The sequence below is a fragment of the Ambystoma mexicanum genome, chromosome 3q (genome assembly GCF_040938575.1).
Source record: "Ambystoma mexicanum isolate Mex_15411 chromosome 3q, UKY_AmexF1_1, whole genome shotgun sequence".
In the NCBI taxonomy this organism is placed as follows: domain Eukaryota; kingdom Metazoa; phylum Chordata; class Amphibia; order Caudata; family Ambystomatidae; genus Ambystoma; species Ambystoma mexicanum.
In genome coordinates, this window is record NC_090926.1 from 953,475,773 (window position 1) to 953,547,861 (window position 72,089).

Consider the following 72,089-nt stretch of genomic DNA (forward strand, 5'->3'; position numbering starts at 1 on the left):
CACAATTACATTGTTCCACAGCGTTGGGGAAAGATTTCCATGTTTGTGTAATTTTCCCTCCAGTTGTGCAACCCTAACATTTTGCTCTTGTCTGACCATCCTAGCCTGACTTTTACCAGTGGAGCCCAGACTTCTGCTGTACTCCGCTGGGCTTTTGCTAATTTTGCTGTGGGGAAAGTGGCATGCCCTTAAGAGTGTCAGTACTGGGAGACTTTGTTTCCCTTAGTCTTTCGCTTTGTTGCTATTTCTTAGTAACATTTTATCAGTGCACAATGTATCTTCCAGTACAGTGCACTGGGGTCTGTTTTTCATTTTTAAGGCCCTAGATGCCCTCAAAGGATTTTTCTGAATGTACAGATGTTCCCAGGACAAAGCTGGTGGCAGCAGTTACTGTTAAAGCATTTTAAACTCTATCTATTGTCCAAACCGCGTTTACTACATTTGGCTCAGGACAGTGGCCAGTGCCCAAAATGGCCTTGTCACAAGGTCCTTTGTTCTGCCCTCTGGCCATATTGTCCCTTTGCCTTCCCGTCAAGCAGACCTACGCGCAAACCAAAGTTTAAGTGGGCTTCTGGATGTCTTGTGTTTGTGTGCCCAGGATGTGGGCTGGAGCTCTCTAGTTTCAAAACACATCCTGGGCGCCAGGATGTCTGGTGTGCTGGGAGTGATTGGGACCACCGTGGTTCATGATTGGTCCACGTCTGAGATGGCTTAATGTGAGCAGATATCTTATTGGTTCCTCTTTGTTTTTGTGAGAGGAGATTCTGGATAAGAGATGGCACCTTACACCCATTCCAGGTTGATCTTCTGAGTTCACAACAAACTTAGTAAAGGAGCCAAGTATCCTGAAATGAAGAAGGAGATATGTGGAACCACTGGTAACCCACTGGAAGGTTTGGCACCCTGAGCCTGCTGTTATCCTGTCAGACCCCCTGTTTCTGATCGAACCTAGAAGGCCTGCAATGATGCTTCGACCTTTTGGAATAGTGGGAGAAAATATTTGCTGCACCTCCTGCTTAACCTGTAAACAAGCCTTTTCAGAAGTGTTCCTGGACTGCCCTGTGAACTGACCAGCTCTTATGGTACCTTTGCCCTGGAACTGACGCCGTCTGGAGTTTCGACTTCAGCCTTTGGAAACTGTAAGCTCTGGCTATAAGGCACTCTCCGACCGAGTATTGTACACTTAGCATTCCTAGGTCTGCAGTTAGGAGAGTATGCTTGAACCCGAGCATACGCGGTCACCGTGTTGCCCAGTTGTGGGTGCCTTGCTGCTATGCTCCCCTGTGTCCTTAGACTCACTAAAATGGAACTAGCCTCATCCCTTCAGCAGTAGCCGAGAAATTGCCACTGTACCCCCACAAAATCATTCCCGGAGCACAGCGTCTGAAAGCTGCAGATCCACAGACCTGCAGGAATTGAACCTGCGACAGAAGTGGACTGGACTGCTGAAGTTTGGTCTGGAGTGTGCCGAGGGTCAGTAAGTACTTGCAACCCTTACCAGTGGCCCCTAACGCATCCATAGACTTTTACACACAAGTGTCACCTGAGGGCCTCATAAGGGCCACTCTTCTTTATCAAGGTAGCCTGTGGTATGAGCCGTTGTTCTGCAATCTTGGAAAGATCCTCCTCGAAAAGTGGGAACTTATTCTTCACTGCCTCACCCACCTGCCTGAGCCGCTACAGCCCCTTGAAGAGACCCCGTTTTGATCTTAACCACACGATTGCGTGCGGCAGCACCAAATGTACTTTTGAGCTCAAGGCTCCACTCATCTTAGGGACTGGACTGCCTCTTAGCTAGGGTTTGAATTGTGAAGGACTGCCTAAATGATATTTGCATTGTGTGACCCATTTCTTTGCAGGTTGTGGATCTACACTGTGTAATATTCCTTTAGGCCGTTGGTTACTGTATATATGTTTCATAGTTAGTGTTGTGTTGGTTTTGTTGATACTGCTGAGAAGTTACTTTTTATTAGACTTGCAAGGCCTTTAATAAATGTATCTGTATTTTTGATATATACACACCTCACTGAATGTAATTTTTTTTTTGTTTACTGCGTGTGCTCATATTGGGCTTTCGATCACCCTCACCCCTCCTGAGACCTAGTTTTCACTGCCACGAATGCTACCTTGATTGGTCTGGATTGCCAAAAGGTTACCCTGTTCTAAGAAACTAGGGTTGCCTTCTGAATCTCTGCCCACCAGGTCAGAGTTCAGAAATCCATCTTAACACGCAGCAGTGGAGAAGAGGTGGGGTTGGGTAGGAAGACTGGGGGATAGGGTTGTTGGTGCATTTGGAGGGTCACAAGAGACATGTCTTTCCACAGACAGTGAAGGGCATTCCCATTTTACATTTTTTGAAGACGCTCCGTAAAAGTATATTTTGCATGAATACCGTCTGATGGTAAACATTGGCCTAAACCCATTCACAACACACTGTAAATCGCATTTGAATGTGCCTGAAATAGGCTGACTATACTGCCATTTTAAGTTATCCACCATTATGATTAACTCCTGCTTTCTGTCCCTTGTTAGAATTTGTGGTTTTGGCTCCAGCAGAGCAAAATGAACTTTGTACTGAGTCAACATAGATAAACATGCTGAAGCTGCTGAAGTGGATTGTTTGTCCTGCACTAAGGAAACCTCGGAGCTAAACACGAGCCGTGCTTATCAGTAATTTAGATGCCATCTGTACCAACAGTGTCTTCCCCATTCAAATAGCAAATTAGAATGATGAATAGCTGAACATGTGCTTTTCCAGAAATCTTTTTTTTTCGCTCATTGAAACTAAGCTGACTTTAAACTTAAGAACAAATGGTAGACAAATATAAGTCAATGAAATAAGGACTGTTACATTTGTGTCCAATGTTGAAAAATATATGAACTGTTTAACAGAAAACAACCAGCTATTCAAGAATGTTTTAGCATGTATTAATTATGTGGAAAGGCAATGTACCCTAGGTAAATGTGTTACACGAAGAGGGGCTGGACGATGTATCCAGGATTGTGAAAAAATGTATAAATACTATTGTTTTTTAAATGTCCAGCACTCTCTCATCTCACGGTGTCTGCTTGCACACATTGCGGGGTGTTGAGAGCCAGATAGCTGCTCTGCTAAAATAAAGTGTGCTTGTACCTTAGTACTTGTTAGGGAGAATTCTCCAGAATGGCTAATTTCCCTTACCTACTAAGTCCCTCAGCAGCTTTTCTGGATATCTAGGATTTTGTTTTCACCTGGTAAGAGTGTGAGCCTTTTTTCCCACTCTTCCATGTGTTTTGCTGTGTGTGTTTAACATTGTTGTGTTCAGAGACTGTGGAGCTTCACCTACTCCATAGTCATCATCTTTTTACTGTGTGTTACACAGCACCTTTAGTACAGTGACACAGGGTTGTCTTTTTCAGACTTCCCACTTTAAACTCCATTTTCTGGGACTGACTACTGTCTCCCAGAACATATAGAGTTGCCATTGACTTTATTAGTCTTTTTTAATTCACAGACCCAGTACAAACTATCTTACATAGAGTTCTGGAAAGGGTTAATAGTTATCCCTTTTTGTCTGTTTCTCATGGAACATTATTTTGTTCCCCTTTCTTTAAGATTTGTCTGGTGGCAGTGGTATCTACCCTATTTTTTCTATCGTGGTCTATTTAAATAGCCCTGCTACTGTTTTAGGCTAAGTTAGTAGCCTCATACTTAAATCCGCTGGACCCCATTTACTTTTATTTGGTTCTGGCTGGGTTTATACACCATTTCTTTTTGTAAAGGTCTTTCTTTTTTTTTACTTTGCGCGTCAAACCAGGTTTGGTTCCTTTGTTCGCCATCCTTTGGCAAGTTTCTGCATAGAAGCCCTCCTTAGGCGCCTGAATGTCTGAGGGGGACAGGATGTGAGGGAGGGGTTTGAGACTCCCTGCACAGGGTCTCCTTGGAGACCCATTTCGCACTCTGTATGAATGGCTGTGGTGACTGTTCCGCCGGGACAGCCACCCTACTGTGTGATTGACAGCCAGGTTTTGTGAATGGGGAAAAACTGCATAAAAAGCAGGTCTCTGGGCCTGAGAAGGCAGAGTCACCACTGGATCGAGAGAACCGAAGAGAAGCTGACAGAAGAGGACCTCTACCACGACTGAACCCCCCGGTAAAGCCCTGCTGCTGGTCTGAATCTCCAAACTTCGATGACATGGAAGATCTGCAAGGAATCTTCTTCCCTTGAGAAGGTGGGACCGACCAGTTCGCCAAACTACAAGCCAGGCCTCCCTCCTCTGGTCGAATTTGCTGTGCACAGCTACAGTGAACCGGATAGCCAGGAGGACCGGACCCTGCTTGGGTTTTAAGAAGCGCATCTTTTATTTGTTGCTTTACTCTGCTGCTGGTTTCTTCCCTGGGGAGTGCAGGACCGTCCAGTCTTCCTACTTCGTGTCAGTCAGACAGTTGCTTCAGGAACCATGAGCATTCAGGACCTGCCAGGAATCTGCTTCAGCTACAGCCTTCTTCTTCATTTAAGGTACTGTTCTAACCCGGTTGTTCGTTCCGTCCAACCACGGTGAAAGTGTTTGACATCTTTTGCCAATCCGAGGGCTTGTCCTTCTCTATTCTTTAAAGTAACTTTTCTTCCGACCAGCTTCATTCCAAACTCTTGGCAAAGACCTAACCTCAATCTACTCTGAACTGTGTGATCCTCTGCAAAGACTCTGGTCCACTGACATTGGCTCAGGCCTCTTGATTTGATTTCCTCACCATAGTAGCCTTTTCTAGGTTGCCCTGCTTACTTACTTGTTGACAATTCTTTAATTGTTGTCTAACCTTGTCTTTCCTTCCATTTTAAATTGCTGGAGTGCCATTTTGCTCACACTTAATTTTGAGCTCAACTTGTCCAGAATCTATTGGGTGGTGTGTAGTATAATAAGAGTGTGATTTTTCTACTGCTTTACTTTAGTGAATTATTTTACAACTGATGTGTAAATAAATGTATATACTTTTACTCAGAAACCTTGAGACAGTGTTTCTTTGAACCATATTAATTGCTGTCCTTTGTGTAACTATTGATACTACTCACTTTACTCTTGAGATAGGTCTGGCTGTTCAGCCATCACTACCACTTTACTGTGTAGTACAAGCTGAATTTGTACTGTCGCTTGTAGTCTTAATTGTGTGTGGTGTTCCCAAAGGGTACTGCATATGATTCTGCCTAACAGTACTCATGAATGGCATATTTCTATTATGTGGTATTAAGCCTCGATAGTCTTTTAATCTTTCAGATGGCGTCCAAATAGGGACCCTTAGGATTGATGTTTGCTTGTTTGTTTGTTTGTTTTATTATTTGTAATGCGCCCCTAACCCGGAGATAGCAGGGCGCAAAGGCAACAAGAGGATTGTAGAGCTTAGGTTACATAAGGCACAGAAAATGGAGTACAGCTATGGTTACAATGCTGGACACATCATCAACATTAGACAACAATGCAATGAGACATATTTACATACAACAATTAGAAATTACATGTTTCATGTTATAGCGGTATGTATAAATGGAAACATAGGAGATCCCAGAGATATAAGTTAGTTGTCATGATCCTTGATCCAGATGTCACATTGCTAGACGTAAACAAGGCTGCCTGACCGGGATCGGAGAGTGACGGGGCCCCTGCAAAGTGAGACACGATTCCTCCGCAGTACTGCATGCCCGATCTCTGGACGGTGAGCAGCGTTTAGTAGGACATCATGATGAGCGTCCCCGTATCAAGGCCTGTTTTGCGAAAACGCCAGCCACAACGATTTGTAATCCGATCGGATCCCTTTGAAATTTGAAATCAGGTGTGTCGTGCCCAGATTCTTAAAAGTCCTGATATTGGTTGTAGTTTTGCTTTTTGCAAATACAAAAGATGCCAGGTAAAGACAGTGATTAGATATTCCTTGGAAATTGTCATCCTAATTCAGGGTATTTGTTAGGGTCGTTGTCTGAAGGAAGGGAGGTGTTAGGGTTGTGATCTCCTTTCCTCCAGACAACGACCCTAACACATGTGAAATAATACTGTTAGGGTTATTGTCTGAAGGGAGGTGTTAGGGTCATTGTGAACTGTCCTGGGTGTAACCTGCACACATAGCATTTCACTCAGTCATACCCAAACATTCCAAATCATGACCTCATGCATCAATCCCCCAGCATACATACTAAGAGGTTACTAAACAGCCTACAGGAAAGGAGATCACAACCCTAACACCTCCCTTCCTTCAGACAACAACCCTAACAGCATTATTCCGCAGAGAGAAACAATCTTTGAAACAAGGCCAACCTGCACTACTTGATGGGTCGCCGGCTTATTTTATGCATTGTAAGTATGGCCTAGGAACTATAGTATTCAATGAAATGTGGCATAGACAACCAGACATGTTTCTGAACTTCAGTGGCCAGTCTATGGTAGTTTTGAAATTGCCCGCCTAGAGCAGTTAGAATCTGTATTGTTGAGAAAAAAGGCTAGTCCTGCAGCATTTGATGCAGGTAGAGATTAGAGGAAGCAAGCTATGCAGCAACTCAAAAGTAGAGGAAAGCATGGACATAGAAACAAGATGAATGATGAGAAAGCATTGTAGCATGATCAGCAGGTACTGTCAGAATCCATTAGAAGTATGGTTAGGGCTTTTCAACTAGGTGTGCAAAAGATATATCCCTCTTAGGATTTTCATACATCAGATGAGTTACTTAATACATTATTGAATAAATGTAGAACTGTTTTAACTGCACCACCTCCTTATGTGCCTCCTCCCATTGTTGTTCCTCCTCTACCCACTGTTGTTCCTCTTCCTCCTGTTGTTGTTCCCCCCTGCACCTCCACCCTTGCTGACAGTTGCCGTCCCCATAGTCCCCTCTGCACCGCCACTGTTATTGCCTCTGCTACCTATTGACTATTTGCCAGGTGGTTCTGCTCCACCTGTAGTGATTGAAGGGGCGGGAGCTGATCCAAGAATAGTGACTTGTGGCACAGTATTTAAAGTCAGAAAGAGAGAATTGTATACATGGGCTAAAAAGTCCATAGAAGAGGGTGATGAATCATCTGTTTTAGTTGCGATTACTAAACAGAATATTTTGATCAAATGGATGAGAAAGTATTTAGTTGATATATGGAGTGATTTAACGTACATAAATGTCCCATAGGGGTTGAGAGATTTGAATGTCCTTGCCCACTCAAGGGACACTGCAGAGAAAGTATAGAAAGTATATGAGCATGTAGAGAAGGTATTTGAGTCTAAAAGGGACCTAGATCGATTAAAGGAAGATGAAATGGATGCTAATGAACGGCAAGCTTCATATGTGCAGAAGCAATGTCTTCCTCCATTGAAACCAATGAGTAAAGAAATGCTCATTTGCACAAAAGACGTTCTTAGATGGATTTTGGATGTTTCAAATTCTACCATTGAACTGCATGACACGTTTAGTCAGTATGCTCCGGCAATGCAAAGGAAAGTGTTACAGGTGATGGTAGAGTATCTACAAGATGAATTTATGAAAAGAAAGGAATGTTGTCCCGCAGATTTTATGGTTATTTATAAAAGAGCATGTTCGCCCCGATACTGCTTTGACTATTTTGACACTTGATTTAGCCTTGTTGCTTAATAGAAGTTCAGATTTGCCTACTTTGCAATTGCCAATGAGCGAGGTTCCTCCGAGATGTGTTCCAAAAGTAGAGATTCCAGCTAATGCTGCAGCAGGAAGACCTGCCACTACTATTGAATCACATTTTGTCTGACAGTTTTTCAATGTTTCATTTTCTAGACAGGAAATGAATACCATTAGGCAATCAATTCCAGATATTAGGAAGAATCAAACAGGAATTTATAAAGAAATTGAATCTGTTTTGCATTTGTCAGTTTTCTCGCTGGGTGATATAGATTTGTTGTTTCCCGTGATCCTTCCTGCTGATTTGTTGAAGAAGATTAGAACTGTAAAGGATCAGGCAGGAATGGGTGATTCATGGGATGCCTTAGTACAAGTAGATGGGGAAAGGAATACCGGTGAGAATCCGCCACAGGTGATACTGATGTTGCCAGATAGAATAGTGACTAAATTGAAAACTCTGGTTCCTGAAAAAAGAATAATTTGGGATAAGCTTACGGCTTATATGCAATTCAAGTCAGAGGGTGCACCTGAGTATTTTAACAGATTTGAGCAAGTATGTTTGGATTTTAGTGGTCAAGACTTACGTACAGCGCCAGGAAAGAGGCTGTTCATTGATATGTTTGTGCGTGGATTATGGCCTGAACTCCAATCACAGATCATGACTTCTGCATGGCAAGGGAAATCACAATCTGAAGTGTTACACATGGCTCAGTACTATGAAAATAGGGTTAATACAGGGAATGTGGAAAAGAAGAAGGGAGACCTGAAAACTAGAGTGTTATCGCAGCAAATGGCTAGAGGAGCCAGAGGTGGGAATACGCAGTTCAGAGGTCCATTTACATCACAGGGTGGCACACAACTGTTACAATAGAAGAATAAGCAGAAGGCTGAGAGCAAAAAGCAGAAGAAGGTGAAGTTAATTCAGAAAAGGTTATCAAAATTACCCATAGAGCGAACGGTACTGACCAGTATAAGGCCATGGTGACACAGGAGATGGGAACAGCGCAACAAAATAATGTAGCATATTTGACGGATCAGAGTGGGTATACTTCTTGGACAAAAGGAAGAGGGAATGGGCTCAGAGGAGGATGAGGTGGATTTCAGAAAACTCAGGAGGATTTAACGATGGACAACCGCAACAATGCTGGAATTGCGGAAGAATAGCGCACATAGCCAGAACATGTAAAAGCAGAGGAGGCATGAAGCACAATTGGCAAACTTCATGAGGGAGGATGTCTTATGTTCTGCAATACAAGAATCACAGGAGTACTATGCCCAAGATCACATGCAGACTCAGACACGTGCACCACAATCACTGCAGATACAGCTTACACCATTGCAAATGCAATCACTACAAGGGCAACCTCAGCAAGTACCTGTGCAAACACAAGTACAAACTCAGCAGGTGCAGATGCAACAGGCTATGATACCACAATGGAATATGAATACAGGAGTCCAGCAAGCACTTGAAACCAAATTAGGGAGTGTGACTGTGTTAAGAGGAAATCCTTTTCACAGGTACACAGATACATTTATATCCATAATTAGACAGCCCACAGAGCAACATGATGTGTTCAGTACTATAGATCCAGTTATGAAATGACATAATTCATGTGAGCAATCCTTATCTGCTGCTGCATTAGTGATTGCAAAAGCTTTGAGTATAGCATTGGGGTGTTCTGTAACAATATTTGTAGAGCATCCAAAGAGCATCAGGATACAAGGTCATTATTTTGAATCCTGCAATTAAAATTGTTAGATGCAAGACAGTGAACCCAGCAAGGTTCATCGCAGAACCAGTAGGGAAGTTAGTTACATGATTGCACAACATATACTGAGCACTATGATGATGTTCCCCAAACTAGAGAAAATGCTCTTTGGAGGGGAAAAGTTATTTTTATTGATGGTTCTTCAAATACGTACCAAACAACTGGTGAAAAGGCATACTGGTTCAGCAGTAGTGAAGCTGAACAGAAAAGGTGAATTTGAGATAGTGACAAGTGTGAGATTGCCTTTGCATTACTCAGCACAGGCTGCATAATTAGTGGTGCTTATTGCTGCACTTCAAATATTTGAGGATGAGGGAGTGACAGTGTACCCTGTGTGACCTCAAACTGTACACAAAGGCTTTTCAGCCTGTAAAAGGAGGGGCTTCCTACAAGCAGATAGCACTCCAGTGCAACATGCAGCCCTATTGGATAAACATATTGAAGCATTAGGATTCTGATTGACGCTCCCATCATAACATTGCAGTGCATACTAAAAGAACAGATGTAAATTCTCACAGAAAAAAGCCACAAATTTAGAAGCCAAAAGGGCAGTCTATTTTCCAAACATTTATAATTTCTAAATAGAGAGTGTTAAACAGATGACACAGCAATGCATGTTGGTAAAGGAGGGCTTTAACATGCTGTTTATTTTCCAGTTAATTGAGATACAGGGACAAGCTCCACGAGAAGAAAAGGATTTGTGGAGGAAACAGGGGTGTTCTTTATCCCCCACAGAGGCAATTTGGAGGTAGGAAAGCACTGGGAAGTTATTTATGCCTCTGGCATTATTGAGGGTAGCGCTGGGACAAAAAACATGTTGGAGCATGTGGCACAGTTTATTGCAAATTGCATCAGGTGCCAGAAATCCATTGCAGGGCACACTTTGCGAACAGTGAGAGGAGCAATTCCTAGACCCAATGGTCCATTTCAGCATCTACATATAGATTATGTGGCTATGCGGCAGACATGGTAATGGTAACAGTAATTGTAATGTTTATTTATAAAGCACCTATACACAAGGCAAGTGTTTCAAAGCGGTTAGGGAGGGTGGCAACATGAGGAAAAAACAACAGTCATTCAGAGCCCTTGATATTCTGAGACAATAATAGTCTGCACAGGCAGAGTTAGTGCATATAATACAATTAACAGTTGAGACACAGCAAATTGGCCTGATGATAATTTTGCAGTTTTAACAAGTGCCATTAGGGGGTGAAGACAGGGGAGAACAGACAGACGATCTTCAGGCACGATTCATTCGGATTGTGCAAGTGCACAAACGGTTACAGGGGGTGTCCAAGTGCACACAATCAGTGAAGACTGGGGTAAGGGCAGAGAGAGCTACTCTCTTGGGTCATTTCCTAAGTGCATTAAGGGTAAGGGGCTGTGCCGGACCCTGAAGCAAGTGTGAGAGAGGACTGGCGGGAGTGCTAGGGACATATGAGACTCTGAGTTACACCAATCGGCCAGTCAGCAAGCTGTATTGGGAAAAGGAGGGAGTGAGGGAAAGAGCAGAGAGCTAGGTTAGCAGGGTTGAGGGAGAGAGAACAAACAGGAGAAGAGGAAGGCAAGGTTTTAAGGAGTTTGCTGAACTTAAGAAGATCAGGCTCAAGATGCAGGGTGGCAGGGAGGCTATTCCAGAGGGAGGCCCCTGCTGAGGATAAGGATCTCTCTCTAAAACTCTGCTTGTAGAACCAGCTCACTCACAGAAGATTGGAAGTAGATGAGTGGAGGGCTCTAGAGGGGCAGTATTTAGGCAGGCAATTTTGAAGTTAGGTAGGTCCCAGATCGCATGCAATAGTTACAGATATTTGATTTTTGTCCTTTTTCTAGATGGATTGAGGCAGGTCCATGATATAATATGATATGATATGATATGATATGATATGATATGGCATTTATAACACACCTGTACACAAGTGTTTCTAGGTGTGACACCCTGATGCACACACCATGATGCCACATGCGTCACCAAGTTCCTTGGTCGTGATCTGTTTCCACAATGGGGTGTGTGGGTAGTTTGCAGTCTGTCAATTGGCCACAAATAAATGATTTGTTTGAGCAAATAGTTCTTCTATTAGGCATTAAACATACATTGTTCTCTGCCTATTATCAACAGGTGAATGGTGTCTGTGATTGATTAATGGACCATTGACCATTAAAAGAGAGAATTGCAAAAATAAAGATGGCTTTAAAGAAGGGATGGCTACATTGCCTACCCCTTGCCTTGTACACTCTAATTAATCTGCCTGGCTCAGATCACCATTTAACTCCTCACGAATTGTAATTGGATGTTGCATGAGAATTCCCTTTCTCCTCCAACTAGGTAAAAAGGGATGCCCATAGTGTAGCGAAAACATCAGGTGATGAGATGCATGATTACCTAGCAACAATGACTGCAAGTGTTAATTTAATTTCTCAACAGGTCAAGAACTGAAGTGAGGGGTCAAAGAGAAGTGACAAATACAATCAACTCATTGATTCAGAGGATTTATTGAAGCAACCCAGTCTATAATCAGGGGACCAAGTGCAGGTACGAAGTTTTGTACGCACTAAGAGTACGCCCTGTTTTGAAGGACCGTACAAGTTGGAAGAAGTTACTCCCACAGCTGGTAAGCTAAAAGGAAGAAGTGCTTTGCTGCATTTGCATGACATCATATGATATAAAGGAGAAAAACTGACCCCTACTGCAACTCCTGCCGGTGAAGCAAGAGAAACATTTCAGCACATAGAGATACGTTCCTTGGCCAAGAGCAAAGACAAGGAAAATGAACAGCAAATGAGCACTTTAAAACAGAGATCTATATCTTTCAACATTTGATAAGGAATAAATAGACTTGCAGTTATCCTGGAACTTAGATAGGCTAAAGGAACAATGCTTTGACCTACCAGAGCCAAGAAGAAAAGAAACACACGTCATCTTGCATGTTAACCGTTGTAATAAAGATACACACATTCTTGTACGCAGTCTTATCCAGCTTCAGTAAGAAGACACATGGATATTTTGAAATTGTTTGGCAATCCTAAAAATAATCATATTCTTTTCAGAATAATTAAAGCACTTATCTTGCAGTTGTTGATATAAAGGTGTGATCCACAATGAGAAACAGAGTTATATATTCAGTACCTAAACAAAATGAGATGGTTACAGAATATAAGAGGCTCATTTCCATCAAGAAAACGTTTTCATGGAATAATAATTGTGATATAATTTTGTGTTATGATTTGTGTATTTCTCCTGATTATTATGGCATTTAGAAATGTTAAAAAAAGGATACCCAAAATGATGGGTAACAATGACACATTTACTACTGTTTCCAATGAAAGCACAAACAGCTTTTTCTATAATCTTGAAATGCACCTATTGCAATTTAGATGGGATGTTGAGGAAGGTCTTGAAGATATAAAAACATATCTTGATAAATTGGCTAATTTAAAAAATAATGTATGGTATCAGAACATGAAGGAGGTGGGATAGAGTACATCAGATGAAAGCTGCTATGTCTGTTCCTTAATACTATATGCCACAAATGCAGCAAGGACATTTATTGCCAAAGAAATGCCTGCACATGATGCAACATGTCTCGGTCACCAAGCAGCGTGTATGACCAGAAGACAATTTGAAGTTAAATGGCAACTTTACGATGGTGAGCAAGAGGACCTTTTCCATAGGAAAACACTTATGTGAAATGTGAAGAGAAGAAGAAAGTAAAGTGAGATGGGGTGGACAAATAAAAAACACATGTATCCAGCCCAAATTGGATAATTAATACAAATTGTTGATATGAGACTCCCTGTTACATCCCCACACCCCCCACCCCCAACAAAAAAACATGTTGCCTCCCAGGAAGGAACTAGGGTGGCTGGAAATAGCAGGCAGAGATTGTGTATTCTTGTTTGTTGTGCCAGCCACCTCATTGGCTGAGCACATTTCCCCGCAGGTGTGACTGGAGACGTATACCTCCCTTGGCACTTAGTGTCAGCAAACTACTAAAAGCTCACAGCAGAGCTATATCCCACGGATGTTGTAAATTGGTAAGACCGTTACTGTGTCTGTGGTAAAACTAATAAGATTCAATTCTGACAACCCTTCTAAGGGCAATAAACCAGTCTTATATAGAACCCAACAACTTACACCCTAGCCTTTGCTACCTTTACACCCTCATACCACCAGCTACCCACAGAGCTCCCTCCATAGATCACACCTTTTGCCTCTATTCCATGTTTTGCCCCATCCATTTGGTTATTTAGCCTGCAACGTTCATCCTTTTTCCAGACTCATTCTTTCATCCACTATTTTTCTGGGTTTTTCTTTCTTTTTTCTCTGGTGTTTTTTTTTTTTACAAACCTCTTTCTGTGCAACACCTTCTGCACTGTGTTACTATCCACCTTATCATTTATTCTATACTTACACTAAAAGGGCACCTTAGCACTGCATTAATTTTCACTGCTCAATGCTTTCTTCTCAAAGCCTTAGTTTACTACCCTAATTCTAACATATGGACTTGCCTTTTATCTTTCCCTTCCCCCAGCTGAATCTTTGCAGAAATCATCCTTAGTTGTACTTTCTCTCCCATCATGTTTAATGATGGCTGCATTCCTGGACTACTTTCATGCTCACCCCAACAACAGGAGACAGGGGCCTATGCTCATATCTGGTCTACAACCTTCAGCCCCACACTCATGACAGGAGACATCTGTACCATTGCACATCAAGTTTAGATGTTGTTCTTTCGTTTCACTGCAAGCCAACACTGAGGTAGGTCATTTTCTGTGCACAGTCCTCCATATTACCGCTGTTTCTTTTTAATGCTTGTCTGTAGTGCAAGAACATATGTGAATGTCTGCACTTTAGAAAAACTACACACTTTTTACAAATGACCCATGTACTGTAGGTGACTAGGTATTTCGTGACAAGTATGAATACATACACCAACAGCATTCAGATAAAGACAACAATACAATGACATACATCCTTTGTGAATATCATAACGTGTTTTATTATTATAATTACAAAAAACCCCATTGCTAAGATATGAAGCTCATTTGTTACTATTAAAATGATTCCACCATGTATTAATATGGAGCACCTGCTACTACCATCGTTGCATGGTAGTTAATTGCTTCATACATACTAGAGGTGTCATCCCTCAAATAAGTGTATGTAATTTTAATATAGGTAAAGACAGCATTTTCTTGAGCATATTGATTGTACATTGAGCAACCACTCGATGTATCACAGCTGTGAATAGAAGAGCTGCCAGTCCCAAAGGAGTTGAGGTCCTGACTTAAAGGCCTGTATGCCAGAACATAAATTAACCATTTAAAAAAAAGAAATCATGTTATAAATAAAATGAACACATTGAAATGGTATTTTTAGTCCAAAACACTGTGTTGAGATATTGGGCCTCATTACGACCCTGGCGGAAATCGCGGTGCAAAATGCACCATGGAGCACAGCGGAAAGCTGCCGATAGCGCCATGGGGGTCGGCGGATTTTCCGCCCCATTCCGACCTTGGCGGGGCGGTAAATCCCCATCCCCCATTTTACCCTTCCCCATTCCCATTTTTGCCCCATAGGGTATAATGGGAGTGGGGAAGGTGTTAATTACGCCACCGTAAAATACGGTGGCGTAATTAACATCAAGGCCCCGTAGCGCCATGGATTTCTCCGCCCGGAAAAACCAGGCGGAAAACGGCTCCATGGCGCTACGGGAACTCGTAGTAGGGCGGACGGGTCCGCCGCGAATAACGCTGGCGTAAACCCACTCCGCCAGGGTCGTAATGAGGCCCATTGCCTTTAATGTTTAGCTGAGTATGTTTCAAGACATGTTGCTTTCATATTTTGTTCCGGGTTTGTGTTAGTTTGCCTTTAATATTTATTTTTGATTGATGTGGTTGAATGTATTTATTGTTCACATGTTTTTCCTAGCCATATACAGTGTTGGATTACTATTATTATTATTTTAATTATTATTATGTAGTTTAAACTTTGTGAAAATCAATGTGATATGTACAACTCTATGTATATGTAACTAAAAACAATGTTAATTGGTTTTTTTAAAATGTATTTGTTGTGAATAGTCTCGTGTATTGGCACGTTTGGCATGAATTGTACGAGATTCCTAAACAAATACTTTAATAATATGTGTTGACCTATCAATATTAATAAAACATTGACGTTTTATGAACACATGTAAAGTTACTCATTTTTAGTTGTCCTTTTCCACCTTCAAACGCCCAATATAGGCACCCAACCATCCCTAACATGGCAGTCGTAATGCATGCATTTGCTGGTCCTTGAGTAATTACATATGAGCAAGTTATGCAACTGTGTATTACTGAGTTCAAAACATATGTTGATAGGCGATGTGTACACCCTTTTGTGAATCATCAATAGGTCAATTTCTGAATGTGTTGTACATTAGTCATGAGTCAGTATTCTATTGTTCAGGAGTAACACAAACGTGCCCATGGATATGGCTGTGTGAATGGATCCCAATTATTTTGGAAGACTTCTGCAAAAAGCTTTCTAACAATTATATTTTCCATTTTTTTGGGATTTGGGGAGATTATTTAGACATGTATATTGAACCTCCTGCCATTTTAGAATTTCCCTGAGGCTTTTTCCCTCAGGGTAGAAATGGAGAAAGAATTATTATTTGTATCATGATTTTTCAGAATGAGAAACATGCAATAATTTTAAATCCAGTGACCAGTGCCAGCCATCACACATTCTAACTTGCAGGATCGCATGACTTCCACTGTGTATGATAAGAGAAGCCGGGGGATCACTTGGAAACATGTCAGTAAGAGGAAAGCAGCCGTCATGCTTCCAATGCATGTTGGCGTTAGCCGCGTTGTATATTTTTGTACCTCTCAAGCTTAACCTTATTGAGAAATGTGCACTATTTTCATGAGGGCCAGACATTTCCCTCTACTGGCTGGATCGCATTGTTCCCGAGACTCATATGACTTGGGCTGTGTTCTACTAAAAGGCTTCAGGAAATGAAAGCTGACGGACTTGTGAGAGAAGCATGTTAAACCATCTCGGAGATATGTCCACACTCTAAAACCATCTGCACTATAATTGAGTGTATTTAACTAATTGCACCCCTATCCATGCAGGTTTAAACACGGAAATATGGGCACGTTTCAAAATATTAGAAACAGCCTAAATACACATATTGGGATCTTTCCTAACGGGGTTTGGCTTTTGCACGGTTGCCATAGAAATCTCTTCTCCCAAGAATGTGATGTTTATGTGATACACCAGTAAGAGCACTTTAGTCTGCAGAGACATTCAATGCTCCTAATCTGAGCACTGGTTTCCATTAAGCCTTAAACTGCACATGCGGTCTTACATAGGCAAGAATGGCTTATTGAATGTGTGTTTAAATTTAACTGGAGAGGTTCAACGTTAATGAAACTTCACCAATTTACCGAAATTGGGGAGATGTTTTTACTGCCATACATTTACTGGAAATTCGGCTTGCCACAAACCTATTTCTGACAAAATAATGCTCAATAGTGTTTTAACATGCGTAACGTTCTTTACAAAGCACCTACATATGAGGTGCCGACCTGAACGTGCTAGGATTGAACGTACAGCAATGCAATTCCACAATATATTGCATTATATATAACTTTCACTTACAAACGTGTCTTTTACTGGTGTACTGAGGGAGTACGAATTTGCTCCTGAGTCTTAGCAGGTTTACAAACATTGGGCCTCATTACGAGTTTTTCGGTAGCCGTGCTGGTAAAACCGGCACTGGGGACGTACAGGGGCATTCCGACCCCGGATGACCCGTTCCGATTGCCAGGTGCCAGTATTCATTACTCCCCATTCCCTTTGAGCCGCATAGGGGTCAATGGGAATGGTGAGGTTGGATGCACCAGCACCATTAATGAATGGTGCCGGTGCATCCGACGAGTTGTGCTCATGGGTGCCGCTCGGCCCGCCAGGTCAGACCTGGCGGGGAGTTAGGCACCCGCAAGCACAACTAGTAGCTTGCCGGTTCGGTAGTAACGGCGCTGGTAGCTTACCGACGCGTTAGTACCGGACCGACAAACTTCTAATGAAGCACATTTTCTGCTCCTATTTAAATCATTACTATACCATACACATACGGAAAGAATTGTCAGAGCAAAACCGGGAGCATCCTATTATGCAAATAAGGTAATATGTTGTTGAGCATTGTCTAAATTAAAGCTGTAGTGTGCCGCACTGTGCTTCTCGGTATGGACTGGGACCTTTTATGCATTATCTGTAAATGGAAAGGGTTGTTGGAAGTCAATTGAGCACCACTCTTTTCTGACGAGCTCAGCATGGCATGCCAAGGCACTGCCACACTAAAAGCAACCATACATTTAGTATTTGGAGAAGCAGCCAGAAAGCCTTCAGTTCAACCCACATTGACCTAACAACAAAAGAATGTTCTGGAAGGGTTTGGTGCCAGTTTCTGTGTTAAGTACGAGTTACATCATCAAAGATGATGGTCCTCATTACGAGTTTGATGGTAATTCAGCAGCAAATCTGCCAAAATTCTGCCAGACTCGATTAACATTACTGGCACTTGGTCCACCGGAATTACCTCAGGGATACAAGTTGTGGTAAGGCAGTGTAAATCCTTATTTTTGGAATCCATAGGAATCCATGGCAAATTTTGGCAGAATTGCTGCATTCGGTTATTCCACAACAGTAGTTCTGCCGATTTTGGGAGGAAAACTCGATTCGGTGGTGGGTTAAAAATGGCTGTAATACAGTTACTGCCACCCCCAGTCCTCATCTTACTTGATCTCTCTTCTGCTTTTGACACGGTCAACCATCCCATCCTGCTCAACCGGCTCCGTGATAACCTGGGTATCACTGATCAGGCCCTGGCTTGACTGATCTCTTTCCTCTCTGAGCGACCCTTTCAGGTCCAACTTGGGTCCTTCCTCTCCTCTATCTCACTCTCTACCTGTGGTGTTCCCCAGAGGGTCTAACCTTTCTTTCTGTCTGTTCAACCAATACTTAGCACCTCTTGCCCATTGAATCGCTTCTCTCTGCTCCCACTTTCAGTGCTATGCAGACAACAATCAACTCACTTTCAGGCTCCCCTCAGCCGCCTCTTCTCCCTCTCTCATTCCGGATTGCCTGTCCCCAATCCAGGTGTGGTGTTACGCCAATGATCTCTGCCTTAATGCCAGTAAGGCGCAGATCCTCCTCATCGGCACACCTGCATCTTCCTTTCCTGTCTCTCTCTGGCTGCCCACGCTGGGTCGTCTCCCTGCTCTGACCTTTAAGGCTAGGAAACTCAAGGTCATCTTCAACTCCTCACTCTCCTTCTCTCCTCACATCTCTGACATCTCTAAGAAGTCAAACTACCAGCTCCACCTCCTCAGAGGTATTCTTCCTTTCCTCACCTTCCCCCAGAAGCTCAGCCTCTGTCAAAATCTGCCTGCCTCTACTCTGCGTCCTCTACAACTCATCCAGAACAGGACTGCAAGATTTGTCCTTGGCCTCATGCCCAGGGATCGTCAGTGGATCAGCCCTGAAACCTCTCCATTGGCTCCAAGTGGCAGCAAGGATCAAGTTCAAGACACCCTGCTTTGTCCGCAAGGCATTCTGGGGCCTGGGACCAGAAAACCTCCAACTCTCTCTTCGTAAATATCTTCCTACTCAAGCTCTTTGCTCGTCTACCTCCAACACCTTGAGGGTCATTTGCTTCTCTAAGCAACAAGTTGGGGGCAGATCTCTTTCCTTGGCTAGCTCCTCCCTCTGGAACAAATAAATAAGGTAGAGAGGGCCTATTTCTTAAAACTATTTGGAATGGTGTCCACACACTATGTAAGAGGATAACTGATCCTAAAAAAAACCTCCTACAGTATGTGGGAAAGATGGAGGAACATACGTGTGCTTCATACAGACTCTCTGAAGTTGGAACCTCAGAAAAATGCAAACTGTTGTGTTACACCCTGACTATTCAAGCATCAACGACATGCTTTATCAGTCATCTACAATACCAGGCCATTTAAATACAGAACCTAGCAAAATAACTAGCTATGGTCCACCATATAGACATGTGATAGTCAGTTTTTAATTAGTAGGCATGAACTTATGTGAGGCCAGAAAATTGGATACCACCCCCTATGGCTTTTGGGAAGTACTGCAAGGATAATCCATAACAAATACATCCATGCCAGATAGGAAAGTATTCAGATGGACAGCCTTGGCTCTCTAGACTTTCCTCCTATGCAGTAAGTGCATTTGAATGTCAGCTCTTTTGTTGTATCTATAAAAGATAATTCTGCCTGTAGTTTACCCTTGTTTATTTCCTTTTGGGCACAAAGACGAATTTCATTCTGGTATATGTGACAGTTGGGGATCATAACGAGTTTGTTGGTATCTCAGTGGTAATTACCTTTACCGCCACTTGATCCAACAGCATTACCACTGTCGGTATTAACTACAGACTTAATACTGCTGGATTACTAGTTGCGGTTTGGTGGCGTAAATCACCACTTTATATGGACTCCATTAGGGATTTTCGGCGGACCTCTGGCGAAATTATTGGGTGGGAATTCCACCGATTGTTCGAGGTAAAGTGGAGGCTCGAGGTAACCCCTCCACTTTACCTCCAAAAATCACTTGAATTACTACACAGTAATTCCACCGTAGGTAATACTACCAAACTTGTAGTTGGTGGTAATGGAATTACCTCCATGGTTTTTCCCACACTGCCAAACTCATAATGATGCCCAGTGTGTCGAACACAGCCACAGAGTTGTACACATGCAGTCATGATGATCTGGGGATCTGAAAACATGGGCTACTGGTGCATTGAACGACTGAATACTGTTTGAACACATTGGTTTTAATGCAGAAAGTCAGACTGGGTCAGTCTTTTTCCTTAATAGTGCATCTAAGCAATCTGATGATTCACTTTTCACATGGTGCATTAACAACCAAGACAAGGAGGGGGCATCCTCAAAATGAGTAGGCCTAGACATCCCTATGAGGAAAAGTCGTGCATTACATTCCAAGAAACATTAACTTGATCTATTAAAAATCTGCAAAATAAGAGGACTGTAAATCCCTTATCACCCACATTCAAACACTACACCTAGGTAAATAGTGCAAGAAGAGCTGACTGCATATAATCCTATAGGGTGCAATTGACGAAAACCATATTCCACAGCAAAGACTCACCTGAAATAATGCCACAGTTAAACTAAAAGGATAACGATACCCTTAGCAGGGCTGGGGAACCTACCAGACTCAGGTCCATCGATTGGAAAGGAAGTGCTGGTATGGTTAAAGTTCGGTATAGTATGTTTCTAGTGTCCCAGTGGCACACAGAAGTGGGAATGAGATTGTACCTTGGAGTTAGCAAATCAAGTGATATGCTGAAGCCATAAACCCTTTGCAACATGTCCCATGCAACATTTGGCCATCAAGGTAGGCAATCTCCCACTGTGCTCACTATTGCCAGGGATAGAGAAGCTAAAGATTACCGAGGTCATTAAATTATGCTTTTCCAGATCGCAAGCATTATCCTCAGTTTCACAGTGGAGGCAGTGGCTTAGAGGATTCACTTAGAGTTTCCATGGAAACTTCCAAGGTTTTTCCCAAAGCTTTCTTGACAATCAGGTAGGGCTATTGTGGATTAAAGGGGCATGTGGCATGTTTTATGTGGCCCTGTATAGTACAGTTCCTGTTATGTTCATGGGCACTTGGCACTTAAAGTATTTGCAGAGCAGAATGGCAGCCTCGGTAAAGAGATGGTAGTGAAAACATATCATAAAGCATTTAGGTTGAAATGGTTGTCTTAGTCGCACATCCCAAGGGACACAGACAATCTAGGAAAAAACATTCAGATCAGAAGGTTACACAACCTAGGAACAGAGCTCTGGGTCTCAGCTTACGACCTATGGAAGTTATGACTTCTGGTGATGGCGAGCATGCATATCTATCACATTCTACGAAAGAGCACTCAACAGGACAAGCCCAGACACCATTCTGTAGGCAAAGCTCAACTGGTAACAAGAGTCTTCACCATGCAGCAAGATGTAAGGAACACATGAGGTGGCAAAGCTCTAATATGCTACAACAGATGCCCAGTAGTTTGCATAGGCACTAGACACCAGTGCCCACACTCTGCCTCTTTGGAACAGTGATTTCCAATGGGAGGTGGTGGAATCTAGCCCAATCAGCACAGCACCCATGCTCTCTCCAAGGAATGCACTTGCAAAACAAAATGTGTTCCCTCCCAAAGTGCATTGGGGCATGATGTGAAAAGAATGTGAGGGCAAGAATGCGTTTGGCTTGATTTACTACCTTTCTTTAGATGTTGGCCATACTATAAGTTCCTGTATGTTTTCGCACATCTTCACTTGGGTGAAGTTGCTAGGTGGGCCCTATAACACACTGGGCATCTTAGTGTCTGCAGACCACTGCAATAAATTCAGCCTCAGTGGTAATTATTGATTGCATTTCCACCTGTGGGGGGCTGACTCAAGGTGGTAAATTTATGAACCATCATCCACCTCGCTTCTCGGATTACCAAAGTATGTTGTGACAGTCTTTAAATGATTTATAAAATTGCATGGTCTCAAAACTATATAATATTTCACATACTTGACAGCTAACAGTCTGGATACTACAGATTCATAATTAATATGATCTCTAACAAGAAGTCCACCAACTCTGTCTGCACTACTAATATCTAGAAAAAGAAATGAGTGTATGAACTCCTTCAGGCCAGATTACCGTCCGGTACCCTGCAGAGTGCAAAAAGTCTCACCACGCTTTATGGGGGTATTTAACCTATACATGTAGCAGTTGGGTCACTTCTCAGTTACCTTGACACATCACTCCACCAATGTATGGACGGTACTTAATTATAACTATAAGTCTGCGGTGCCCGTGACATCTCAATCCTCAGGAATAGCCTCAGCTTCACCCAAGCCTGGATGACAAGCACACACCACACGCCATATCACAGATAGAGAGATTGTCTCCCACTTGGTCACCCATTATTTTACGATACCATTTAAGGCAGGTTAAACATCATTCACATTGAAGGCTCCAATCCTCAACTGACATATTATCCAAAAGGTAAAACCCTTTCTTCCACCCGTAGAATTCCAGACCACAGAGTAGGCCATGGTAATCGCTCATATAAATGGGGAAACATCCTCCTTGCCCACCTATCAGCAGCACATCTGACCCACTTATGGACTCCCACCATACACAGCATTACTCATAATGAAAAACAAGAAACTCAATCAAATTTCTCACATCCTAAGGAACCTTGCTGGCTTACCATCTGAGCCAGAATACACTTTAAGAATGTATGCATTACCCATAAATCAACCAACAAATAGCCACCTGCATACCTGTGTTGTTTAAGTGAGTTACACCGCTTCAGGAGTCACACCATTGCTCTGCTTCAGAGAAACTGCACTCAAGGAAAACACCTGGAAACAAGCCTGCTCTTGCTAAACCCCTGCCTAATGAAGCATCATCCTGGTGCCAATCTTGGCAGAGCCAATGTTCTAGCAGTTTAGGAAATAACTCAAGACATTACTCTTCAATAAATACCTTGGTGCCATCTAGGCTTCTTCAGGTTCCCACATCACATCCCGCTTGAGCATCCCATACACCATATTTTAACTGTCCTTCCTGACCTCATATTTTATTGGCAAAGACATGTACATAACTCTGTCGCTGCTCAGCTTGGGTTGCGCTGTATGAAACCCAAATACATACAAATACCATGCAAATAATGTTTGGTTTTCATTGTTTATCTTTAGCACTTGAAAGAGCAGTCACAACCTCAAAATACATGTGGAACAGTAAAAGATTCACGATAAGGCCTATTTATGGTGATCAAGAAATTAATTGAGTTTTGCTAGCACTATAGTTCTACTATAATTATAATTAATGGTCGTATGTAGTAGCACAGGAAATGTACCACACTTAGTTGGAATTTTAGGTGTAGGAAAGTTATTGCACTTAGTTGGATAGTTCGGGATAGGAATTGTTTTGCACTTAATAATTGTTGGGGGTGGGAAATGTGTTGTTCCTAACCGTACTAAAAACTCACCATTTTGCATGCTCACCCACAAGCTCTGAGCTAAACACCACCATACCTCTACTGCACACACTTCACAACACCCAACATGAAACCAAACCAGACACAACCATACCTCAACACCACATGACGGCTATCAACAAAAAATGCACCAATGCTCAGTGACCAGTTTCTCCAAACTGAACCTTCCACCAGCGCATCAAAGCTCTTCTCCCTCTCAATCCCACTAACAAACACAACCCTCCTTCCTTTGCAGATCCACCAGAATGCTAAGAGATCATGCAAGTGGCAAAGTGTGCAGTACAAGACTTAGTAACAATAACACTAACTTAGGTTGCCATAGAAAAATAAGCTTCCCGCATCCTTACCCAAAATAACATACAGCTTGACTCGACTTTGTGTCTGCAGTATTGCAGTAAGGCAGGCATTTAAATGTATTTCTTATAAAAAATATTTGTAACATAGAAATAAAGATGTATCCAACAGCTTTGGTAACAGTGTATCTCAAAACTGAACCTAGCCTTATCCAGTTGGCTTTACACCAATTATAGAAAACAAACTTATGCAGAACATGGAATGAAATGAATTGGCCCTCTGTTACTGCTACCCCTGACATGTTATTTCTTAAGAGTTTTGGTTCAGTATCAAAAACAGGGTCACACTGGTTAGCTAATTCATCTGTGAACTGATTTATGTCCTAGTTAAGTCATGCCTTTATGTAATGTAAAGTGGTGTTATATAGCACCATGTTGCTAATAATGTTGGCCTCACTGAGCATGGCTCCAAAAGAAAGATGGGCAGTTGTTCTAGTCACATAGAGGGACAGCCAATGCAGAAACCTATGGTGCTTGATGTATGCAGATCGGGAATACCTGTTACATGTAAGCTATTATGGAGATCTCTATGTTGTTCATGGTTGATATGAACTGGGCATATTAGCCATATGAAAGGGTCTGAATCATTTATGTACACGAGATCCTGAGGTCATCTGAAGGAGTGTGGGAGCTTCAAGGATGCAAGATTTCAGCAGTGAGGAGTTAGTTGAGGGATGTGAGGGGCTGGTGAAGATGAGGGTCTTATCACTTCCTGGCTCTTGTAGATTAAACTGAGATTAACGTGAGGATCATTGTCATGCAGCATAGAATGCATGAAACAAATTGATATACCAATAGATAGTAGTGCCAATATTTTTTTTAATTGCTTATCATAAATTGGCTCGAGTTTATGGTGCAACGTTTTTAGTTGGTTTCCAATATTTTCCATTTCTTTTTAAGTGGTCAGTTGAAAAGCACATTCTGAAGCTGCTTCCTGAAAGTCAGGTGGATCACTTCCAGGTCTGGGTAGGGTGTTCCACAATTGCCACAGCTGAAAAATAGTTTTTTCCTTGCCATTTCTTGCTGAGGTTGGGGACTAGTACTACTGCAGCAGCATTGCTACGCGTTCTGGAGAGATTTTTGAAACGTACTTCTGATGGATTAAGGGCACCACACAGCGTATGAATGATGGGCATTTCATAACATTTTGAAATGCACCTTTTTTTGAAGGGTCGCACTGTAATTCAGAAGTAATAAGTTAAAATTTGTTTATTCTGAAAAGTAGTCTTACTGCTGCATTGTGAACTCTTTGAAATGTCCTCATTAGGTAATCTGGGAGTGCCAGAAAGAGGCTATTTGGCTAGTCTAGTTAGGATAGAATTAGTTAAAATAAGTTCATGTCCCTGTGAGTAAAAGATAAGTAGGGTAAGATGCGGTGTAGCATGTGCTGCTGTGAGTAACAGTTTCTGACGATTTCACTACCAGGATTCCTTTCTATGGTTGACGGGTTTGGGCATGGGCTCATTCAGTTATATCAAGGGTTTGTGGTGGATTTAGAATGTGTAGAAATGAAGAGCATCAGCTCACTTTTGCTAGGGTTGCATTTTTGTCTGCTTCCTCTCATCCGCGTGTCTACCTGTGTAAGGCAGTTTTTAATGTCTGGGGCATTTGGTTTTGGGTGGTTTACAAATGTGTAGATTATTTGTAGTCATCTGCATAGTTGTAGAAGGGGATAGCAGAGTTACCAATGATGTCTAGTAGGGGTGTCATATAGATGTTGAAAAGCAGAGATGAGAATATGGATCCCTGCAATGCTCCGTAGGTAAGTGGGCGATGCCAGAAATTGTGGGGGACCAAGATAGTGTTTTCTGTACTATCGGTGAGGAAGGAGGTGATCCAGTGTAGAGATATTTCTTTATTATTAATACATTCTGATCTTTATATTAGGATATGGTGACAGAGTGTGTCAAAAGCAGCAGAGCCATCAAGCAGGGTGAGCACACTCTCTAAGATCTCATCCACACTGTTTTAAAGTACATCCCAGAAGGAGCACAGAGCTGATTCTGCCCTCCTAGAAAGTCTAAATCCATGCAGTGCCTTGTTCAAGAGGCTTTTTTTTTACGAAATCCGAGAGTTGACGATCATACATATTTACAGAAGTTTGCCGATGAAATGGGGTTTTGAGGTGTGGCGTTCGCTGGCTGGATCATATGGTTCAGCTCTTTGCTTTTTAAGCAAATGTTGTTAAGGTTTTCCTAGCGGTCAAGGATCTTTTGATTGAAGTGTGCATCTATCTGGTCACAGAGCTCTTGTGTAGGGGTAAGTGTTGCATTGCAGACTGTCTTGTGTTTGTATTATCAGATGATCTTATACAAATCCCTTTTGCTGTGACACACCAACTGAATGTGTTTGGCGTAGTGGGTTTGCTTTGCTTTGAGGAATTCAGCCCTGTAATGTAACTGTTGATGGTAGGCAAATTTACTTGAGTGTAAATAGTTTTCCTTTGGATTCTTTCCAGTTTACAATTTTCAATTTTTAAGTAATTTAGTCTGGGGGTGAACCGTTTGGCTTACTTCTTTTTGAAAGGTTTCCTATGTGCAATACAGTCCAAAACAGAAAGAATCAATTTGTGAATGTGGTGGTGTTTTGCATCCAATGTTGTTGTTAGTCCATCTCTGGGTATTTGGTTGCTTCTAGTCTTTCTAGTAGAGAATTCATATGTGTTTCTTTCCCATGGTCTGCTCATAGTCATTGGTTCTTTTGAAGGTCCAGCTTGCCATGGTATCTCTGTGCATATTATGAATGGGGTGGAAAAGTGATCTCTCATGGGTGAATAGAGTTACATACAGTGAGCATGTTTTCATTACACAAAATGCCATCCAAAGTGTGTCCAGCTATGTGGGTGGAGCCGTTAACCATCTGTTTGAGGTGTAATGCATCAAGGTTTGCTCTAAGGTACTTTGTAATACTGTTGTCTTTCTTCTCAAGTCAGATGTTGAAAACTCCAGGTATAGTTAGTAGTTAGTAATTGGTGATCTACAGACAGGGCAGCTGTGGTGGCAGCGAGTTTGTCAGCAAAGTGTGGACTGTATGAGGGAGGTCTGTAGACTAAGAGGAATATTAATGTAACAGTGGAAGACGCGGGCAGGTCATAGCAAGCAATTCAACATATGGTATGATTTCAATGTAGGGTGTTGAGACTATGAAATAGTCTCTGCACCAGAGCTATACCAACTCTTGTCCTATTTTCGAGATTAGTATAGATGATCCTGAAGCCTGATGGCATAGTTACATGGATAACTGGGGACTGATCATCGGAGATCCACGTTTCTGTGATGAAGAGTAAGTGTATCTCCATTCACATGCATGTCAGGTGTATTTTCTATGTTAGGTGCCAACTATGGCTGATTAGGTTGCTCTAGCATATGCAGAACACAACTGTTTAACACTTAGGTGTCTTGGATATATCAGATCAGACCAATCCTTTCTGATCAATGAGCTTCAAAAGACAGTTCAAGTTTCCATCCTGCAGAATATTGTTTGCGATTTAATGAATTCCTTTTCTGATGCAGAGAATCCATAGCAGCTAAATCGTAATGGTGGTGTGGGGGAAGGAGGAATAACACTATTAGCATTTAGAAACGCACTACAGCAATCTCCTAGCAACACATCCATTGAACTATCCATCCCCATTCAAACATCACATCTGAAATCTCCTACACAGTACTTTACAACACTTACCCGTAAACGTTACTATCAAATTCCTCAACACTTCACTCCCTCCTGCCCTGACTCCGTACTCAATACCCAATCATCAGCCACACAGCCACGAGAATGTCCCTGTTCAGCAGGTATTTACCTTGGTACCCCCACAATACTGTACTTTGATTTCTTTTCCCACCTGGCTGTTCGGTCCTTGGTCAGTGTGTGTCAGGAATGGGCAGTGGCACTAACATCAGTGTGCACAATTGCATGTTGCATGAACAATGTCCAAAATTGAATGTCCCAGACATGACCCTGTCAAGGGGTTTTTCAAGAGTATGAAACATCCTGAATGTGAACCTTTCCAGCGCCAATTGAATTTGCATTTTCCGGTTGGGGAAGAAAACTTTGGCTAAATGTAGCTCTGGTTATAAATGTCTGCCCCATCCCTTCCCTTTTCTGATTTACAAAGATAACATTAATGATTCAAGGACTTATAATGTCCTTAGCTGTGACTTCAGTACCAGATCATAAATGTATGTGAACACCATGGGCCTCATTACAACCCTGGCGTTGGACCATGGTGCTAATAGCACCATGGTCCATGCCGGTAACTTACCGACTCCACCATGGCGGAATGGGGAATTACCGCCCCATTCCGAGGTTGGTGGAGCGGTAATTCCCCATGCCGCCATGGCCCTTCCCCATTCCCATTTTTGCCCCATAGGGCTCAACGGGAATGGGGAAGGCGCTAAGTACGGTGCCGCAAATTGCGGCACCGTACTTAGCACCAAGGTCCCTTTGCGGGTTGGATTTTAACGCCTGCAAAAAGCAGGCGTTAAAATCGTCAACCCGCAAAGGGACCTTGTAATCAGGCATTAAGGGGTTAACGGCGCCGCCACCTTTTACGGCGCTGTTAACCCCTTAACGCCATATATTTGTTTGCTATCCATGAAGATGGTTATATGTTAAAATGTTGCTAGAAAAAACATTGGGCCTCATTATGACCCCGGCGCTAAACCATGGTGCTGTTAGCACCATGGTCCATGCCGGGGTCCTACATGGTGAATGGCGGAATTACCGCCCCATTCCAAGGTTGGCGGGGCGGTAATTCCCCATTCACCATGGGCCTTTCCCCATTCCCATTTTTGCCCCATAGGGCTCAATGGGAATGGGGAGGGCGCTAAGTACGGTGCTGCAAATTGCGGCACCGTACTTAGCACCAAGGTCCCTTTGCGTCACCCTACTTTAACGGCTGGTAAAACCAGCTGTTAACATCGGGTCCCGCAAAGGGACCTCGTAATTAGGCGCTAATAGGTTAACGGCGCCGCAGCCTTTTACGGCGCCGTTCCAAGGTTGGCGGGGCGGTAATTCCCCGCCAACCTTGGAACGGCTTGCTCCACTCGACCTGTGTTGGAGCAGGAGCTCACACACATAGTACTGCAGGAGCAGTGCTGCAAAGAGCCCACGCACCCACCAGCAGCTAGGTAAGCCTGATGGCACCTACGCACGCCGCTCTTTGCCGCTTCTGGGTAATTGCATTTTTCGTCATTTTATTTGCGGATCAGCCACGCTTCTAACGCGCACCGCATTGCCTGATGCTGCATCACCCCAACAGCCCACATGCTGCATCCTTCCAGGCAACAGCCAGCCGACCGCCATTCATCTCCACGAGGGGAACCCCCGTCTAAGATGGCTGTCCCTAACTACGTTGGACCAGCAGCTTCCTGATTTTCCTTGCTGCACCATCCCAGCCTCTGATTGGCCCCAGCCCCAGTCTTATCGGCCAATGAGAGCCGGCAGGCGAGAGCCGGCCTCACACGAAGGCTATAGCACAAAGCCAGGAACTCTGCCCTCTCTGCTCCAGGTAAGCTGGTGTTGGCACAAGCATATCCCCATTTTCTGACTAGAACCGCCTAACTCATATCACATCTCATTCCCTCCTGCCTAATTAACGCCACCATCCCGTTCGGCTGTACACACGTGTGCTGTCCATGCCCCCAACGTGCCGTGTCACTCGGATACCTCGTATCTCACCACCTGACTCACCCTCGCTAAACGTCCTTGCCACTCACTCGCAGCTATAACTATTATGGACCACATGTTCTATACCTACTGCTGCTCGCTGTGCATCTCTTACCTGCCCTTCTCCTTCAGGCTTCTCATTACATCCCCCATGAGTTACCAGTATATTCTGTAATCCTGTCCAATGCCATTTCTAATCTAGATGCCTTGTACTGTGCCTAGTGAACTGTTCTGCACTGCTGCTAGTTGCCTAATTTGCGCCATTTCGAATCTAGATGCCTTGTATTGTGCCTAGTGAACTGCTCTGCACTGCTGATAGTTGCCTAATTTGCGCCATTTCGGATCTAGATGCCTTGTATTGTGCCTAGCGTACCGATTTGCACTAATATTGGCTGCCTAATTGTGCCATTTCGAACCTAGTTGCCCTTGTACTGTGCCTATTGTCCCGATTTGCACTGATATTGGCTGCCTTATTGTGCCATTTCGAATCTAGATGTCTCTGTACTGTGCCTATTGACCTGATTTGCACTGCTGTTGGTTGCCTAATCGCGCCACCTCAACTCCTTATACCGTTTGTCTTGAGCCTGTATATTTACATCCTCAGTCCCTTGAGAAATACAAGCTGCGAGATGCAGCTAAGAACCTTTGCCAGCATTGACCTTATACTCACAGTCTTTTTAGGACTGTTAGCCTTCACTGCTGCCAGTTACCGTGCAAGCACCACTAAGACCTTCCATAACAGCCAACCCATTCTCCCTTCAACCATGCTCCACCATCCTGACCCTCCTTCGAACCCTTACCTCAATGACCCAGCCCTTTGGCTCAAGCACTTTTCTACCATACCTACTTCAAACATTCAATGTACTCTACAACAAAGGAATAGCAGACTTAGAACTAGACTGCCCAGACCACCTTGTACTCTGCGCAACCACTCTGCCCTTCCACTGCCCAACTCAACCGCAACGCCTAGTCCTCCACTCTCCACCTCACCCATCTCAGCACTAAAGGGAGCCCTTATCAATGCAAGACCTCTCACGGCTCATGCCCTTGACATCGCAGACCTCATCACTGTCCAGAATCTTGACTTCCTAGCTATCACCGAAACCTGGTTACATGATGCCTCTGGCCCTCTCCTCGCTTTATCCCTACCCAAGGGTTATACCATTATTAGAAACGACCGCCAATCCAACTTGTCGAAAGGAGGAGTCACTTTTATACATAGCGACAAAATCGTTATGAGAGCTGCTCCCCACACACAACTTAGTTCTGCAGAATCTCTTTCAGTGAAACTATCGCTCTCTCCTACCAACACAGCAACATATATATATATACAGACCGCAAGGCCCACTGGGCTCATTCATTGATGATGTTGCCTCCACCCTGTCGACTAACACCAAGCCCAACTCTCAGATACTGTTACTAGGCGACCTCAACCTAGGCCTCTCAGATCCCAAGGACCACATGGCCGCTGAAGTAGACACCACCCTATCCAACCTAGACTTCCACTCTCATTTGTGATCCTACACACAACAAAGGTAGAACGCTCGACTGGCCGCTGAAGTAGATACCACCCTATCCAATCTAGACTTCCACTCTCATTTGTGATCCTACACACAACAAAGGTAGAACGCTCGACTGGCTAGCTGACCTTAACTGTAACACCAATGTCATCTCTAACGATGCCTGCACCTGGTCCGACCATCATTTTATTACCTTCCTCCTGCCAGCCACCAACCCCCAGCCCACACCTACCATAGCCCCTGCTATACCTACCAGAAATAAAAAAGATATCACCAGGGAGAAACTGCTTCCTCTTATCCTCCCTTGCTTGAACACTCTTGCTTCACAGCACAAGGACAAGGACCCCACTGTCTTAGTAGACGCTTTTAACAGCATAATGACCAATGCCATTGAGAGCATAGCTCCACTAAAGATCCGCAAAGCCAAACAACAGTCCCACCTGAACTCTTGGTTCACCCCGCAGCTCAACGCTCTGCGCAAAGAAAAGCGCAAGGCCGAAGCCCTTTGGAAAAGTCACCCCAGCGCAGCCAATAAAGCCTCCCTTTTGATCACCTCTCTTAATTATAAGGAGGCCATACTTCAAGCCAAAAAGGAGACATACAATTCACGCATATCCCAGGCAGAATCGAACACTAGAGAATTATTCAAAATCTTCAAAGAGTTAGAATCTCCAACACCTGCCCCGGACACGTGCACCAAGGACAGCACCTGGTGTAACAATATACAAAATGCCCTTCTTAACAAAATATCCACCTTGCAATCCAAAATCAACGCCAAACAAAATACCCTCCACACCCCTATATTTAGCAAGACCAGGCCACCTAAAATAACTACCCCCGACTCCCCGGTGCCGTTCAGCTTCACACCGCTCACCGTTCTGGAGGTTGAAAAAATCATCTGTAACTTAAAACCTTCGAACTGCCAAGGGGACGCTTGTCCAGCCCCGATCATTAAGCGCTCGGCTCATGACCTCGCTCCTTTTATCACCACTTTTATCAACGCCTCCTTTCAATCGGGAGTGGTCCCCAATAACCTGAAGGATGCATGGGTTATCCCTCTCCTAAAAAAAAACACCTTAGACCCGGAGGCTCCAACCAACTACAGGCCCATCACAACGGTCCCATTTCTGCTAAAAATCCTAGATAGAGCAGCCTATCTTCAGATACAGAACTATCTGGAATCAAACAACCTATTAGGCATGAGACAATCCGGCTTCAGACCTAAGCACGGTACTGTCAAGGGTTTTGACCCATGCTGAATCAATAGACTGGGTAGATGTGGGGATGAGCGGCCGCCGTCCATCATTCCGTCCCAGAGTCCAGGAGAACTGCGAAGTTGGCACAAGACCAATCCAAAGATACAACCTTCTTGTGGGGGGTTCCACATCACCACTCTACTGTAAGGATGCCATAAAAACAATGTTAAGCAAGGGTCCTATACTATCAAGCAAAAGACCACTCTATTGAAATGCAGTAATTCAAGACAGATCCCAAAAATGGATGCAATACCGGTACTCACCACTATCAGAAAGCCGGCGTTTTAAAACCACCAGACTTTTGTGTAAAACTGAACAGAGGAACCCAAACCAGGCCAAGGAAAGGCTTGCTAAGAGGTGAATACAATGTAAAACTATATTCTGAAATGACTTGAAGGAAGTAATTATTTAATGTATATGTAAAAATTGGAAGTTTTGATTTAAACTGGGAACTAAAGTGACATTTAGCTGAATTCTGCCTGACAACTACCCCCGACAGGAGAAACCTGCTCAGCCACTCTTCCCAGGCCTAGCTGCATCCTGCTTCCCCACCAAAAGGAGTTGACACCTCTCTGATTAGATTAGGGGAGGGCACGTGCAGGAGGTTGCACAAAGCCTTGTCCTGGACTCAGGCAAATGTTATATTGGGGGAGCCGTAAAGTGGCTTCCTCTTGGGAGAAGTGGGAGGAGAAGTGCCTCTGGGAGCCACCTGAGCTGGAGGCGGGGGCAGACAGAAGCTTCCCCCATGTGCTTTGGAACCTAAACCACACCCAACTGGGCCAGAGCATAATGTTTTTTTAAAAAGATGGATAATTCATAATACGGACTTGTCAGAATTATATAAGTAATATCAGTATTCTTGTGATTTTTCTGTGCACGTTTTAAGAGGTGTTAGGACCCTGTGGTGTATGCTGGGGGTTGCTAGCGGAAAATAGGGTCTTACTCCAAATGTCAGCATGTTAAAAATCTGACACTTCATCATTTAATGTCCATACTCATTGCGCACATGTGTGTAATTTTTGGTAAATGTCCGATATTGGTAAACCAGTCAAAAAGCGCAAAATGTTGTCATTTTTGAATGCAAGCCTCCCAGGAAGATCAGAGGCGGACAAGCATGGACCATAAGGAATATATAATGTGTACATGTAATTTCAACAAATTGTGTATCCGGGAAATATGTATTTGAATCAAATATAGATATGTGGGCAAATTGACCAGGGGAGGATCCTCTGACCCATAAACAGACCTCATCATGATGACAATCCATTTCTTTCCCCCAATCATGGGAGAGGGGAGTATTGGGCCAATGACAAGTAGAGAGGGGCAGGCTCAGTTATGCCACGCACACACCCACTTCCAAAACACAGAAAAAGAGACTGCTGGGACAGGTAGAGACATTCAATTCCATTTTCTGCGGAGCGTGCTGACCGACGACTTCACATCCAGAGATCCAACACTTAGACTTCCAAGCTAAACAGAGACTACAGAACTTTGAACCAAGAAGGCCCACTGCAAGCAAAGGTATTTGTCAGCGGGCCTCAAAATCATTTGCAAACTATTCCACAGCCGGGCGAGCTGTCTGAATTCTTTTTCCAAGAACTTTTGCCAGTACCCAGAAAGCAGTGTTACATCCAGAATCCACTTGATCCGGACCGGAAAGCAGAGCAGTATCCAGAACCAGAGGCCGCTGTATCCAGAGAGGCTAGACCAGCAGAGCAGAGCTGACCCAGACCGCTGTGAGCAGAACCAGAGATCCGGATCGCTGTGAGCAGGACCGGTGCCTGATTGACCCGCCAAGCAGAAAGAACCGCCGCTGGACATGTTGACCAGATCCGTGACGAGGCCCATTCATTTCAAAATTAGGAGTGAGTATCCGCCAGAACTCTCCAGAACCCAATCTCTTAGTTAAAATAATCTAATCCAAACTATTTTAACCTAATTAGAGCTGCCTCCGAGAAAGCTGTCATCTGTCATTCTAAACCTGCACAACTGTCACCTGTCATTTTGAATTTTTCTTTAAATCCGAAAATCTACCTTTATTAAATCGTCCGTATCTCTTGAACCGTTGAACGAAATTTAACTTTCATTTTAAAGCTGGGATTCTAGGCTTTCCAACGGACCTAGAACCGACTTGCTACTCTTTATAGTGCCTCTGTAATCACGAGACACGCACTCGCGAAATTTACTGCGATTTGCGATTTGGCCCGATTTCTTCATCTGTAAAAATCAGCAGCTTTTTGCTTCTCTTTGCTAAAATTCGTTTGCAATCTGATAATCATTCATAGAGCATTGCTAAAGTGAGCCTGAACTAATATAAAGTATCTCTCCCTCACCCTGAACCTCCTGCAGGGAATTAAAATCAATTTTAGCATCTTTTCACATCATTGCCACCATATTTCAAAGTAATTCACCTGTGTTTAAAACTCATACCTGTTGTCTCTAAGCTTGCTGGGGGAACTGGAACTGTGTATTGCATTATCAAGTGTGATTGTTGGGATTCTTGAAGACTGTGTGCTCCTCTTTCCATCTCCTTCCATTTCTTACATTGCATAGGGGGGGCGTGAATTGCCAGAGAAAAAGTGATTACATTGTTGTTGGTTGAAATCATATCAAGTTTATTTGCTGTACTGCATTTTATTCCACCTTGCATTTCCCTGAAACCATCAAGCATTTTCAGCTACCTCATCCTCTATACTACTCCTAAGTAATCAAGTGTACCACTATAACATTACCCATTGTGGATCCACATCATATGTCTCCGTGTACTATCAGATATTAATTTATTATAAAAGTGTGATATATATATATATATATTGTTTAATTTTTCAAATAAGCCTTTTAAATTTGCAAAACAGACCTACTTCTTGGCTCAGTGGGGTCAGGGGGATTCTAAGAGAGGGGTGTTATATAAGGGTTGTCATCCAGAGTACATGAACTGGACCTAAAAATACATCAATAAGGGTTTCCCTCAGCATCACAGACTAGGCATTGACTTATCTGTAGTGTTGAAGTGAAGCCGCTTAACAGTACGGAGGCTGCCCTCCTCGATCTCAAAACCCAAATTGAGGATCTCAAAGACAAATTAAACTAGCCCTGTTACTACTATTAGACTTATCTGCTGCCTTTGATCTGGTTAATCACCAAATCCTCTGTCACCACCTGAAAACGGGAGCTCATTTCTCCGACATGGCCTCAAACTGGATTCAATCCTTCCTGGATAACAAACAGATGAGGGTATTCTCGCCCACCTCCTCCGCTGACCCTGCACACAGTCCCTTGCGGGGTCCCCAAAGGATCGTGTGTATCCCCTACCCTTTACAATGTATTTACTAAACCCTTATTTGATGTGCTTGACTATCTGGGTGTCACCTACACGAATTATGCGGATGACACCCAGATACTCATTCCCATCTCGGGTGATTACACAGTAGATTTGAAAGCCTTAAATGACGTTTACCATGTAATTCAAACATGTATGGCCCAACATGAGCTCTGTCTCAATGTCGACATGACAGAGCTCCTCATCCTAGGAACACAGCAAAGACTAAACAACCCTATGTGCAGCTCCTTTAACATCGATGGAAATCTAATAAAAGTCTCCAAAGATACCAAAACGCTTGGAATCTACCTCGATTCCTCCCTCTCCCTTCACAGACAAACAAATGCAGTTGTGGCCGCCGCCGCCTATACCTGCAAGCTGATCACAGCATGTCGCCCTTTTCTTTCCACTCACAACTGTACTACCCTTGCTAGGACTCTGATCATGTCCAAGCTGGACTACTGCAATGCATTGTACCAGGGCACTAATCAGGGTAACCTAGACAAGCTCCAGATCATACAAAATAATGCCATCAGGGCAGCCCTCAACATCCCCAGATCGGCACACATTTCGGATACCAGGAAGAACCTTCATTGGTTGTCAGTCACCCAAAGGATCTCACTAAAATCGCTTGCCCTAACCTACAAATGCATGAATAACCTGGCCCCCACTTATCTCTCCTCACGATTCACACTGCACACCCCAGTTCGCTCACTTAGATCTACCCTGAACCAGAACCTACTGATACCTAGATACAAGCTCCAAACAGCTGGTGGATCCAGCTTCCCAGTCCTGGCAGCCAAACTGTGGAACGCGGTCCCCTTACTGTCAGAAACCTCCCCTCCCTCAACCTATTCAAACACAGAGCTAAATGTTGGCTAGTCACCTCCAATGCCCAAGCTACACTCTGAAAACGTGATGCGACAACCCATTTATGGATGTACTATTTGACAACCCATGGATCATTGTACTACTTACCTATGCCCCCTATTTCTATGCTATATCTAATGATTGATATATAATCACTGTATTTGCTATACAAATAAAATAAATACAAATAAATACAAAATACAAACCCATTAGTGCCTGGGTCGTAATGAGGCCCATTGACACTGTAAAACTTATGCATGCTGGATCTGCTAAATGTATGCCATCATAATTAAATATTATCATTCTTCCTGTGCCCGATATATGTTGGTATTTGTACTATTAAAACAATGTGATTCTCCATGTACCCAATATATCCACTCACTCAGTAAAAACATATTCTATTGGCAAATGTGACCAATATATCAGTATTACGAATACAAATAATTTACATTCTAGCTGTTCCATACATATATGTCTGTATTGACAGTTGTGAGGTTCTCGAAGGCAATGCTACACATAACAAAGAGTTGGGTTCAATATATATTTATGTCAATACAAAATACAAAATGGCCAGGCTTAGATAAATGTCTAGCAGGAACTAGCGAGACCTTTACAACCAAAGAGGGACTTCTGAATCAGAATGTGTCAGGATGTGTTCAACTAAATGGGGGTCCCTCAGTGCTCCAGGGATGCCCCATGAGAGAAGCATAAAGGCCCTAAAACTGTTCTAATACGTTCTCAACTCTCCAGGGATGCACTGCTTCTAATAAATAAAAGCTTTGAAGGACTGGTCAATTGAAATTTCTCAAACCTAACATTTTGATTATGAGCCTCATGGGCAGCCTAAGCTAACAACATATAAAGTTCCGCGATTCTCCGTAAGCAAACAGCTCACGCACTGACTCTTAAAGTCCATTCTTATTCAAATGTAACCAAACAAAGTGTTGCTTGACTCTCTCAGGATTTACGTTAGATCCGTCCAATGGGCTTTGGTTTAAGGATTCCTGACAGGTCTCTCCTAGACCTTGACTTCAGGATTCACAAAAGGTCCTTACTCAAACCTAGCTGCAGGGCTCACAGCAGGTCCCACTTGGACCACAGGTTCAGGATTTATGATAGGCCCCTCCTAGACCTTAGCTTCAGGGGTGAAGAAAGGTTGCAGCTGGACCTTACCATGTCTGGTACATCTGGGACCTTGGCATTAATGGGTATTCCCCTCTAGCCCTTCATTCAAAGGCAGCTAACATTCTCTTACTTCCAAAGGCAACAGTAATTCTCAAGTGGTCACTAATGGAAAACCTTTCAAACTCCCCCAGTGGTTTAAGAGGGGCTATTATTCCTTAATATATTTCCACCACTCCTTCCAATGTCTCTGTGCTTATATGCCATCCCACCAGGCAGCAGCCTGTCACCCCTTCTCCCTCCAGCAGCCTCCTCTTGTATCAGGGAAGCAATGACAAGTACATCTGCTTCCTTCAGGTCCAATACCAGGACCTTAAATGAAACTTCTCAGCCGATTTCTTACTCATGAATCTCTTTTTTGTTTCTAAACTGCCACCTAATTGGTCTTTCCCCCATGCTGTTTTATTCCGTCCAGCAATTGATCATTCATCATATGAGTCTTAACTGACATCATTATCTAATTATTGGTTGAGGACAGTGATTGGTTCATGAAGAGATGTTGTTTGCAGTGTCTCGGCATCTCTTGTGATGGGCACAGTTATCTCCACCAGTTTGGTGTTACAATACCTGTTCAGTGAGATCCCCATTGCTTCTCTCTACATTTCAATCTGTGAGCCATTCTACTCCTTTGTGGTGTTTTCTGGGAAATCGAGTTCGAGGTGTGAGACTGCACAGGGTTGTTCTTGCGGCCAAGCTACCATACTTCTCTGGATCCCCTGGTGTGTGTACGCAATCTGGTTCCCTGTGTTTAAGGAGAGCACACTGCACAAGGCTCCTGTGAGACCATCTACAATGACCCTTTCAGGCTACACCAGGAAGCGGTGGGACCACCCCAGTTTTTCCCATATGAGGGGTGTTAAGCGCCCCTCACTCACAACACAATATAAATATGGCGCAACTGGCTTTGCCCCCTATATGTCAGTATTGCTATTACGAAAGATTTCATGTGCCCAATTTATTCCAGTACTCCCCGGATTTGCACTCAAGCGCTGTCAAATAAATCACAGCCTGCCAATTTAAAACTGCATTGTCATGTGGCTTTCCCATTATATGGCTGTTTTGCCACTATTAACATGTTCTTGCTGGCCGTGCCTAATATACACTAGCATACCACTGTAAAAACACAGTAATTTCGGCTGTGGACAACATATGCAACCATACCACTGTAAGGACAACATGTCTTTCTGCTTGTCCTCAACATATGCTAGCATTGCCTAATACAGGATTTGCTAAACTGCTGTGCCCTGCACATTACATTTCAGTATTAGACGTTTAAAAACATGCCCATGCTCTCTGTACCCAATGTATGCCAATATTGACCTGTGCAAACATTTTCGTTGTGTCTGTGCTCTCCCTTGTCCACCTCACTCAATGGGCAAAGTAAGGGCACGAGCAGCCTACAACTAAGCAAAACACGCAAACCTATGCATGCTGCATTTACATACACTCATTCACTCATGTGCACAAATCTCTCAAACACACACACATTCACACAAATACTCTTGCACATATGAAAATGTTTCTTTTTCCACTTAACTTGGCTGATGTATGGCATCCTTCCTGCCTCTGATCTTGCAGCATAGCTGCTCGGCAGATGGTGGAAGCATCATGCAGTGTGAGTAGTCTCCCCTGAACCTTACTCTCCCTATAGCTGAATCAGGCTAGTTGTGCTGTCAGCATTTTGATAATTACCTAGGAGTGAGACAATGAAGGAGAGTGAGGGGTTATATCCAGTTTTCATTGTGAACAATGGGATGCATTTGTCCACCATTTGAGAAAAGTGAAGGTCATGAGACCACTGTCACTGGCCACCGGGTCACTCTAATGCCCGCCCACGGCTGCAAATATTTTAGGATCAGTGCTGTTAAGCACAGGCCCATGCATAACAATGCTCATGATGGCAGACAGGGCCATCAGTATTTGAAATTTCAAAGATTTTAAATATGTTTCTAAGAGGTTAGATATATGTGAAAATCTGAATATGACATGCATGTTTCATAGACAAATAATTATGGGACTGTATATGAATATTTATTTATTTATGTATTTATTCAATTATAGAGCGTGCTAAACCCGTAGGACTCAAGGTGCTGTTACATCAACCAATTATTGAACATGAAATGTTTCAACAAGTCAGTGGGACCAACAGGAACCCAAGGAGTCTATTTAGGCAAACAGTACGTGTGTAATGATCTCCAGAATACCCAGTATGATTTCTCTGCTCACAGGGATGGTGGGAGTATGTTCCACTGTTTGGCTGCAATTGACGGGAAGCTTGAGCTGCTCACTTTTACACCTTTATATTTAGGTTGGGTGAGGTGGTGACCATTTGGTGCTCTCCTCGGTCTGGAAGACCTAATTTAGTCATTTTCTGTGAAAGGTCGGTGGTGGGCACATTAGCAAGACATCTGTGAGTGATTGATAAGGTTTTTTAATAGGATCCATTTATGGATTGGAAGCCAATGGGCCTTTCTTCTGGCAGAGGTGATATGTTCAAGTTTAGGGATGTTGAGCTCTGCTTGCAAGGCATTATTCTGAATCACCTGCATCTTCTTGATGTTGTGCTCCGAAGTGCCTGTGAAGAGAGCGTTGCAATAGTCGTGTCTCGATCCAATGGTGGCACGTGCAATTATCGGAGCACAAGAACGATCTGGAAGTGTTAATCAACTTTGTGGTGTATGCAGCAGCGGAGGAGAGGGTGTTAACCTGGAACATGAGTGAAAGGGTAGCATTTAGGTAGACACCCAGAGTCTTCACGGCAGTAGAGTCGGGGATCCTAATGCCATCTATAGTGAAGGAAGAATATTTGGCATCAGGCTGCTTGATCACTGCTGGTGGAGGATCTCTTTTATTTCATCATTAAGGCAGAGGCTGTGAGTGGCCATCCTAGACTGAATGGTCATGTAAGCCAAGTTTAGCATTGTCCTGGTAGTTGCCTGAGAGAGGGAATCAAATGTGGGTTTCATTGGCATAGTTTGTGTAGGATCTGAGGGTGGTGTCTAGTAAGTCAAACAGTGGTTTTGCAAAGATATTACAAAGGGTCAGGGAAACACAGGACCCTTGAGGCACCCCACAGGAAATGGGTACTGGGGGCACCTGCATTCTCGACAAATACCCTGATGATTCTGTCCTCCAGGAAGGAGGTAATTCATGAGGTGGCCTCAGGCAAGAAGTTTGCTGCCTCAGTAAGATGGTGTCAGAGTATTCTTTGGTCGACCAGGTGGAACGCAGCTGATGTATTAAAGAGTAGCAGGAGGGCAGGCCTCACTTCATCCCTGATTTTATCAAGCTGGCTCTTCAGGTCAAGCAGAGCAGATTCTGTGCCGTGGCCTGGGTGGAACCCAGACTGGCGCACACCCAAAATGTGGTTGGTTTCAAAGAAGCATTGAATTTGCAGATAGGCTGGTCCGTCTAATGTTTTCAGTACAAATGGAACCATTGTAAATGGGTGGAAGTTGGGTGGGATTGTGGGATCTAGGAAAGTCTTTTTGATGATTGGGCGAAATCAGGCTTCCTTGAGGCAGGTGGGGACAACTCCGGAAGTGAAGGAGGCATTGATAAAGGTTTACATGAAAGGTGCCATGATGTGAGATCAGTCTTTGATGAGGGCTGCTAGGCAAATATCCCCTCTGCATCTCAGTGGTTTCAGACCCTTAATTAAGGAAATGACTTCCGCGTCAGAGAAATTGGAGAACTGGAACTTACAGAAGTTGTATTCTTCTTTGAAGCATATGGAACTGTATAGATTATTTAGTTTGTTAATACAATTATGTTCTCACATGAAATTGTTTTGTCAAAGAATGATCAATAATATTTTAGTCAGGTTAGATGTCCATCTATACAGCTTTGTTGCGATAGTTATGCATGTTAATTATGATCAAGTACATTTCCAGCTCAAGGTTTGGGTGGAGGACAATGCTACCTTTATATGTATGGCCACAGTGGACTTTGTGTCTCTCACATGATTATAGATATGCAATAGTCTGTGACATGTCATGTTCCCACAAATATTGATGAGCATTTGAATGCTTGTGTGGTTATTGTTTGTCAAAATTGGAAACGCTGTTGCCTTATGTAAGTATGGTGGTTTTGCATTACTCAATGAATGGTGTAATTGAGAACATGAACAGTCTTTCTTCAGTGTTTTTTAAATACAGGACTGCAATGTGGGCTTAGATCTATATTTGCCATTGCAAATCTGTCATGATTAGTAGTGCTGTGGACATGTTGTCTCAGATTATTTCAAAAACGCACCAGCTCTCAATGTTGGTTCAAGTATTTGTGTTGAAATGTTTGAGAAGGGGCTCACTAAGGATGATCCCTCTCTCTCCTCTTCAGTGGACTTTTCCCTCAGAAGCCCAGATACCACTAAACCCTAATATGGGCACAGGAGATTGGCAACCCATATTATCTGTTTTCACTGGCTATATATGAGGTCCAAAAAATAATCACCTTTTCTATTTTACCCCTTCGGGGTCTTCTAGGTCTATTCTCACCTAGGGTTTCACAATAAAAATATAATAAAGATTGGTGCCTTTGAATTACTCACCAACTCTTCATCCCCACATGCTCTTGTACTCCTCGCCACGATTCTGTTCCTCTTGTCACTTTCTCCCTATGCCATCAACTCCTCATCCTCCTACGCTCTCTTTCACTCCCTCCCTCTTCCTGACTCTGTTCTTCAGATTTTCTTCTATTACCTACATCTCTCGCTTACTCTATTCTACTCTCCCCACCCATTATAAAACTATCCTCTCTCCACTCTACTACTCTCCCTCTTTCACTCTACATCTCGCTCCTCACCACTATTTTACTCTCTATTCTCTGCTCTACACTTCTGCACTATCCCCTCTAATACACTCCACCAACAGCTTCTCAGTCACCCTCCTTTCATTATCCCAGTCAATCTCACTCACACCACTACTTTCTCACTTCCACTCACTCACGTTACATGCACTCTCCCACCCAAGTACCACTTTCTCTCACCAACCAATTTCTCACCTTGCAAACACGTTCTGGAGTCCTCCTCCATGCTCTGCTGCACCATTCTTCTTTTGCATTGTCTCTTGGTCAGGCTTCTACTCCATTGACCTCACCCAAACAACCCACCCTGCCCTGGCCTTCCTGCCTCTTTTATCCCTCCTTCTCCTTGCTTTGGTTATCTGTGTCAGCTGGTCACCCGGGCCAATTTCTGACTTCCTCCTCCTTCTTCCCAGGCACTCGGTTGCAGGCATCATAGAAGATAAAACAGGTAATAAACCCTGCACCCTGATCATACACTGTGCATCCATCACTCTGCGATTACTGTGAATTTCAGAGTTCAAATCTTGGGTTGGTCTAGTGCCTGGGCTGCCAGTTCCATCTTTGTGACCGCCACTGCTCTGCTTCTCACCACATTTCTGGTGAGCTTTGTGATCGGGTCTATGCCACATGGAGTCCGGGTATCAGTGGTCCTATTGTACAAGAAGACTTGTCAAACGGGAAATTATATCGTGCCTCCTATTGCAATGAATATATGTATATTGGCCTACGCCAAGCTGATTATAAGCCACTTGCGAAGAAATCCGTGTTACAAGGTCCTGACCTTAGAATCAATGTAAGCCGCCATTTTAGGTCAATCTGCCATTTTGGGTTCTCTCTGTAAAGTCACCCTGTGAGTTAAAATGGTGGACGATGTCATTCCGAAATACAACATGGCTGTCTTCACCTCTGTGTGTAATTAATATGTAACTTGCCTGCAGGCCACCTGTTGGGGTCGTGAACTCAGACCTTGTCCTTCGTTGACCTGTGTGTAAAGGATTACTCATGCCAATGAAACTAATCCGCAAGCATATGTTAAGAAAAATGTATTCAAATACTGAACTGAGAACACTTGTTTACCTACATTGTATTAATGTTTGAGAATACCTTTATGAGAAATCCTAAAATACACTGTTAACGTGTAGACTTGTTGCCGATTGCATTAAAGGAAAACCCTAAGCATATAGATGTGTGAACTCGGCACAAACCCTAGATCAGTAATGTATCAGAGGAATATTAACCCGCAGTAGGGTTGGACATCATGTTTGCAAACATATATAAAGCGGGACTATTCTAATGTACTGTCCCATTCACTGAGCACACTGAACCACGCTGGAGTTTGTTGTGTTGTACTGAGGGCCGATAGTAATCCGTTAATTGTCTTTGAAACTGTTCAATATAAAATAAAGATCTTTGTATGTTCCTTTGTAACCCGTGTTCGGTGTATTTCCTTTTGGGGTACTCAGCCTAGATATTTTGACTTTGTTTTCACAGATAGCACCCGAATAGGGACCCTCAAGATTGATGCCGGATTGTCAAAGGTTGACACACGCTATCGGACCGGGATCAGAAGGTGTGACAAAATAAGGGGCCCCTTCTGAACGAGACGCGACACCTCAGCAGCACTGCACAACCCGATCCCTGGCCGATTAGCTTGTGGTCTGAGACGGCATCTTGACGAGGGTCCACTTATCGAGGCGGGCAGATTTGCCGAAATCACCAAACATGAGGTAAGATTAGTTAGGTAAGATTCTTTGTAATCTGATCGGACCTCCTTAGGATTGATCAGGTGAGTCGTGACCCGATTTTTAAATATCCTGATAATTTGATTTTGGCGTATTGTATATGCAGACACAATTATTGACCAGGTAACACCAATATTTTGATATGCCTGAGAAATTGTCTACCTGCTTCAGGGCGTTGTTCCGCAGCAATAGACAATCTTTGGAATTTAGCCATCCAGCACCACAGGAGGGGTCGCCGGCGTGTACTATGTACTGTAAGCATGGCATTGGAAGTATAGTGTTTAATGTAATTTGGCACAGGCAAACCAGACATGCCTCCGAACTTCAGTGGCCAATCAATGGTAGTTTTGAAATCCCTCGAATTGAGTATTTAGAGTCAATTCTATTAAAGAAAAAGGCTAGATCTGCAGCATTTGATGTTTTGCAGAATTGGAAAAAAGAAGCGTTGCAGCAATTTAAGAGTAGAGAAAAACATGAGCGCCGTCATAAGACGAACGCCAAAAAAGCATTGTTGTATGGCCAAGATAAACAGTCTGAGTCAGCTAGGAATATGGATAGGGCTTTCTCACTTGGCATTCATAAAATCTATCCTTCTAAAGATTTCCATGTTTCCGATGAATTAATTGACAAATTGTTAAATGATCGAAGGCCTGGTGCCTCTGTGCCTCCTCTGTACGTTCCTCTTCCTGCTGCTTTGCCTCTCCCTGCTGTTATTCCTGCTCTTCCTGCTGTTGTTCCTGTTGTTCGTGCTCCTCCTAATGTTCCTCTTCCTCCAGTTGTTGTTCTTCCTCCTATTCCTCCACCTCTTCCTATTGCACCAATAACAGTACCTCCATTGTATTTGCCTGCTCCCGCTCTTCCAAGTGGTCTCATACCGCTTATAGTCGATCAGGGTGCAGGGTGGAGGGTTGTCACTCGCAATACTGTATCACCAGAGAAGAAGCAGGATTTGATTGCATGGGCTAAGCATTGTATAGTGAGAAATGATCAAGCTAATGTTTTTGCCACACTTTCTAATATGGATAATTTTCCTGAGACAATTTTTTCCATTGAAGGTTTAGGGATTACTTTATGTGTGATGTGGGGCAAATTAAATAATGCAGATCTCCCGCAGGGGTTGAGGGATCTAAACACTTTAGCATTTTCAAGAGATACTGTGGGGAAAGTAAATGAGCATGTTGAGAGGTTATTTGAGTATAGAAAGGAGTTGGAAAGGTTAAAGAATGAGGATGACGATGGGGAAAGTATGTATGTACAGAAACAGTTCCTTCCTCGTCGAAAATCGATATCTGAGGAAGTACGAATTTGTACGAAAGACTCGCTTAGATGGATTTCAGATACGTCGATAACTCCAGTTGAGGTATATGACACGTATAGTCAGTATACACCAGACATGCAGAGGAAAGTGATACAGGTAATGATAGAGTACCTACAGGATGATTGTGTAAAGAGAAAGATTAGTTGTCCCACAGAGTTATTGAGTATTTATAAGAGAGCTTTTTCACTTAACACTTCTTCGACTGCTTTAGCGCTTGACTTGGCTCTGCTGCTTAGTAAGCGTTTGGAGTTGCCTACTTCTCAGTTGCCTATGAGAGAGGGTCCTCCGGCATTTGTCCCGAAGGTTGAGATTGCGGGCGATCCTGCAACGAATACTGTTGCTGTGACCATTCCTGCACATTATGTATCACAGTTTGTTCACGTCCCGTTCTCAAGACAGGAAGTGAATACTATTAGACAATCTATTCCTGATATTAGGAAAAATCTGACAGGTTTCTATAAAGAAATAGAGTCTGTCCTGCAGTCCTCAGTATTCACCCTAGGTGATATTGATTTGTTATTTCCTGTACTCCTGCCTGTAGATTTGTGGAAACAAATTAGGACTATAGACGACGTACTAAGGTTGGGAGATACATGGGTTTACATAACTAGACTTGATGGAGAAAGGCAGCTGGTGAGAGACCGCCCCAGGTGATACTAACTTTGCCTATTAGAATTGTTGCAAAATTGAAAACCATAATTCCCGAAAAGAGAATTATTTGGGACAAGCTTACGGCCTGTGTCCAAGGGAAGTCTGAGGGTGCTACCGAGTTCTTTAATCGGTTCAAACAGGTATTCTCGGATTTCAGCGGACAAGACTTAGGTACAGAGTCTGGGAAAAGATTATTTGTGGACAAATTTGTGCGTGGTTTGCTGCCTGACATCCAGTCACAAATTATGTCTTCTGAGAGTGCTTGGCAGGCAAAGTCCCAATCAGAAGTACTGCACATGGCCCAGTACTACGAGAATCGCGTCAACAATGAAAAAGATAGAGTTGAGAAGCGAAAAGGTGATTTTAAGACTAAAGTATTATTACAGCAAATTGTTAGAGGCCCCAGAGGGGGTAGTTCACAGATTAGAAGTCAGTATGTTCCACAAGGGAATGTGCCCTTGGGTCCTGTGAACATTAACCAGTGTGCCTATTGTCGACAAGAGGGTCATTGGCGTGCACAATGCCCCGTCCTTCGACAGAGGTCGAATAACACATTTGGAAATATGGGTAGACGATCCAGAGGTCGCCCGGGTGAAGGGGGCCCTGGTAGAAGTCAGTTTGCACACGAGCCTCAGCAACCTTTTTCACAGGATAATCAGACTCCGAGTGTGGATACTAGAAACATATTTGATCATCCTTCTGCTGCATATCTATCTGAAGAGCTTCCTTTTGAAGATATTTTGTTTCGCTAGGATTGCCCGAAGCAGGGTTTGGAACCTACACCTATTCCCCATCAATCAGAAAGGTCCCTACGTTGAAATGGTAGTGGGAAATAGGAAACATCAGTTTTTGATAGATACTGGAGCACAGAAGTGTTCCATTGATCATGCTCGGGTTCCAAACATTTCCCTGTCAGGGCAAACCAACGTTTCTGGAGGGTTTTCTGGCACACCAGTTGTTTGTCCAGTTTCTTTGCCAGTACCTATCTCTTTGGTTCTCTTTACGGACCACTGTCCATTTCGGTTGACTTCGAATTGTGGAGAGAATTTGCTGGGGTTGAATCTATTGAAAGAATTAAATGCAGTAATTTATTGTTCTTCTGATGGAGTGCTTTTGATGATTTCACCACAGCAATTTTCAGTCTCTCAATTCTTGACTAGACCTTTGCTGCCAGAAATCAGTGAAGTAGCAGAGTGCTTATGGGCAGTTGACAACAATGATGTCGGTGTTCTACAGATTGAGCCTGTTAGGATAGTCTTGAAACATGGAATTGAGGTGCCATGCATTCCCCAGTATAAGATTTGAGTTGACAGCGAGCAAGCTTTGAAATGCATTGTTTCCGATGTTGTGCCACGCGGGGTGATCGAGGAAATTTCAGGTAGTTTGTGCAATAGTCCGATTTTACCTGTGTACAAAAAAGGCGATAATGCAATTCCATTCCGTTTCAAAATGGATTTACGTGCCATTAATAAAGTCGTCGCTCCACAATTTCTAATTGTGCCTGATGTGACGACAATATTAACCATGGTTCCAGCTACAGCTACTCACTTTAGTGTTGTTGATCTGAAGAATGCTTTCTTTAGTATTCCTATACACAAGGAAAGTAGATACTTGTTCGCGTTCACCTTAGGAGGACGCTCATTCACATTTGCTCGTGCACCTCAAGGTTACACAGAGAGTCCTAGCATCTATGGTAGGTTTTTAAAAGAACAGCTTGATACCCTTGAATTGCCCTCTACTTTTACATTGCTTCAGTATGTTGATGACTTGCTTTTAGCTGCAGACTCCGAAAGTGCCTATAAGGAGGGCACTGTGTTGTTGCTTATTCATCTAGCTAAACATGGTCACAAAGCTTCGCTTAAAAAGTTTCAATATTGTTGCCAGGAGGTCGCCTATATAGGCTATCTCCTGTCAAAGGACGGAAGAAGATTGACACCTGAAAGAATAAAACACATTTCTGGCATGTCTGTCCCAAATGCACAGAAGGAAGTTAGAGCCTTGATAAGTATGGCTTATTACTGTAGGTTGTGGATCCCAAACTTCTCACTAGTGATCAAACCGAGCTTGGCCTTGACAAAGAAGGGCATTTCTTCGCCATTGCCGTGGAACACCGAGCACCAGCAATCATTTGAATTGCTCAAGACTGCATTATGCTCGGCACCAGTTTTAGTCACACCAAACTATGAAAAGGTCTTTGTGTTGTTTGTGCATGAATGTGCATGAATGTAATGGATGTGCTTTGGCTGTATTAACGCAGGAACATGGAGGGAAGAATAGGCTGTGTGGTTACTTTTCATCCGCCCTTGATCCTGCAGCATACGCTTTGCCAAGATGTTTGCGAGCTGTCACTGCTGCTGCTGCGTCTGTAAAACATAGTGAGGGAATGGTCCTAGGCCATGATCTAACCCTGATGGTGCCCCAGTCTGTAGATGTTCTACTGAACAGAACCCAAACGCAACACCTCACTTCTGCGCGATTGACGAGATTTGAATTGATCTTGTTTGCTCCTCGCATCCAAATTAAGAGGTGTTGTGTTCTTAATCCGGCTGAACTCCTACCTTTCCCGCAAGGTACTGCTTGCGGTGACGAAGAGTTGCATGACTGTCTGTATACTACCGAACAAGAGACAAAGGGTAGAATTGATCTAAAAGACACTCCTTTGAACAATCCAGAGGAGAGCTGTTTTGTGATGGTTCCTGCTTCAAACTTCTGGATGGTACATCCACAGCTGGTTATGCAATCACCACATTAAGCACGGTCGTGGAAAGCAAGGGGATCACGCATAACAACACGCAGGCCGCAGAGATTATAGCATTGACCCGAGATTGTGAACTTTGCGAAGGGCTTACAGTAAACATATATACTGATAGTCAGAATGCCTTTGGGGTGGTTCACCACTTTGGGAGACTTTGGTCAGAGAGAGAGTTCTTAACTTCACATGGCACAAAAATCCAACATGGCTCCCTAATAGTACAACTGCTCTCAGCTACTCAGTTAGCTGTCGTAAAATGTGCAGCACATCGAAAGATTACAGATGATATGGGAAAAGGGAATGCTTTCACTGATCAGATAGCTAGACAAACGGCCACCAATCTCTTTACGGAGATGTATGTTTCAAGGGATACTGTAAATGCCTTTGCAATCGATGAGGGTGTTGGGTCTGTACGGGATATCCAAGCCGGTGCCACGCTAGAAGAATCCAAGAAGTGGCCTGAAGGCTTGGGGAAACTCAATGAAGATGGGTGTTGGGTGGACATACTTGAAGGGAAATGGCTACTCCCTGACGCTCATATAATAATGATGGTCGTCATGGCCCATGGTCCTACGCATATATGTGCTCAAAAAGTCACAAAAATGTTAGAGAAAGTTTGGGCAAATGACAACATTTTGAAAATTGCCCAGCGCTATGTTCAGGACTGCATGATTTGCCTGCAACACAATGTGGGAAAGGGGACATCAACCCCAAGGGGAAGTTTTGGGCCACCTTCTGTCCCCGTCAAAGTCATTCACTTCGATTTTATTGAAATGGAATGGTGCAATAATATGAAGTATGCATTAGTTGTCATCTGTGCTTTTTGTAAATGGGTCGAGGCTTTCCCTGTCGAAGATGCTACAGCCATGACTACTGCAAAAACCATGTTAAAGGAGTATTAGCGGTTTGGGCTACCAAGAGTCATCTGGTCTGACAATGGTCCACATGTTGTCGCTGCTGTAATTCTGCAGATATGTGCGGCATTACAGATCGACAAATGGTTCCATTCGGCCAGACACGCTCAGAGCGCCGGACTAGTAGAAAGACACAATGGTATAATTAAGAACAAGCTCGCTAAGACGTGTGCCGGCACTAAATTAAAATGGCCTGTCGCCTTTCCGATCGTGTTGTTAGCCATGCGTACAACCCCTCAAACTAAGACTGGGCTCTCTCCATTTGAGGTGGTAACGGGGAGACCTGCCAATATCTGGAACCTTCCTAAATGTGGATCCTTGAAAAATGATGAAAATGCACTTCTTTCCGACTATTGCAGCCATTTGACTAAAAACCTGTATTTGATTTATCACCAGGTGCGAGAGGCTTTACCTGTGCGATACGAGGGCCCGGGCCACAGCATACGGCCTGGGGACTGGGTGCTCACCAAGTCATTTGAGCGTTATTCCTGCCTTGCACCTCGTTGGCGGGGCCCATTCCAGGTCCTGTTGTTCACACAAACGGTGGCGCATGTCTCCGGCCAAAAAAAAACTGCTTCTCCGGCGCCAAGGTCTCCACCATCGTTTTGAACTATAATGTATTCCTCACAGCACCACGCAATACAAATCATATGCGTGTAACCCAATGATGTGCAATGTCCGTTCTCTTTGAACATTAAAGACTTGTTACTTTTACGGTTGATGGTTGAAGGTCACCTTCTGCTATGGAAATCAGGGATCTTGGGGCTTAGTCAGCTACATGGGCTATAACTCGGGGTTGCCTGGGGGTGGGACAGGTCTTACTTTGGTCATTGTCTGATAACATGCTCACCAGGTGGCGGTCTATGATCGCGGCCTTGTAGGGCACTTTCCTTTCTGGTAGAAAAACATCCCTGCAACACTGTTAGAACAATGAATTAGCTTTGTGGTTGTTGGGGGCGTGGGTTGTCCCCATGGGAGCTCGGAAATGGATGGAAGTTTCCCATTTCTCTCTATTAGGGCCTAGTGTATGAAACACGGTATTCACGCGCAGGCCTTGTCTCCTAACTATGATTACTAACATCTACACAAAATGACAGTCTTGTTCGCGCCCTGCACTACTCTATGTGGTTTGATTACATTGTGGTGGGGTTCTACCATCGTTCCCCCTGCCCTCAGTCCCATCATAGTGCTTTGAATGCAGCTCGCCTCACTCTGGAGCGCTTAGGTGGGTAGGACGGGGTCACCCCATTCCCAACATATATGATATGATATGATATGGCATTTATAGCGCGCCTATACACAAGCGTTTCAAGGCGTGACGAGGCAAGGGGGGGCAAGGGAGGACAGACAATGATCGTACTAGGCCAGGTGTCATTCAGATTGTGCAAGTGCATGAGAAGGGGGGAAAAGGAAAAGTGCATGGGGAGGAGGGAGAGGGGAAAGTGCAGTACATGGGAAAGTGGAATAAATAAGATAAAAAAGACAAATAAAACAGCCAGTTAGTGGCAGGTGCAGGGAAGTGCAGACATAAGTGCTGGTAGGGGGACTGCAGGGATACATAAAAACGGTCCCCAGGTGCAGGGGTTGCCAGGGAGGCGGTGCAGGTGGGCAATTGATGGGACCTGTGCCAGAGATCAGAAAAGGGTGGCCAGGTAACCAGTACAATTTCAGTCAGGGATTCAGCAACAGAGGGGAGGAGAGAAAGCAGAAGCAAAGAGGAAGGTTTTGAGGTGTTTCCGGAACCGGAGATGGTTCTCCTCAAGTTTCAGGGAGGCAGGAAGGCTGTTCCAGAGAGAAGCCCCTGCCGAAGAGAGTGATCTGCCACCAACTCGTTGCTTGGAGAAGCGACTGATCCTGAGGGAGTTGGAGGCAGATGAGCGAAGAGCTCGAGAAGGAAGATATTTAGGAAGAGAGAGTTGAAGGTATTGCGGTCCAAGACGCCAGAAGGCCTTGTGTACAATGCAGAGGGTTTTGAACTTAATCCTCGCAGCCACTGGGAGCCAATGAAGAGATTTCAGTCCTGGAGAGATACACCTTTATAGTGCTGAACTGGTAACTGCAGTCTGCTAATTGCGCAGTAGTCACATGTAACAACACATGTAGCAAAGGCACATCTTGAACCTATCCTGGCTTCTTAGACAACAACGCTTTGGATTCTGGGATTTCATAAGCATGGCTCAGCATGTCCCACTATGCAAGCTAACATTAGCTAAAAACACAGTGCTTGGCCAAGTGGTCCCTCATGACATGAGGTCAATTGGCATCTGTGAGACTGCTCTAAGTATGAGACCTAGTACACAGTAGACGAAAAAGTAAACACTTCCCCCAAAGAACTGTGAACCGGAATGGAGAAAATAAGCAACCCATCCCTGACTCATCAATCATTAGCCACATGAAATGTCCTTGCAGTTCTTACAACACACTTGACAAGAACATTCTATGCTTCAGTAATACTCTGTAACATTAATTTATTTGGAGGCACTATGCCAATGGGCCACAAATCAGGGAAGCCAATGGGAAGAAGGTGTTTCACTTCTACTGTAATCAAGCGTCCTCCTAGTCATAGGATATCCCAGAGGAATGTCTCAGTCCTGGAACCCATTGTAAGGATCCTGTGGCTTGGCAATTTCAGATGAGCATGGCAAAAGAAAATGCCCACATTTCAACTGATGTGTTGCTTCCTCCACATCACCCTCACAGTCCTTCTTTCGCCAGCACGTGGTTCGGAGCAATTAATTAGTCAGCCTTACTTAGGATCCGTCCAAATTTCCAACTCCTGTTACATGTGCCTGCCTCTGCTCAGACGCTGGCAAGAACACGCACTGAAATTGATTGCACACTGTATAGTGTTTGGCCGAGGTCTTGGCCACAGATGTTGGATGCTTATTATTATGGTGTCTCGTATGACAGCAAGAATGTGGCAAGAAATATGGAACCGGTGAATCAAGCAGAGGTTTCTAATCCTTGGCTGACAAAAGAACTTTCTAAAGTGGCACCCGCACACTGGAAGTCGAGCAAGCAAACTTGGACACATTCCCCTTAAAGGTACCGGGAAGATCATGCAGAAGTCGGCAGCTCCTGAATCCTCCCAAAAGGAAGGCTTCTGTGAGGTAATTGCGTAATGTCTGACTATTTCAAAGTGGGAGAAATATGGGAGCAGCAGAATTCCAAAGCATGCCCTCGCTCGTCATCCCTGCAAGTCTATTAGACATTCTCTCTAGACAGGCTGGCGTCAGTCAGGACTGAGAATAGTCACCATGCCAGAGTACATCTGAGATTAGGGTTGTGTCCTACTTGCAGGTATGTTTCTACACTCTGGGACATCAGAACATACAACAAATACAACATGTTGGAAGGATGAAGAGAGTTTTGTGTTTTAATGGGATCCACTCAACCTTAGGGAAAGATTAAGTTAGTGGAACCCATTGAAGCATTTGGGATAGAATAACCTTTAGAATCGCAGCAAATGGGTACCTGGAATATGTAGGTGAGCACAGGAGAAGATCCGGGATATGGCTTAGTCAATGGTATTAAAATAGTCCACAGAACATGACCAAATATGATCAGGAATGTTTACAGCGCTATGGCCACGCTACGATTGTTCACATTGAAGGCTGTATGGTTACATACTTCACACTTCATGACCAGGTGACATTGTGTGCAGTTGGAATGGTATGGCCAAAGCCTGCACAGTCTGTGACCGGACAGCATGTGGTTGCATTTAGGGCTGTACGTTCATATGATCCACGTTCCATGAACCAAGCCCATATTTGGCTGAAGGATATGAAGCTTGATGGATTCACACCTCAACTCTAAACCAGTGCAAAATCTCTTGGCTTTACCGTCAACTGTGACCTCTCATTAAAACCCACAAACCACCCAGAAGATCAAGTTGCATCCAATGTAGGCACAGGAACAGAGAAACCCTTTCATTTCATATAATGCAAGAAACCTAGCTGCAGACAACCCTGTCGTGGCAGGTAGCACTTAATTCATTGAACCTTGTTCGTCCACTTCTATGCACTGTACACACATTCTTTTTTAAATGTAAAGCAGTACACAGAAGCTAGTGCTTTGCAATTGTCACAAAAGGCATTTAAAAAGTCACAATTAACCAAACTGCAAACATGGAAATATGAAAAATACACGCAAGTATGCAAAAATACACACGTTCCTAAACAGTAATCGTTTTAAAGATGCCGTGTTAGGTAATACTGTGGTAACATTTTGCATTGCTTATGCCAATGGACCAATTGTTGTACCTCTCCAGCATGAGTCCTTGTTCTGCTCTTGTGACTCAAAGCATCATAATTTGTAAAGGAAGGAACACATTCACGGTTTGTCAAAACCGAAGGAGTTTATTTCAGGCCAACCTTAATTTCACACATTAAAATAAGTTGGGCTGAAATAAATCATGTTTAGACATTTATGTGAGTCGTCCAGTGGTCACTGGCACTGCGTCTCTTACCAGTGTGTGCAGACGCAGTGCCGGTGGTACCAAAGGGGATGGCAGAGATACCCATTGCTACCCCTGGTGGGCCCCAATTGATTTCCCTGCCTGGTACTGATGGATCTGTCATATATTCCCAGTGAGATTTTGTCTGGCTCGTTTTAAGCATACTCACCTATCAGAACCCTTTCAAGAGTATTCATGTAACTCTTTCAAATCATCAACTTCCAGTTCTACACTCAGATCCCTCCCATTTAATCCCATTCCATCTGAGTGATAGGAAAAATGTCAGAGCTGCCTCTTTTCTCGCTGTTTAAACATCCTCAGGACCACCAGAAAAACATTGTCTACCTGACAATGGGAGAACATGTAATATCCCAGGTGGCTTGATGTGGCATCTTGGCCTCCTCTACAGATTTGATAGAGAACCCATGGGAGTCCTCAAAACTCCATAGATCTTAAATATACCCGAATGTGCACCCTAAATATCCTCCCACTGTTAAACAAGGCAGAGCTGTAATGCTGAGTCTGCACCCAGAGCTAGGGGATAAAAGGGCTTGAGGCTGCATTACCTTGAGCCTCATTTCTCTGCCAATGTGCATTACCCACCTCCATCGGCAGGAACACCTGGAAGTTTCCAGAAATGTGCTGATAGGCAAGAAAAATCAGCACGTTTCCAGCTCCGATGCAGCACAGATGTCCCACACATACATACTCACAACATATCCAGATGGACCAAATTCAGGACAAACACTTTAGCAGTCCTGACCAATGCTCTCTTAGCCCTCAAACCCACTGCCTACAAAGATGATTATCCTCTTATGTATTGTGAAGAAAGCACTCACAGCACTTCTCAACTTCACCAACACATTCTTCAAAGAAGGCACCTTCCCAAGTGCATTGGAAACAAGACAAATCCTCTGCCTGATGGAGGAACACATACTGGACCCTGATGATGTGGCCATCTATCACTCCATCATGTAGCTATCCTTCCTCGACAAAGTGATAGAGCAGACCATCGCCCTCTAGTCTCTTAGAGGACTACCAATCTTGTATCGGACCATGATGCAGCACAGAGACCACCACCATCATTATTGATGAAGCACTACACATCCTGGACAAAGGAAAGTCCTGTATCCCTATACTGCTTAACCTCTCTGATGCCACTGATGAAGCTGGGATGACATCCTGCTCCTCAACATCCTCACCATGCACAGGCACCAGGAGATCCAAGCACTTCCCAGCACTGTCCAGTAACCTTCATTTTTCCTGACCGCTACATCGTGTACCATGTCATCTGCAACCTCTACAGGGACACTCTGGGAAAACTCGCCAACATCTACACCAAGATCAACCAATACATGGATGATACAAAGCTGTACATAAAGATCAATAACATCAACAATATTTTTCAACTCAAGCACACTCTTATCGAAGCCTCGATGTCAAGTGCCTAACAGACATTTAACCAGATAAAGACCAAATTAATTCACATAGGAGGCCCTACGAAGCATGACCAATCCCAGAATTGGCTGACAGACTTAACGCATGATGGATTCACACCTCAACTTCCACCCAGTGCAAATTGCCTTGGCTTTACCATCAACCGCAACCTCTCATTTAGAACACACATCACCAAGATGAACCAAGCATCATGCTACCAGCTGTGATGCTCTACACATCCAAGCCTTTCATCTCTTTGCAGAGTTTCAGAGCAGATATCCAGGTTTTGGCATCTCCCACATGGACAGTGATAAAGCCATTCCCAAAGGAGCCTCATGTGCTACTTTGGGTCCTCCACAATCTGTCCACTACAATGCAGAATGCTTTATCACATGCCTATGAAAAGTTAAACCAATCACTTCCAACCTCATGTGGCTGCACTAGGTACCCTTCAATACTGCATCATTTTCAAGTCAACCTAAACTGCCGTCACAGTCAAAACATCATTTTACCAGGCCTGAGAAATTCACAATCTCTGGAGGCCAGCACATTACAAAAAAGCAACAACATTGCCAGGTTTTAATTTAAGAACGGCAAGTGTTGACAAAAAAGAATAAACAAGGAAGAGTGCTGCTGTGCAGTGCAAGAGGGTACCAATGACCGACTGTCCCCGTCCTTACTGAATCAAAAATCTCTAAGGAAATAAAATCCATTGAAATAAACATATTGACATACTTGAACAATGAAAAGACATACTAATATGAAGACTCGCTTGTTATTTAAATATCTCAAAACAAAACCATATTTCATTTGCTAAAAGGTTTTGTGTATTTTCTTTACACACTATTCATCAAACACACTTTACTTCAACACCAGACCTCTAAAACCTGTGTTGCTATTCCACCCTTCCCCCGGTCTCCAATTCTATATGAAAATATTTTGGCTGCAAAGTTTCTTCATAGTGTGGTCTCCATTGATTCTTGTTTTACATTTTCAAATATTAAGAATACGTTTCAGAGGCATGAATTTAAGGCCTGATCTGATTAAATATGCTAATATGGAAGATAATATTCTTAGGTTGATACTTTCTGTTCCAAAGGGGATTCTGTTAGAAGCCTTGAGCTCCGTGTTGGGCCTTTGTTCCCGTTGGGCAGATTGGCACTTAAAGCTTTACAAGCTCTACTGCTTAATTAGACCAGCAGAGGAAAACACACTTATGGGGCTGGTAGGAACTAGATTACAAACAGTTCCCCTAAACTCCTTTTTGGGACATTTGCAAAGTGATGTCCATGAATATTGTCAAAATATACATTTTCCATTAGAGGACCTTTTGGAAATCCATGACTATGAAAAGCAGCTCAAGAGGAAGTCCTGGGCATTTGTCTCGGGAGGATAGCTCAGGGGCAATGTGCTCGCCTTGGAAGCAATATAACACGGAGCAACACAGTTTCGATCCCCGGGTCCAAGCTTAGAAACCTCTGAGTATTAAGTGTGTTATAAATAACCAATTACAAATACAATTTCAACATAGAGGTGAATGGATGTCCCTACTTAGTCATAAAACATGCTATTTAGAATATACCCATTATAGTTTGCTGTTGATGGTCCTGGTTCCTATTTGCTTAAACCATGTAATGGGAGTATTAGGAAGTTTATTATTTTCCTTGGTTTTAACATTCTCCCTGTATATGAATGCAGAGGTAGCTGGATAGGTGTCCCTCAGGAAGATCGAAGGTGTAGACTGTGTCTAAATTCTATTGAAACTAACCGACACATATAGACACAATGTCCATGGTTGAAGGTCCAATATGAAAGGTCCTATGAAGCTTTTGTAACTGACATTGGTACCATCGAAGGAAAACACTTCTGGAGTATTAAATATGGCGCAACGTCGTTGGCTATAACATGGACTGGGTACTATTTGTGGAAAGAAGAAGACTCATCGTAGAGATTGGGCAGCAATTGAGGGCAATCTTGTTCTAAATAAACTCGAGAAACAAAAACATGTCACATATTTGGCCTTTGGCCACACAGTATAAAAACTGGTTGAAACAACATAAACACTCAACAAACAACTTTAATTGTCTAAAGCTATTCGGATGGCTAAAACACCTGATGCACACACATTTTGGTACATCTATTACGAATCCAGGAAATCCTTGTCACCCTCCCAAACTAAATCCCATATCACAGGAAACATGGTCCAAATACATCAAGGATCTCTATAATAAACAGAGAACCACTGATTCAAAAGTGGCACTTGAAGATAAAATAAATGTCATCTGAACAACATTCAGGAAGATACACTGGTCAGAATCATTGAAAAACTAAAGAGCTCACAAGCTCCTGCGCCTGATGGTATCCCAAATGTAGCCTACAATGGCAAACTAGAGAGGTTCGAAAATATGGAATTTATTATACTCCCATGTCGAACTGAACCGGCATTATGCCTGATGTCTGGCGCAGATCTGTGCTTTTTACCATTTGCAAAAAAGGAGAAAGATCAGAACCATCCAACTATCGCCTTTTTACGAAGATGGGCATGAGTCAGAAGATTTTCTCCAGCATATTACTTGGAGAATTAGGTATCTGGGCCGAAAATTCTAATATACTAAGCAAAAATCAAACAGGATTTAGAAAGGGTTGATGCACCATTACTAATATCTGCACACTGCAATATCTTATAGTGGAATATAGTAACAGGAAAAGGAAAAATATGTACTGCAGCTAGGTTGATTTGATCATAACTTTCGATCTGGACTCTCAATCATTACTCTGGGCAATACTAAAGACCTGGGGTGCTGATCCACCTTTGCTGCACTATATGCAACAATTCTATACTTTCAGGAGATCGATTTCAATTTGCGTTAACTCTGAATTCACGTGACACTTGCAAAAATACCCAACCAACAGACTGCAATGTGGAAGTAAGTAGAGAGAACACAGTCAATGGGAAAAGCACAATGCAAAATTGGAGTGTGAACACTAGTGCTCCCAAGTCGGAGGGGCAGTCAATGGCTACACTCCAAATGGGTTCTGAGCCCAGAAGAATAGACAAAGAAATTCATGAAGTGGGCAAAAAGAGGGGTAAAATGTCATTTCATATGCCCATTTGCCTAGAAAAAAGTAAAAAAAGAGCTAAGGAAAGTAACTGCTGAAATTAGTAGAAATGCACATTCTTTTTGCATACTAGAAGAGGTTGAAGATAGGTACTATGCTCCTATCACTATTGAAGAAAAACGTAATGCATTTGCAATGATTGACAGAGGTGCCCAAGCAACAATAATGTCAAAAGAACTGGTGAAAAGTGTCAATGAAGGGAGATCCACACAAAAGCATGTAAAGGTGAGGCAAAATGAAAACCCTGTGCATAATTTAAATGGGAAAGACATACCTATCAAAGGTGTCACTGAGGTTGACATAAAGATAGGGAAGCATCGGATGAGGCAGAAAGTGTTGATCCCACCCATAAATGAAACACCATGTCTAAAAGGGCCGAAAATGCCCAAAGAGATTATTGCCACTCATTGATGGGGTAAATGGAGTATTGTGGTACTTTGCTAAAAAGCCATTGAGACTTAAAAAAATAATAGCCCAAAGCAACAGTGTAAAAGAATGCCACAAAATTGCTAAATCAGAAAGTGCAGTGGGGATATATCTTCAGAATGGCTGTGTGCCTATTGTCACTGTCATGTTCATGTGTCAGGATGATATGCAAGGAGAAAAAGTGAACCAGTCATTGGAGATTTATTTGGCCCTATGAAAAACTGGAAAACAGAAACAGATGAAAACATGTTGTATTTGTATCTAAATGAAGAACAATGAAAACCAAGTATTACTCCAGAGTTAAATCAAGAAAAACACATTTCACAATCTCAGAAATACATGTGGGGGAAGGGCATCCATGGATCCCTATCCATTTGGATAGGCATTCTGAGATGATTGAAACCACTTTGGCGCTTGAACATGAAAGGAGTTTCATTAATAAAAAGATACTCAAGCAAATACTTGACAGACAGGAGATTTTGAAGTTTAAAATACAGAACCAACACATCTTTGGCCTAGATGACTGCACGTTGGGACAAAGAATTGTAGGAAGATGCCTGTTAAAGATTACAATTGGCTGTAAGAGCATTCGTCACAATGTGTGGATCTTGAGCGGAACACAAAACATTTTATTTAGGAAATGCCATCATATACAGAAACAGAATGTGTATGGTATTAGACTTTCTAAATCAAAAAGTTGGATTCAGGTTGGGTTGAGTCGCACCTGAATATGAAGTCAAAAGACAAGCTTACTAGTGTGCCCAAATATGCATTTTTTATACACCATATGCAATTGCGCTTCAGGTGAAAAAAGATGTCACCATTCCTGCATTTACCAGTTAATTTACACTAGCATTAAAATACAGGAAGGGACAACAGATACAAGTTTCTGATACATTTGTTTGCCTAAATGAATATATAAAGCAGAATGGACTAGAATGTGAACATACACCAATTATATAGATTGGGGATGGACCCATTCAAATCCTGGTGGACAGTAAGGGGTGTCAAGACATTAATTTGGAAGAGAAATCAGCATTTGAAATAGCAGTACAACACTCTTACTACACTACTTATTTCAGTAATCCAGTGAATGGGAACATCCCTGAAAGATATGTGACTGCACAGGCTTCCCAAACATTATCTCTAACCATGTCTGCTTCTTGGTACATCAACCACAACCCCCAACATGCAGACAGGACTCTCAACGGATCACTTACTACTACGGCAGAGGTTGGCCACATGCACGTTGCAGGTTCAAACACAGTTCCTCACACATTTGCACATTAGATTATTCAAGTGATTTGCCATTGATGAAATGTAATGGCCATGAATGCCATGTTTTTACCCTGGATACCCCATTAGTCCATAGGTGATGACACCCCTTCATTATCCTGAGAACTCCAGACAGCACATAGACAATGCCACCCACACCCGCAGTTGAACCTCCCTCACGATCAATTTATTATGCATGCATCATATAGGTAGTGTAGAGAGGCAGATGACATGTCATCTATAAAGCCCATCCCCTCACTTCCATCATATTGGAAGAACAGCAATGGAACACTGTGCATGACACCTGGTATCACCCCAATACCACATCAAAGGTATGAAAGAAGTTATGCGCGCATACACTCATATTGCATGTACCCTGAAACTGAGGTGGTATTCATGAGTTTGCAGACACCACTGGATATAGAAGAGCTATAAGTAAAGTCAGACACACGAGAAGTGATATCATGAAGAGGGAAAATATGTGGACGCACTAAATTTGTGGATATTTGAAGAAAGAATATGTAACTGAAGCAACAAAATAAACATATATGGGAATATGAAGAAAACTATAAATACAAATAAGGTAAGTGACAAGAGATGCAGTAGATGTATATACCCAGAAATACAAGGTAAATGAGACACTGCAGAAGCTTGGTAATGTAGGAAATATAATGTAAGTAAGGCAGCCATGTTGAGAAAATTGACGTCTGCATCGTATGATAGTAAGTGAGAAGTCTCGAGGAGAGAGAACACGGCTGTAGAGCTGGCAGGTGCTGGAATACAGCTCTGTGCGAGAACAATTGGTATTTGCTTTGCTCAGGATCAAGGATGCCACAGCAAGAAGCAAATGCAATGCACAAAAGGAGTCAAAGAGGATAAGCTACATATACAGGATATATCATTCTTAGATTAAGTAAAGGAGTGAATAATTGTGAATGCCAAGTATTGAACAATCAAAGATGCAGAAAGTGCATGCAGGACAGAGCAACCAAGTCTCCAGAGGCCAACAGGAGCAATAACACCATGTATAATTGAATCAAATAGCACTAAATAGAGGGTCAAAATTGACAAAATCATGGTATCTTCACATGTGGTGTACAAGAAGACAAGGCCTATTTAAAAAGCTCCAGACGAAGATAGCAATGTACCTTCACTCCCTTTAAAAATCTGAGTAAGAGAACAGCCAGCAAGTTCAACTACAAAGAAGAAGCCTTGGTTTATGGCCTGATGAGAGATAGTAGGCTAATTAGCTAATTAAGGCAGTTGTCTAACTTTGTTCCCCCCTGCAACTGGATTTTGTTGAGTATGTGCTGTTAACGAGCCAAACATCCAAGGTTGGAAGAGAGTGCCAACCAATCATGAAGGTCTAAGTTATGTTTCACCATACATTGTTGCAGAACCATCCTATTCGCTGCTGGTATTATGCTATTATCAGTAGTCTATAAATGTACAGGTTGTTCGAGACGTGCATACCAGATAAGGGGCAGCCAATGATGGTACTAACATGTATATGAACTATAGATATATATATATTCCAAAAGGATGACATCATTGCTGACATACATCGAGGTACAAAGCCATTTGCGTAATTGGAATGCGCTGAGAGTGTGTGAGCTACTATCTGTTTGCTCGCCAGGTTTCCCTACTTAATTGAACTGATAATAAAGTTGTATGTTGCCATATTCTTTGAGTCAATCTGGTTATTTGCACCTGAGATCATTTATTTGGTAATCCCATTTGGCTCTTGGAGCCTTCAGGTGCTATTGCACAGTAGTGTATTCTTGAACCAGCCTGAGAAGATTTGCATTATCATGGTGTCATACAACCTTTGCATATAGGAAGGATGAATACCCACATTCTGATGACGGAGGCCAAGGTCATGATGGGGAGGCAACAGTACAAAAAGGAGAACATTGATGGGTTAGGGCTGTGGGAGGAGGTGATCAACAACTTCGTCCAACAGAGGTGAGTGCTTTACTGTGAACAACAACATGGCCCTCATGCCCAAACCCTCTTGCTTTGATATATACCTCAAAGGAAATGACAACAAACACTGAACAACAAATGGATTTATTGTATAGGGAAGGGTGAGAAAGGATGCTGAGGCCTCATCAGGTTTGTAGGCAAGATGAAACAGAAATATACCAATGTGTGGTGGAACATCTAGAAATAGGAAGTGTCCGGCTAACCATTGTCAAACCTAATGCCTATTTAGACAAACCCTGGGTGGAGCCAAATAAAATGAGCATCCATCAGGTGTGAAACACAGACCAGGGTGGCCATGAAAATCCTTCGATAAAGTGACAATCGTTACAGGAATTAAATGTAGGGAAGAGAGTTGAGCTCAGAGGGTGGCCTCACTACCTCCACCAATCGTTATTATACTCAGGACCGTTTTGGTTAGTTTTCTTTGACGTCCAGTGTAGGGAAAGTGAAGGCAGCAGGATTGTCTGGGTAGGACGGTGGACTGCTGTTGAGGAAGGGATAGTTGAGGGAGAGGTGCATGTTGAAGCCCTATCTTGCCCACAAACCACTGAATGTGAGCATGGGACTACTCCTACCATGTCACCAGCCCAGTCAAAGCTATCTGCAACTGTGCTTGGCACGGGATGGCCTCCACCACCCAGCGGTAGAGCACAGTACTGCAACAAGGCATACAGTATACAAGCTGCCTGCAGCATGGCAAGTAGTCTGGCTACGTCTACAGGCCTGTTTTCATGCAAAGCGAACATCCTCCCTGGTCTGGGAGAAGGCAACTGTGGCATCATCAGCAGCTTGCTCCCAGAGCAGCTGGACATCCTCTCAGGCCTGAGCACAGGCCTTTGCTCTAGCATCAGTGGCCTGATACCTGCATGGACAGGCATCGTCCCTCGCCTGAGCAGAGGCATCTGCTGCTGGAGCAGTGTCATTTTCCCTCTCGGGCCAGGCATCCTCTTGAGCCAAAGTAGAGGTGTCTGTTGTTCTAATATCCTCTCTAGCCTGGGCACAGGAAGAGACCTGCTCCCAGGAATGTTGGGCATCCTCTCTTACCTGAACAAAGACCTCTGCTGCAGCAGTCTCCTCCCTGTCTAGCCAGACATCCACACTAGCCTAAGCACAGGTCTCTGCTGCTCCAGCAACATGTGTAGGTACTGCAGCAGAGGCCTGCTGCCATGCCAGTTTGGCATACGCTCCTGCCTAAACCTAGGCCTCTGCTGCCCCAGTGGAAGTTGCATCTGCTGCTCTAGTGACTTGCTCCTGGGGCAGTCGGGTATTATCTGTAGCCTGAGAAAAGGTCTCTATGGTGGTGAGGCTGAAGGCAGAAGGAGCACATTGATAGTCCCAGGAGCACCATACGGGCACAGGTGTATAGGGGGCAGATATGTGTTTGGGTGTCACAGCGGCCTTTGAATACATGCAGGCGAAGGGAGGTCACTTGGGCATGGGGGAAGATGCTAACTGAGGGATCACATAGGCTTGGGGCAGATGCTGACAAGGGTTGGGGTATTATGGCTCTGGGGGAAATGTCACATGGTCCCAGGACAAGATGGTGGCTATGGAAGGGTCACATGGACCTGGTAGGGAGATGCTGGCTGGGGGAGTCACAGATGCATGTGTGCAGATGCTAGTAGGGGAATTTTATCTACCTGGTGGCAGAAGCTGATTGGGGTGGGGGCCACCTTGTCTGGCCGGAAGACACTTAAAATGAGGGGACAACAGTCATGTTTGTTTTTTTTTTTTTTTTTATGGAGGGCCAAATATTGACTTGTATGCCACCTCTCCTCTGGCCTCATGCGATTGGCCCCTGGGGCACTTCCTTCGAGCACTGCAGTTCTCGGTGCCATTCCTCTCCTCCCTCCCAGGATCCACACCGCTTCCTGTAGCAGTGGGCCGGGAAGCAGATGTCACATGTCAGAAGGCGAAAAAGTTAAACAGGAGCACCTAGCTTTTAGACGCGTTGTAGCACACATGCTTCAAATTCAAGCAATAACTCTGAGTCGCACAGCATCACCCACTCGTTTTACAGAGTGCAGATACCGAACACTGTAAAATGAGGCTGTGAGTGTTTTTTCTCAACAGCTAGTACTTTTACTTGCCCAACTAGCCACTGAATCATATGTCCTACCCTCAAACAGTTCTAATACTTTCTCTCTGAACTTTGTCACACAAAGGTGACAATCACATACCGTGTTTGCTGCTAGCATTTGGTCCGGTATTACTCACCATGGTGGCACACTCAGTTATAGCCACTTAATGTAATCAATGTCTTATGTTACAACCACTAAAGGTCATCCTCCCGCCTCCAAACAATCCTCGGATTTTCAAGACCGCTAATCACTGACAAGATATTTATGTATTTTTGTATTTTTTTAAAGCTCACACAGCCCGCAGGCATCAAGGGGCTGTTACAAAAATTGCTCTTTTTTTTAGTTGCGTAATTGTTTTTGTTTTTTTTGTCTTTTAGTTACGTATTTATGATGCGCTTAAACACCCAGAGGTTTCTAAGCGCGGACCCGGGGATCGAACCTGTGTTGCTTCGTGTCGAATATGCTTCCATGGCGCTGTCACTGCCTGTATGTAATGCACTGTGGTCACTGGGACTCTCTGATTCCTAGCAGTCATAACAACATGTCCTTTCCTATTTTAACCCTGAACCTCTCCATCAGATAAATAGTTCCCCATATTGTTCCACCTCTCCATCAGATTAATCCCATTTTACTTGGCTAACTGCCCCTCAAATAAATGCTACTGAATTCTAGCCTGTTCCATCTTTCCTTCTCTCCCCCAAATTGCCCTGTCTCCTTCTTGCATCTGCCTACAAGACTGACAAATGCAAACTGCACATTCCCAATTCTGAGCATTTCTGGCTGAACTCAACCAAATCACTTTCCACAAACTCTAAAGGAAATGCGGGAAAATCAGTTTGGTTTCATTGCCCAAATTTCAGGTGGTTTGGCCTTTTCCTGAATACATTCCCACTCTTGAGATGTGGACTCCACAGCTAAACGCAATCGAAGTGTTTTCTCTGACATTCCACTGTCTAGACACACCAAGCTCCCATGACCTTCACAGTTACCTTTTCCCAAGCTCATTGCTTTTTATTTAAAGGGGTTACCGTATTCCGCACCACAAGGAGCGGCATCTTGCGCATCTTTCAACAACCATCCAGCTTATAATTGCAAATGTATCAAGCTGGAAACCTGCAGTGGCGTTCTTTGTTGTACTGCCACTTTCACAGTTATCAAACGCACGAAAAAGACCTTGGCAGTAACGTTAAGAGAGGAGGAACCTTATCTCAGAGACTGGGGTTTAAATTCTTTGGCGCACTACCCTGTTCCCCCTCGCCATACCTAGAGCGGTGCAGATAGAATACGTTCCATTTAATCTGTCACAACTAAAAATGGCATTGGCACTAACTGTTTTGATTCGTCCACATTTTCCTTCCGACAAATACCATTTCACTAATGTTTAGGATTTTGTAGGACATTTAACAAAAGTAGAATCCAGATGCACTCTTTAATTGAAATAATTCCATTAACCCTGTTAAATGTCTCATAGCAAGCAGTCAAGCATGCGATTTTAGGAACTAGTAGATGGCCACCGGGACAAAAGGTCGCAGTTAAAGAACGGAAATACACCAATGTGGTGTATGTCTTTTCATAGGAAGCCATTAGCAGCTGCATACGTTTTGCACATGCAATATCCTCCTGTTGTGAGTCACAGCAGAGCATTACGGAAGGCATAAACAACTGCTATGATGTCACAGCTGGGAGATAGAACATGTTCCCTGTTTTCCTTTTTCGGGTGCTGTTGGGTGAGGGATGAAAAAACACAGGGCTTCAAAATATTTATGTGAGTATTTCTATAGGAAACAATTCATTTACTGTGAAACAACCACACTGTGCTAGTTCGCTCTTAATATTTGGTTTAATTGTTAAGGTATTTGATTTTTTTTTTTTTTTTAAAAAAACACCAAAGCAGCTTTTAGACCAGCCGACACGTGTTTCGAGCGCATGCTCTTCCTGAAGGCTTGTGTTGCTGTTTCAAGGTCTACAGTCCTAAGACACGTGCGTGTAATTAATGGGTGATAACCCGATGTTATTTCTATCATGCGTCGCTGTTGCAATGAACTTGATAGCCTGGAAAGCCTTTCGGCCGCGTCTGCTTTATTTCTCTGAGACACCTTGTATTGATATAGGCATTGTTATTAGTAATGCAAATACACTAGTCTTCTTTGTCTGCCACTTACAGTCATGATTAATCCACCCGATGATGAGAATGGCAGTGCATATAATGATTCTTGGAGTCCAGGGGATCCATTGGGATTTGGAGAATTTACCAGAGGTGGTAATTCCACCCACAGTAAATACTGAATTTGTGGGTGTAAAGTGGGGGAAAAAAACTAAAGGTAGCACTGGATTTAATTCCAGTGGTAACTTGTAGTTAAGTAATGACAGTGGAATGGTTTCAACTGTATTGCCATCTTTTCCTCCGCTGCTAAACTCGTAATGACGGTCTTGAACTGCCATTGGTTTTCCCCCTCAGTGCTAAGACCTTTTTTGGTGATTTTGGTATTTCACCATTCAATGCCTTTTAACGTTTTCTGTTTCATGTTGTATTTAGTCCTACTTGCTATCACTCTACAATGATATGATATATGACATTTATAGTGCGCCTATACACAAATGTTTCAAGGCGCAACGAGGCAAGGGAGGGGAACAAAGGGAGGACAAGACAAGGATCTTACTAGGCCAGGTGACATTGAGGTTGCGCAAGTGCACAACCCTGCGATGCTGTTCCATAAGGGATAAAGCAGGACTTTTACTAGATAAGCAACTTTCAACTACAGGGGGCGTTTTACCCCTGGGGTCCGAGCCACATTATAGTCAATTCCAGATTTGCTGTTGTTGTATATAAAATGTCACTCGGAACCCATTGGGGGAATATATCCCCATAGTTGTTAGCTATCCTTCTGTAATTCAATATATGTGAAGCATGACATAAGTAATCCCGAGGGTTATTGTTGAAACATAGACACATGTTTTTATTCAGTGAAAAAGGATTCATTATGGCATACAAACGTGATCTGTGTACAATATGAGATAATTCCCATTGTATTGAAAGCCTGGATAACCAAGGAGTTCTCACTATGCTCTGAATTGAATATTGAGAACAGCTTTGAAAAGCTCGGGAAAATCCCTGATCAGATTGTTCTCCAATGGATTTTAGTCAACGGCAAAGTGACACCTGTGTGTTGAAGCAAGCCAATATTACACCATGCCTTAATTTGATAAATTAAAGCCCAAAACTGCATGAGCTCTGTCTTATAACATAGGCATTATAGATTAGCCTAATGCTCTCTACTTGCTTTAAAAAAATATATATACATATATAACTACAAAAAAAACTTTGTTGAGGGGACGTTATGGTTAAGTTGCCCTAACAAAAACCTGTCTGTACACTTCACTAAAAAAATACTTTCCACCTCCCCTTTATGCTTCAAATAAAAACCGAATAACCCCTGACATTCAATAGTTATGGTAAATTAAGCCCCCACACCTGCCACCACCCCTGTGCACTGCTAACACTAACCCCCAGACCATGAGAAATGTCATCTCAAATGTCAATGATGACATCAATGACGACATCACTTGTTTAACCCCTTTCTTTTCCTTCCCTGCCATACATATATATGTACATTCAGTAAAAAAAATGTCACTAAAGGAATGTTATACTTCACAGTGAAACCAAAAACCACTGCACATTCCCCCATTATGGTAAACTAAGCAACCATAACTCGCACCATCTACATGCATTATCTAAGACTAACACCCAGGACATCAAAGATGACATCACAAATATCATTGATGATATCACTGATGACATCACATGTGAACATAATGTAACTGAAAAAAAGTATTCTTTTAGTGAAGTGTACAGGTTTTTGTTAGGGCAACTTAACCATAAAGTCCCCTAAACAAAGTTGTTTTTGTAGTGAATTATACAGGTTTTTGGGAGGGCAACTTAACCATAACGTCCCCTTAACAAAGTTTTTTTGCAGTGAATTTAACTGTTTTTTGGGAGGGCAACTTAGCCATAACGTCCCCGTAACAAAGTTTTTTTGTAGGGAATTGCATAGGCTTTTGGAAGGTGAAACCTAAGCATGAAATGGTGGCAATTGAAGTCGTTCAGCAGAGTATTCACTGTAATCATATGATTTTGAAAGATATGTAGTATAATGTACGTACTTGACATAGATTTAACATAGAACATGCAGAACCCCCTCCTTAATGATATTGAAAGGGACGGACTGAGCACATGTTTGCGGACGGGTTGGACAGAATCAACATGACCCAAAGAGGCGGGGGCTAGCTGAAAATGTGCTATTGTCTTACACAAAAAATGTACAACGTAGAAGAAGGAAATAAAGATATTAGAAGTAGTAATAAGTAAATATGGAAACCTGAAGTTAGGAAAAGAAAACCACACACTTGATAACCATGTAGAATAAAGTGGATGGTACCATAAAAAAGAAAGGATGCCTCCAGCGTAATCACTTCACAGAAACTCGGCAGCCTAGAACGACAGTGGACGGACGCAGTAGGATGAAGTGACATTACAGCAAAAGAGTGAGTACAGGTCATGTCTTTATATGGGTGATTTTTTTTGTGGTATGTAGTGCATAAATAGTAATTTCTTTCTGTTGTTGTGACTCAGAAATGGCAAGTATTTTGGAGTGGCTGGAGGAACATTTCCCACATGACGAAATGTCTGAAGACAGTGACAATAATGGTACAGAGTGCTCTGCATATGCAAAATAGTGACCACTATTTTAGAGGCATTCAACCTATGGAATAATTTTTTTAACAGACCCGGAACAGATGTAAAATGTTCGTGAACAGCACGCCTGTTCGAGCTATCCGCAAGCAATGGAATGTGGGTGCTGTCTAATGTGAAGTAAGACGGATGTGATCTGTGATTGCACCATCTTTAGAAAATGTGCGTACAGAAACAAAAAGGGGTGCCCAAATGATATACTACGTACTGCTTGGAAACGAGATAATACATGGTCGTAGAACACACAAGATATTGGAATGGGTGTAAATGAGTAAAAAGGGAGTGTGTGAAGGACACTATAGCGGTCCGTATTGGGCGCAGTCAAAATGGTGCCGTCTGTAGAACAGGCACGGTGGCCGGCAAGTTCGTAGGTAAACAAAATGGAGTTCTCATAAGGGCACTGGAACTGGCCGTACAGTGAACATAGCATGCGTGCACATGTGCAGTACAAACGTAAGTATTGCGAACAGAGCGCCAGTTCCTAACTGTCCGTCTCACTTGTGGCGCACTTTGAAGTAGTTTGAGAACCCAAACAGTGTCCGTAGGACACTTGTGCGCATGCGCATGTTTGATTCTTTGCATTTGCTGTCCAGGGGACTTTCATTATGGGGGCGGATGTGTTGAGGATGTCATCTTGTGACCGCACCTATGCTGAGCGTGGGGACTAGTTTCCGCGGTTTGTGTGCTTCCGCAACAATAAAAATGAACTTGTAGACACAAGGCAATGTACTGTGGAGTGTAAAAATGTAATTTCACACATCCCAAACAATAGGAACCTCAGCAGTTGCTGTGTAAAATGTGTGTACCGCTTTGTAGGGATGAAGATGGTCGCGAGGCACACCCCTGCACTCCTACAAAAGGGCATGCCCCCGAGTGCATCTTCATTGTCCTGCTAGCTATAGTAGATTGTGGTGCATTGCCTTTACTGCTGTAGTGACCAAAAGGAAATTAATTGGTCTGGCTTCCATGGCTGCTGTTGGGTTATTAGCCTCAGCACCACCCCCAAACCCGCCACCATCACCACCTCACCAAGGTCCTGCAGAGAGATATATGGGTGAGGATGTAGAGATTGAGGAAGAAGAGGAGGAAGAGAATGAAGTGCAGGAACTCCGCACTAGGAGCACTCGGCGGGAGTCGTGGGTGTGGCGGTTGTTTTCCGTTTATGGGAACGTACCAAAAGCACATGTGAACCTGGTGAAGTGTAACCAGTGCGATGTGGTGTTGAGTCGCAGGAGATTTGGAGCGTACAGTTTTGGTACGACAACCATGAAGCGACACCTTACTTCGTTCCACACTGCGGACATTCACAAGGTAGTGCCATGTGAAGAGCGTAGTCGTTTGAGTTCCTCCACAGCATCCTCGGAATCTGTTCCTCCCTCCAAAAGAGACACTCCTGTGGGGGAGCGCCTCCCTCCAGCTGCTTCACAAGCCATTAGCAATGCTGTGGACCCTTACCTTTCAAAGTTGACAGTAGTGTACACGTATTGTGATGTAGTACTCTGCACGGGGGAGAGTTTTCGAAGTGCTTTTGAGGCTGCAGTCACCAGGCACCAGAAGATTTGCTCCTTACCTAAATAAAGATCACCCGTAACATTTGTCTGTTGAGTTGCCCTTTCTTATCCCCTTGGCTGGTGTCCCTTTCCTTACCCTCCTTTTGCCTCTTCTCCTAGTGTGTCAAGTGCTGTTAATTAATGAACGTAAAAACAACAAAAATGACAGAAAAGACTCTTTCAGAGCTGCCTTTCTCAGTGTAACACATAGAACTATGAAGTGAAGGCTGTAGACCCCTGCGCAGTTCAGCAAAAGTTTGCAGACAGTTGTAGAAGGGAAAAAGGGAGGGTGCAAGCAGCGCAAACACAATAAAGTATATGTTGCGAGTAAGTGGCGACTCTGAAAAGAGCCTTTTGGTGGTGTGTTTTGTGGGTCAAAAACAGTGGATTGGGGAAACCGGATTGTCAGAGAGGTTAGTGTGATTGCAAAAGAGGCTGCAATGCATTTTGTAAATTGTGAAGAAACATCTGATTACCAGCATATGTGAGGTGGACTCCATCTCTGTGGAAAATGAAACTGCTATGAAACAAATGTTATCATTGTGGAAAGAGGACATGCCAACATCTCTTAAAAAGGCACACACAGCCTTATTCACATTGCGTCTCGCTTTCTCCATTTGTGGACCAAATGTAGAAGAACGCAACCATTTTTGTCTTTGGGCAATACGGGAAAAAAGTATTTGACAATTTGGAAACATGTTCATGAGTCCTTCCTTCATCGCAAATTGTAAAGAAATGCCAGATACATGGGCTAAACTATTTCCTCCACAATGAATGATGAGTATATCTGGAGGACGCTCTGTCTGTAAAGTAACACAAAGAGGTACCAAGTCCACCCATCTCATGTCACGCACACCATGCCAGTGCACTTACGCATGTTAAAATCCGAGATCTGTAGATAAACTACAGCTTTCTGCATGCACCTTCAACCAATGTATCCATGAGTCTCCCACAATCCAGATAATCTGTTTTTGAGCATGGAAAGCCATGGCTGTGTGGTGTACTGTGAGGGAGAAGACGGTCTTACTAAAGTACGTCGGTCAGAACACACCTACTGAACTTTATGGACCAATCCCTAGCTCCGCTCATTCTCATTTACATGCAGCTCCACCTTTCAATCCCTGTGGTGATATGTGCTGGCTGCTAACTACCGCCATGTTCGCGGACATGTACAGGATCAGAG